At 33.8% G+C, this 57,897-nt stretch overlaps 3 protein-coding genes and 1 long non-coding RNA gene across 5 annotated transcripts; all 4 read right to left on the bottom strand.

The window, feature by feature from the left end:
* Nucleotides 1-11,775: 11,775 nt before the first annotated feature.
* LOC110707348 (EGF domain-specific O-linked N-acetylglucosamine transferase-like) lies at nt 11,776-15,743 on the bottom strand. The gene is made up of 3 exons (XM_021885371.1): nt 13,957-15,743; nt 13,551-13,619; nt 11,776-13,320 (listed from the first exon to the last, which is right to left on the bottom strand). The coding sequence occupies exons 1-3, from the start codon at nt 14,168-14,170 to the stop codon at nt 12,119-12,121; spliced, it is 1,485 nt and encodes a 494-aa protein (XP_021741063.1). The 5' UTR covers nt 14,171-15,743; the 3' UTR covers nt 11,776-12,118.
* A 1,025-nt stretch (nt 15,744-16,768) lies between these two features.
* On the bottom strand, nt 16,769-19,814 carry LOC110707347. Its single transcript, XR_002508471.1, has 2 exons — nt 19,289-19,814; nt 16,769-17,647 (listed from the first exon to the last, which is right to left on the bottom strand). It is a non-coding gene; the product is annotated as an uncharacterized LOC110707347 (long non-coding RNA).
* Nucleotides 19,815-21,536: 1,722 nt separating this feature from the next.
* Nucleotides 21,537-25,572, bottom strand: LOC110707346 (probable calcium-binding protein CML49). The gene is made up of 5 exons (XM_021885369.1): nt 24,851-25,572; nt 23,154-23,200; nt 22,883-23,058; nt 22,770-22,788; nt 21,537-21,871 (listed from the first exon to the last, which is right to left on the bottom strand). The coding sequence occupies exons 1-5, from the start codon at nt 25,437-25,439 to the stop codon at nt 21,767-21,769; spliced, it is 936 nt and encodes a 311-aa protein (XP_021741061.1). The 5' UTR covers nt 25,440-25,572; the 3' UTR covers nt 21,537-21,766.
* Nucleotides 25,573-32,439: 6,867 nt separating this feature from the next.
* Nucleotides 32,440-40,768, bottom strand: LOC110707345. 2 transcript variants are annotated; one of them, XM_021885367.1, is made up of 5 exons: nt 40,545-40,768; nt 39,280-39,395; nt 34,339-39,176; nt 33,690-33,783; nt 32,440-32,648 (listed from the first exon to the last, which is right to left on the bottom strand). In XM_021885367.1, the coding sequence occupies exon 3, from the start codon at nt 39,135-39,137 to the stop codon at nt 34,377-34,379; it is 4,761 nt and encodes a 1,586-aa protein (XP_021741059.1). In that variant the 5' UTR covers nt 39,138-39,176; nt 39,280-39,395; nt 40,545-40,768; the 3' UTR covers nt 32,440-32,648; nt 33,690-33,783; nt 34,339-34,376. The 2 variants fall into 2 exon arrangements, with proteins under 2 accessions (XP_021741059.1, XP_021741060.1); XM_021885368.1 differs by lacking the exon at nt 39,280-39,395.
* Nucleotides 40,769-57,897: the final 17,129 nt, after the last annotated feature.

Below are 57,897 nucleotides of genomic sequence, written 5' to 3'. Positions count from 1 at the left end.
ATATTTTATACGGAGTATGTACACTTTTGTAGTAACAAAACACCCCCCCCCCCCAAAATAAAAAATAGTAAACACGTAATTATTAGTAATAAATTTATATATTGAATATAATTCTCAATAATTTTTCAAACTTTGAAAACTGTACGTAATTGTAACTTTCAAAGTTATCAATTATTTACCCTTTAAAATTTGACTTGATAAAACACATTGATTGGTAGGGAATAAAGCAACATTGATTATGTGTAATGATTTTTGTTTGAATTTGTTTCATGTCCGAGAAAAAGAGCCGGCGGCAAGTGTTTAGAGTTATAGATGATGTAAAATAAACGCAACCATTGGAAAGTCATAAGAATAAAGTTGAATAAGTAAATAGTAAATAATAATCGAGTTTCACAAGAGATTATTTAGCAATAAGTGACTATAATTGTGTGTAATCTTTCGTGATTTCATTTTAACTCTTAATTATTTGATTAAAATCCTTTGACGGATGAATTAAGCCCTCAAATTATTAATTTTATTTTATTATTATTATTTTTTTTTTCCTTTTGTGTTTCACCCGGTTCACCCTTTAAGCTAATCCGGATTCGAGGATCAGTTGTGGGTGGTTAGGTTCAAATTATTAATTAATTCGTACAACATTTGATAATTGTATCTAACGCCTATTTATTTTTATACGATTACTTTATTTATATATGTAATAAAAACTATAATATGTACTTTATTGGTATGTTTGAAATTTTTTTAGCAACCATAACCACTAATTACTAACACTTATTAATAAGATCACAAACTATAGTAAAGTTAAAATTGCCCAACTTCATAACATTTTCAAAAATATATCGATATGGATGTCTATAGAAAGATCATTAAAAAATATTTTCATTGGTTATATTATAATAATTTTTTGATTTGTAGTTTACAAAATATCGTCAAATGGAGTATTATTTGATTCATATGAAAAACATCTCTCTTCATTAATGACGCTAACTAGGACAATATTATATCCTAGTAACAAAAGTGTATTTATTAGTAATGTAAAAGATTTTTTTAGTAACAAAATTGTTTGGCGCCAATAAATTTTATCCCGCCTACATATGATAGATGGCGCCAAAACCCAATTTTTTTCCCACTCTATTTTCCCTCTCATTTTTTGAGCCAGTGGTGAGTTGTCAAATTTCCCCTTATGTGAACTGCTAAACATCGCTCCCAATTTACCAGGCGTCGCTCCCATTTTGAGATGAAATGACCATTTTGCCCTTTTCATAACTTGGGCTATATAAGGGTCTAGCACTTGGTTAAAAAGATTCCCGAGTATTTTAATATTAATCCCGTCACCCACTTGCTTTAATAAATTCCCGAGTCCCAATATTCACCACTTGGTTTAAAAAATTCTCGAGTCCCAAAATTGCCGAGGCCCACCAACAAAAACCCGTTTCATTTAAAATAAATTTATTAAGCTTTAACGATGGGTTTAGGACGATGGACAATGACAACGACAACGATCGTATACCGGAGGTATCGCCGGAGGATTCGGTAAGTCGTCGAACTTTTTTTTTTTTTTTGAAATGGGGGCATTCGCCTAAAATTGTTGGATCCTCTATGGTGGATCCGCCTTAAATTTCCGGATCCACCAAGTCTGGTGAGGTTACCTAAAACAACACTGAAAGACGAACCAGGGACAAATCGAGTCCACATCACAGATGTCATCTCGGTCGGAAAGTCTACCCGATACATCTTCAAGTTCGTCGGTCTCTTGGCCTTCTCAGGCCTGATAATGGTCCTTGGAATGTCCTGGACGAATCCAAGTTGTCGAAGCACTCGATCAGGCATGTATGGCTCAATGATGCTACGGTACTGGATGCAGCCAATAAATAGAGTGGGTGGCACGTGTCGTGCAGGATTAACTCCGTACGGGAGCCAGTTAACCTCAAGGTCAGTCAGCTGATCCAGTCTAGCACAAAAAGCGAGGAGGCGCTCCATGCTCTTGTTAGGGCACCCCGGTCCAACATCACACGCAGACGCACGAGGAATACTAAGTTCCCTCGTCAAGGTACCTTGCTGAGGCCGAAAACACGGAAAGTACGCATAGATCCACGCTTGCAGAAGCGTGAGAGAACCAGCGATCGAATCAGCATCTTTTCGTGATGCCGTACCCAACTGTCGATACAGATAGGCTAGAGCAGCTGAACCCTAAGAGTACTCATTAATTGGGAGATCATCAACAAGCTCGTTGAGGAAGGAAGGATGAGTGCGGTTACCACTCTTGTCCAAAAATAGTGATCTGCCTATTACTAACCACATGTAGGCACTATAATGGACATTAAAGGGCCTCTGCGCCTCCAAAGTTGTATCCAACATCCTCTCGGTTAGCACCCCACTACCTTGCCAAATGGTTTTAGTACCGCACTTCTCATTCAACTCTTCCGCAGTCATATCCATGGTAACCAAGCACGCGTCCCGTATGACATCCGTGCTAGGAGTAGTGGAAACCATGGAACCATCAACACGAAGCCCAAGAATATGGTACACATCATGCAGCATGATCGTGATCTCCCCAAATGGCATATGAAACGTGTTCGTATTTGGTTGCCATCTCTCAACAAAAGCAGAAATCAACAACCAGTCAAAACGCCTAAACATGATCCCGGTCAAGTGAGACAGACCACTGCCAACAATCAATTCCAGGTGCTCCTGTGCAACACAACCTCGTCAGTTTAACAATTCATAACACAATTGTGTCCTGCTTAAACAGCGCAATACATTACGCTCCTGCCCGCCCCATATATATGTTGTCATGTGACCACCAAAACTAGGGATAACAGTACCATTCCTCAGGACCACCTAGCATCGGCTGCTGCACTAACCATGTCTCTGCTGAGCTGGTAGAAGGTTGACTCGCTTGAATACTACTAACAAATATCTCATGCTGACCCCTATATACCGTATAATAATCCTGAGGGTCATACTCTTCATCTCGATCAGAATGACTTGCCCGCTCTTCGTCCTCATCGTTAGATGTAGGCACTCCACCTGACGAGTACATAGGGAGGCTTCCTTGTGACTGATGCTCTCCCGACCAAGTACCAGGAGACCCATATTGCTGCTCATGATGAAATGGTGCCCCCGTAATTACTGAACGACCTGACTCCCTCCTAACAGACGCATTCAAACGTCTTGATATTACATGACGAGCACCCGAACCCTCAATCTACATTAAATAAGTGCAAACTCAAATATCAATAATAATTACAAATATAACTATGATATTAAAGTTGAACAACTAATATTCGAATTCAAAAAAATAATTTCAAAAAAACAAAATCAAATAATAATTACAATAACTACAATAATAACAATAACTATAATAACAATAATAATAATAATTATAAACCACAAATTTCGCAACTAATACTACTAACAATATTACAAAACAACAACAACAACAACAACAACAATAATAATAATAACACAAACAATAATAATAATGATGATAATACTAATAACAATAACAATAATAATAATATTCCCAACAATAATAATAATAACAACAACAATGATAATAATAGTAATATTGCTAAGAATAATAACAATCCTAATACTAATAACATCACTAATAATAATATTATTATTAATCGGTTATTTAAAAAATAATATTCACGAAAAAAAATTATTAAGCACGAAAAAAAAAATTAATCACAAAAAAAAAAAAAATCGAATATGGGACATCCGCCTGAAATTTTCGAAAAACCAAGGAGGATCCGCCTGAAATTTCTTGATCCTCCTTGGGACATCCGGAAATTTCAGGCAGATGTCCCAAATTTCCGAAACTTTTTAATTTTGTTTTTTCCGATTTAAACACCAAATTTCCGTAACTTAGTTGTTCGCCGCCTCCAATGCCGCCGCTACGAACACCGTACGTCACCCTAATTCGCCGCGGATCCTCCATCGCCAGATTTCTTCTACCTTCCTTGGATTGGTGGTGGGTTGTGGGTGTTTTTCTTTTGAATTTTCTGTTTTATTTTTTTCAAATTTTTTTTTCAAATTTCTGATTTTTTAATTTTAGGAGAGATTTTTAGAGAGATAAAATTTTAGAGAGAAAAGTATGAGCGTGAAATGTGTTGTAAGTGTCGTGAATGAGTGTCGTGAGTATTTATATACGAGAGGTAAATACGGAATTTCTTGGGAAAAATGCGAGCGACGCCTAGTAAATTGGGAGCGACATTTAACAAACCCCTTTTTTTATTGGCGCTGTATGTGGACCAATCATACAATGGCTGTAATTCTTGTAAAGTGTGTTGTGTCAATTGAAGACGATTTGAGAGCGACATTGAGGGATTTTATTTGGAAATTCTGGGTAATTTTAGTGAGGATCTTAGACTGTTTTTTTGTGGTGAAATTTGATCTACGCTTCCTCATTCCCACCCAATGAAAACCGACCCCCCCCCCCCACCCCTTTCACCCCTCTTAACGGCATGCGAATTTGAGGCGGAAATTGAGGTTAAAGGCTGAATGTGCTGCCGTGGAGATGCGATTCGGCTAATTGCCGTGGTTTGGTGGTCGAAAGTTGGCGTTGGTGGATGTGAAGTGAGGAAATTGGGTTAAAGGCTTAATGTATCATATTTGTTGATACATTAAAAGTTTAAAACCTAGAGTAGCTAACATTCTATAGTTTAAAGAATGTTATAATTAAACTATATATTATCAATAATCTCAAACCACATATTCATGTACTAGCAGTGGCGAATTGTTGCTATCAGTGGCGGATCCGGGATTTCTAAATAGGAGTAGCATAGAATGATAAGGAAAAAATAAAAAAAGTTTTATAGTATATATATTATCGTTTAATAATTAGCTAGCCTTCTTTTTTTAAACATTCAATTTGGTAGATAAATTTTCAATTCACAAATATGGAATACTTTATATTCTAATTATCAATATGATCAAATTTATTTAATATGTTTAATAGGGGTAGTACATACAAAGTATAGTATGAAATTATATAACTTAATGTAAATTATTGCTTTACTCATATAAACTAAAAGTAAATATATTACTTAATTACTTAGCAAATAGATATGTACATTGAAAAGTGCAACAAAAATGGAAGTAATTCATCAAATGAAGGAGTTTTTAAGAATAATAAGTACCTCTTTTTTTTTTTTTTTTTTTTTTTTTTTTGTTATGTTTGGTATTATGTACAAAATTTTTAAAATAATTAGGAAAATTGGCTTAAAATAATACCAACTATCAACGGTGTGTGCAAAATAATACGAACTCAATTATTTGCTTTTAGCAGTATCACCTTTTGTACTATATGAATAGTACACTGGTCACCGAAAACGCGAGGAATATTCCGTCCATATTTATTATTATTATGTTTTATTATTAATTTTTTATTTTCTTTTCAAATACATACGAAGTATTATGTTAAAAAATTTCTTTACAGTACAATCCAAATTAATAATGCCCCACCCCTTTGTTAGTTTTTTTTTTGGGTGGGGTTGATAAATGTGGGGAAATTTTGGATTTTTAAAACTAATTATATCAATTTTATTGTTTAGAACGATTTCCCACAATATTGTTAAAACAAAAATAAATTCCCATTATACATTGGTTTAAAAACAAATTCCCTAGATATTGTCCACGTAGGATCGGTGTTAGGCTTTAATTTTTTTTTTTCATTTGGTTCAGCTTAAAACCGCTATCACCATTAGCGATTTAGAAAAGAGACCGCACCTAACTAATAACAGGTCTCTTCGTGTATTGTCCTTGTTAACTCACAAGTCTTAGCTAAAGCAAGAAATGAGGACGCAAAGAGACCAGTTATTAGTTAGGTGCGATCTCTTTTCTAAAACCGCTATCACCAATAGCGGTTTAAGAAAAGAGACCGCACCTAACTAATAGCTGGTCTTTTTGCGTCCTTGGTTAATTCACAAGTCTTAGCCTAAAGGTAGAAAAGAGAGCTCTGTCAATTATACCGACAAATTCAAAGAGGCCACCTTTCTATAAAAACAACATTTGACTTTATTTAAAAACAATTGCAAAACCGCTAACGACGTTAGCGGTTTTAAACTGAACAGAAAACCAATCCTACGTAGATGTTACTTTGGGAATTTATTTTTAAAACAAAGTATACAGGGAATTTATTTTTATTTCAACAGTATTAAGGGAAATCGTTCTTTTTTTTTAAGGTAAAACTAATTATATCAACATAATAATACATTTTATATATACAGGTCTCTTATGTACAAATACAATTAAAAGTAAAACCTAGATTCTATGGATTTGTTTGGCACTGCTGTGGTTTTCTATTTTTTGGGTTTTTTTTTTTGTTTTTTTGGGTTAGGAGGTGGGCTGGGGTTTTAATTTTCATTGATCTACGCTACTGTATTGGGTAAATTAGGGTTTAAAAGGGGAAAATTGATTAGGAAGGAAATAGGGAAATAACTTTTGGAGGGAAAGTCAGAATTGTGGATAAAATAGGGTTAAATTAGTCATTAGGTCTATAGTTAATTAGAGTTGGGCTTATAACTGCATATTAGCATCATTAATGTCACCATTTGTTTAATATAAATAGTTGTAGTTTATCAAGGATAATAAGAATTTAATAATTTACCAAAGAGAAAAATTAAAAACACAGTGTTATTATAGATATTGAAGGTAAAAGTTATGCTTAACATCAATGTGTGTTAATATGCAAGGATAGGAGAATTCTACATTTTATTTTTTGGTAATATTATACTTCCTCCGTTTCTTTTTAGTTGAAGCGTTTCTTTAGTCACGTTTGTCAATGCACAAATTTAACCATTCATATTTTTAATTACCAATAAGAAAAAATTATGAAAATTTTATATTTTGAAAATATATATCGTGACAAATCTAAGCTAACAAGATTCCACATGACTATATTTTTATTACGTATAAAGTACAAAATACGGTCAAAGGGGAGTGTTTGAATAGTGCTAAAGTCAAAACGTGTCAACTAAAAAAAATAAAGGTAGTATTTCTGTAAATAATTCATAATTTTCATTTTCATCTAAAGTATGGAAAAACCATACTAAGTAAATTGTAATCTTTCATGCATGCATCCATTACAGGAGTTATTATGATTTTTAAGTCTCGTGAATTATTAAAATTGAAGAGTTTAAAGCACAACTACTCCTTAAACTTAGCCAAAAGTTGCAGTTAGCTCACTGAACTTTCAAAAGTTGCAAGTTACTCACTGTAACCTTCATTTACAGGTTAATTGGTAGAGCTCCCAAAACTTTTTGACATAAAATTCAGCAACTCCCTAAACTTTCTGTCATAAAAGTTAGTCCACATCCTAAACTTTCCTATAACTCCCTAAACTTCCTCACATGATTTTCAATTAACTAGCCTTACAAAAAAAAAAAAAAAAAATTAAAAATCGATTATTATAAAAAAATAAAATCTAACAACAGCTATATATACTCCAATGCATTATCAATACTCTGTTATTATTCCGTAATATAGAAAGTGAAGAAAGCTCCCACAAAAAAAAAAAAAAAAAAAAAAAAAATTAATTTTGAATTATTCTGTAACAATGAAAAAAATGGCTACTATAGTCAAGTCTATTTTTATTTATTTTTGAATAAATAACTAAATCTAGTTTGTCTTCATTTAATAATTATTTTCAGTTTGCTTTAGCTTTTGTCAAAAAAAAAAAAAAACATAGTCGGACAAAACATTAAAACAACGTATCTTTTACCAAAATGGCTATTGATAAAAGTATTTATCAAAACGGCTATTTATATAATTTAATTCCATAACTAGCTAAAATATTGACTTGGAAGGAAGTTATTAATTTATTTATTTATCTCCTTTGAACTGGTTCAGTTCAATATTTTTTTTTTAGTGTTTTTGTGTATTTGGGATTTTTAGTTAGAAAAGTTTAAAGCCACGTACTAATATAAGTAAACAACCGCTATTAAGCAACCCAAAAAATTCTAAACTTTTTTCTCCTCTGATGTTAATATATATGGATCATCTAATAAAATAATAAATAAATAAAAAACCTAACCAAACTAGTGCAAAGGGAAAAAATAAATAAATAATTTCCTTCCAAGTCAAAAATTTAGTTAGTTTTAGAATTTAAATTTAGAGTTCCCATTGGCTTACAAATGTATGATTAGATTGTTAAATTAAAAAATATAAAAAATACCAAAGTTTAGGGAGTTTACTTATTAGTACAATAATTTAGGCAAAGTTTAGGGAGTTAACCTGCTATATCAGGTTACTACCTGAAAAATGACTTTCAGCCACCTAAGTAGTGAGTAAATTGCTACTTTTAAGAGTTTAGTGAGTAAATGCAACTTTTGACTAAGTTTAGGGAGTAGTTGTATGCTTAACTCTAAATTGAACCACTAATGAATAGCAATCTTTGTCAGCATATGTTATCATTGGCAATAAAGAAAAGGCAAACTGTTGCACGCAGTTGATTGAATGGAGCTCAAATGAACCAAATCATATAAATTAAAATATCTCAAATGAATACAAATCATTGATTATAGAGTAAATAATAATAGGAAATTCAACTACTTATTAGTTCTCCCAAACTAAATAGATAGAAACTAACAATCATTAAATATATGAATACTAATACGTAGTATATAAAAACTCCATGATAACCTAATCTAGAAAATCAAAACATACATCATTATTCCTACTAGGATATTTCCTAGTAATATGCTAATAACCTAAAATAAATCATAATAACAAACTTATTCCTAGACAACCAAGTGCTAAATCTTCTGCTTCACGGAGAACTGCCACCCTTGGCGGAGGTAGATGGAGGTTTCGGGGCAGGTGGTCCAGGGACAAATGGTTGAGGAAGCCCGGGAATTGAACTTGGTGGTGGGTCATTTTTCGGGTCAGGAGGAAAAAATGGATCATTAGGCGGGTTTGGAACGTAAGGGATAACGGGTTTAAGGAGACCCTTTATCACTCCGGGGACAAACGGGTTATCATAAAATCCAAAGGCATCTTGTGGTTTGACATCATTGTTATTGTTTTCTAATGGTCTTGCACTAGAAAATCCTAGTATGCATGAAACAAAAATAAGAAAAACACAAAGAGTTTTCATCTTTTTTATTCTCTTAAAATGTAAGAGTTTTTGATGGGATGATATGAAAAATGAGTGCATTTCATGCTATTTATAATAGTGTGGTACGTGAATTGATGACTTCGTATGTTAATTTGATAAGATTGTATATAATAATAAAAATATAAGATGATAGAGGTTATATGATTTAAAGGCATAAAAGTGTTAGTTATCTTATTGACATATCATATAAATGAAAAATTAAATCGATGCGTAACCAATAAAATTATTGTAAGCTTTTACTAAATGAATAGGAAAATTATATTAGCACATTAAAAGATATTATAATAAAAATAAGTTACAAATGTATGTAGTTGGTAATCATTTTGAAATGATACATATAAATAAAAAGAATCAGAATTGTAAATCATAAACAAAAGTGAAATAAACAAATGATAATCATAATAACCGATCACTATTTGTAATAGGATACTTTCAGTAATTATAATAATAATAAAATTCTTAGGATAATAATTGATATATACTTTCGTCAAAAAAAACCTTTGTAAATAACAAAAACTACCATCTTGGGACTCCATAAATAGTGTGTAAATGATTGTGGATTAATTATGCTTCTATGTTTTATATATATTTTTAACAATATCTATATATTTATTAAGCGGGTAAGTTTTGTATGTGACTAGCCACATGGTGTGGCCACATTGGTTTATAAGAGTAATTTTTATTTATATTTATGAATAACCTCATTTTTTGAGAGAAGTGACTGAGTGAAAAGAATGATTTGAATAACCTCATTTTTTCATAAGAGTAACTCCATGTTGTCCATAAAAGTATTCCAAATTTATTATACGAGTAAAATCAAGTAATTGAGAAATAAGTAACCCTATTTGTTCATTCGAGTAACCTCCATTATTTTGTTTTAAAAAATGAAAGAATAATTCCACTTATTTAACAGAGTAACCTTTTTTTCTCATTTAAGTAACCTACATATGTTAAGGTAACCCCATTTACTCATCATTGTGACCCCCTATTACTTAATTAATTGTCTTCTATGTGATTATGTGAAGTGGCCACACCATGTGGCTAGCCACATATAAGAATTTGTGTTTATTTAATTAGGTCGTAATATATATTTTTCAGGTAATGCCTTAAGTAAACATAGGTAAATGCCTCAAATACAAACAAAATATATAAAACATTGTTTTCCTATGTAATGACCAAAAGTATTTTAGATCATTATCTAATCCACAAACAAGTTTTGCGAAACATTAATTACATATTTCCGGATCAAATTGAAGAGACTCGAAAAGAAAAAAGAAAATAGGGGTTGTCTTCTTTGATTACACAGTCGAAAGAACGCCAATCATTCAATCTACTTCACTATTCCGCCGGCCACCTTGATATTGCAAAACACCTATGCGAGTAATTTTTCGTTAACAAATACTTAAAAATGAGATTGTTGTTGAGTTTTTTTTATGAACAAAAATCTAAAAATCAAAACTGAAAAAAAAAAACGAAACGCTACAACACAATTCATTTACAAATTTTTATTGGGATTTTGAAGCCGGATTTGAGAATACATTAACAATTAACAATGATTTTGGGAATGGGTTGCTGATGTATGACCTGAATGAAGAACAATGATGAACAATGAAGAACAATTTTTTTTTTCTTAATTTTAATTATAATTTAATTTTTGGAAATAATTTTAAAATTTATATATTTTTCAAATACTATAATCATGTATTCTTTAAAAAATACATGTATTTACAATTATACCTACATTGTACTTATCCAACTTGTTTAAATCTTTTGGCAATTCTTTCAATTTTCCACAATATCTTAAGTTTAAACATTGTTTATTAATTGATTTTTAATAAAAATTTAAGTTCATCAACTTGTTTAATCATCGATTATCACGTTGAATTGGTGTTCTATATACATTATTACACAGTCATTTCATTCATATAATGATATACCATATTCAATCTTGATGACAGGTTTTATCATCTTATATCTGATAAAATTCCTCTTTGCAACCTCATTACTTCAGTTCAAACGCAAACCTATTACATATGCAACACTTTAAATAGAAATCTAACAAATTAATGACATATTTTATTCACTTTTATTAGAAAATTCACATCGTTGATATAATCCTAACAATTCTAGTAATATACTTCCTTCATTTTTAAATATTTGCAGCATATATTTTTTTTCAAAAAAGCGATATGATCTTGTATCATCGCATGTTGTGTTCCAAGATAGACCCATATTTGCCCTTCATCTTGATCTTACGAACAAATTATACACAATCGTTTGATGACTACAAAATCGTGTTAGCGGTTCAGTATATGTACGAAAGATGTCGTCATAGATCAATCATAGTGTACTCAGCGCGTCGTGGCCAGTGGAAGGAATTGGATCATGCTCATTGCTCTTCGGCTATACCCCATATATATACACAAAAATATGGAGGCAACTTTACTTGGTGGGCTATACGTCCTGGTCACTCTGTTGGATTTATGGCTAACTATGTTCCAACCCTCATTTCTCTTAATTCTTTTTAATTATTTCTTTTGTTTGAAAATATGTTAATTAAATTAAGGATATTTTGGTTTTTAACACCAGACAAAAGCATGAAAATAGTTTTTAACACCCAAAAAAAAAAAGTTTTATTTTAACACCAGATAAAAAATTAAAACTTTAAAATTACCACCATTTAACGGAAAGTGTGACAGAAAAGTGAGGTGGGTCCCACAATTTTGTTTTTCCTCCAATTTTCACCTCTGCATCGTACATGTATAAAATTCAATTTTCGTCTTGGCACGTGTTGGATGAGATCAACTCGAACAAAAATTTGAGTTTACAAGTTATTCCTACAGTCCTAGAACTTATTGTACGTGATAATATACATACAAAACTTTACAAATCAAGATGTAGTATAAAGAACAAAAAAACAATAAAAAAAAATTAAGGGGACTAAGCTAATTCTTCACCATTACAAAAAACAAGTAGGGATGACAAAGTGACACTTTATGTGTCGCCTTTTGTTGTAATCCTCGAATTTATGAAGTAATCATCATAAACACGAACTAACAACTTTCGAAACCTCTTAAGATCCAATCTCACGTTTTGATCATCCAAATAAACCTTCTTAGTAAACTCCCACCCCTTTTTATTCACACTATTAGGGTCACTCAAAACCGGATCATCTTTATCATACTTGTAGTACAATGAACTTTCTCTAGGATGAATTTTGTACCCAATGTATTTTAATCTCATCTTTTTCGCGGGTTCTCCATAGTAATTCTCGGATGCCCAATCCGTTCCTAGAGGAATAACTTGAACTAAGACGCGATTAGTCTCAAGGAAGAGGAAATGTGTCATGGCAGCTCCATGAACTCCAATCATAACATCACTACAACGTATTTCTTTGTATATGGTAGCTAATTCGGTTTTTCTATTAGGCCTCAATATATGTACGTTGAATCCGATTTTTTGTGCCAAGTTTATCAATGCATGCTCGTTAGTTATGCCTCTAGACCCACTTCTAGACAATAAGACCATCCTTGGCTTCTTCTTGAGATTTACTGCTCTTTTCGGGGCATCAAAGGCTCGGCTTAGAAGGTTTCGAAAGCCTAAGGTGCTCGCTTTGCTCAACGATGAGTCGATTGTGAGCTCGTCGTGGATTTTTAGCCCAACGACGGCTTCTTGAAAGCAATGTGTCTTGGAGTTGGAATTGAAAATGATAGGAGGATAGTTTGAAAGTTGTGCTAGGATTTGACTATATTTTGTGTACCACCAAGAATGGTATTCAAGGATAACAAAGATGACTTCTTTGTTGAAATGTTGTGAAGTTATGTACAAAGGGATTATACCGTCGTTGAATTCATGGTACACATTACCTGTATAGCCTCCCGTTGAGAAGAAAATGGCCGGAACGTCGTGTGTCACGTCGCATTTGTGACCGGAATTAGCCAAGGGTTTGTGTTTTGAGATTAGGTGCAATTGATCAATTGTGTTCATTACACTAGTCTCCCATTTTCGGGTATAAGGCCTGATAATTTCATGTTGTAACTCGTGTTCCTCGAATTTTGTAGGGATGTCATGTAGAGAGGCTTTCGGGTTTGTAGATGAGTATAGGAAGATTGAAGAGGATGAAGAATTTGTTCTAATATCTCCTTTCATGAAGCATACGTCTGTACGAAAATGGCTTCGATCACAATACATACTTCCTGCATTTAAACAAACGATTATATAACTTAAAATTAAATAGAAATTTATAAAATTATGGACATATATACTCTTAGCGTGTTAACTTGTGTATATGCACCTTACACGTCATTGTTAGGAGGTTTTGTTTTTATTTTTTTTTGTCCTCTCTCAAATTTTTTTTTTAAACATATACCTATATAGCTATATGCACAAGGCTACGCTCTCTAATCAAAAAACAGAGGAAACTTACCATTTGATGCAGAAGAAGCAATTGGAGGATCCGAACCCGATATTTCATACGACAATTTATCTCGTCCTTCTGATTAATCAACAAAAATGAATAATAGAAAGGGTCAATATAACATGCATGAAACATAGTAAAACAGATCTAATATTCAGCATAATCCCTTTCTTGGGCACAAACTATTAAACATAACATCAACCTAATAAAAATAAGCAAATACTTCATACTAGAGGGGAAAAAAAAACACGTAAATTCCTAGTTGTTCTCGAGTATAGGTTTATTTTTACTTTCCAAGTGATCAGAAAATAACTTTAGGTGTATTCGGAAACATAATGGACATATTGACAAAATTAAACTAACGTAAAAAAAACTATGTACTGAAATAGTAACCAAACATTTGATATGAACTTACGATGTGTACAAGATAATGAAAACGGAAACCCGAAAATCTGAGACACCCAAATGAGGCTGCAAGAGAGGAAAGAGAGGCAGAGTAGTGAAAATAGCTTAGACTTGTTTCTCTTGGACGACCTTAATTCTTCCTTCATAATCTTACTCCTATTTGTTTCATCAACTTTCCTAACATTATGAAGATGATCAATATAGTACTTTTGAAAATACACCATCTTATACAAAAAATAATGTATATGTTACACCACAAAATAAAGTGAAATTCTGTTTTATTTCTTTCTTATTAAGGAAAACCAAATAGCTAGCTCTATAATTCTATGGGTATAAAGTTGTAAGAATCTCCCTCTTTTGAACTCTCAAGAAATGTAATAAAGATGAAACTTGTAGAGCATATACATGTGTATGTCAAGAACACGACGAGAGTTGATAATACAATCTCTCCGTAATATTATTTTATCTATGTAGTTTCAAGGGTAATGAGGTCTTGAAAAGGTCGAAAAAATAAAGGGTATTTGAGGAAGAAAATTAAAGATTACGACGAGGTATAACGGTTATAAAGGGGAGAAAGAAATTTGATAGAAATATGAGAAGTTGCATGAAGTTATAGTAAACCTTATAATTAAGGAAATTAACGAAAAATATAATGTGTCAAACTTCAACAAAAGGAGGCGTTGGGTGAGAGCGTGTGCTAGTTTTAGCTCTTGTTTGTATTGGTCAAATAGGGGAAGGAAGAAGAGTTCTTACCTTGTGGATTTAAAATGCATGGATTATTTTTTTTAAAATTATTTGTATTAGTTCATTTTTTATTTTATTTTTATATTTTTGAAAGAATTTTTATAATAATTTTGTTAAACATAGCTTTTAGCTAGCTATGTTTCCCAAGGTTACAAGCAAAGGGGATTTTAGATTTATTGATCCTTGTTAAGTTGTTAAAGGAAGAGATCCTCAAAAGTTGTTAAAAAAAAGGTGGAGAGAGAAGATGAGAATTAGAGAATGTTAAGTTACTTATAACGTACCTTTACATCATTCTACCTTATGTTTGTTTCTCTTAATAATTTTTTTTTTGTTTAGAGAGCCACAAGGACGGGTGATGAGAATCGATCCCAAAATTTCCTGAAATCAGAAAGGAAGCTCAAACCACTTGAGCATTTTTTTTTTTTTTGAGGAACACCCTCATTGTTTCTTTTAATTGAAATACGATGAAATAATTAAATAAATACAGTATATAGGAGGGGGGGGGGAAGAGAGAGAGAGATAGAAAAATTAAAGAATGTGATTTGGATGAAGTGATTTTGCTTGAACTAAACTCATTGGATTGATGCTAAAGTCTTCTTATTGGTTTTGAGCTCTTATACTACTAGCCTATTCCAATTTTTTTATATATTGTTTATACATCTTTTGTTGAATTTTTCGCCCCTATCCCCATTTTATCTTGAATTTAAAGTTTGAATTTGTCTGAACTACTTTGGTCTAATAGTCTTGAATGATCTAAATGTTAATAGTTTTCTTATCAAGGTGTGCCTTAGCTTATAGGGTCTTATGTATTCATATAGATATGTAGTTTGGATGTTGTTCTCTTTTGTTAAACGAAAACATTATTAACGGAAAAAGTTAGATGTGGTATCTGTAGGTATATATTTTAAAATATAAAGTAAAATATGTAATAAAAACTAATATTATTGTCTAATTTTTTAAATTACTTAAAATCTAGCTTACACTCGAGTGTATATAAAATAAGGTAATCATGCACTATCTCGATCTTACATGGACAAACTAGAGATTTACCAAGTGAATAAAAAGAGTATATAAATAGGTAAACTTTTCTAGTCCTTTTTTAAAATTTGGAAGGGGGGAAAAGAAAAAAAAAAGTAGAATTTTCTAATCTTATCAAACTCATAATTAGGTGGCAGTTGCAAGGTCAAATGGATCAATTAACTTAGTCTAATGGAGTAATAATATCCTCAACTATACTTGTACTTGCAATAATGCAATTGAATGATCAAATAGATCCATTATTAATGAATTATCCTGAAATAAACTTGTATTTTCACTTACAATGTACGAACGTTGTTCAAAAGCCGAGAGAAAAGGAGGCGGCTAATGTAGATCACTTGATTATAAAGTAAATTCCTTTATTAATCTTTGACTTGCTTAAGCTAAAATATGAGCAGTAATCTTATTTAACTAAGTAGCTGAAGCAACAACATTACAGAATCAACCGAAATAGAGATTAATTTTAGCTCCGAATAAAGGCAATACAATGAGTTCGGATTCACAATAATTACCATTACGATGAATCCATAATGAAATTTGTGATGCTACAATTATCAACCAGATTAGATTTCTTAGAAAAAAAATAATTAAGATTAACTAATCATGTATATAATATAATACCATTTAATTTGGCTTAAAGGAGAAAGAAACAATGTATTTAGCAAATTGATTTTCTTTTGTCAACCTGAGTATGTGTTTGTTATATCCCGTCATAAGAATCAGTGGACTATAGGCTTTAATTTTCAAAAATCCAAGTATCAAAAGTATATTTTTATTCTTCATATAATACAGTAAAATGAATCTTGCAAACGAGCAGCCCTGGGTGTTAGAAATGGTTCAATATATGAGGTGTTGTGAAAACGTACCGATTAATTTCAGAGGGAAGGTGATTAATTATAAATTTATCAAAGTGATACCCTTGAATACCCCCTAAAGTAAAGGTTTAACACTGAAATTTAGATTGAGGGAGTACGCCATAATATAAGCACCCAAGAAAAAAGGCCTCGTAGTACAAGTTTATGTTTTCAAAGAGGATAAAGTTTGATGCTGTACCTGCAAATCAGGTACAAATGCCTTTATTCCATATGAATAAGATCAAAATAGTTCCAAGCTTAGTGTGAGGATAATGGTATCATCATATAGATGATTCAATTCTACAATTGATCATGCCATGTCATTAAAGGCACAATTACACTTCCATTAGACTCTGTACTTATATGAACTAACCGTTTGAATTTGCAGAAATATGCAGCATCTAGAACTTCACAAAAGCACTTGAGCTAAGGATCGAGCACGACCTGTGCTGATTTCCACAATTGATTATTCTTCTTCCTGCCTCTTCCGCTCATTTCTGCCTCAAATCTGCATGCTCCATGTTGATCTGATTGTTCTAAGCTTGCTACTGCCTGGCTACTTATCCTCTTTCATGTCCAAGTAATTTACCTCATCACCACTCACCAAGAAGTATATATATGCATGTGCATAAAAAAATCATGCGTAAATCATGAAAGACAATTGACATTATATTTCCAGCTTTTACAGTGTCCCATGTTCCTTTCAAAGTTAAGCAGACTGATAACCTATTTGATCATGCTTGCATCTAGAATTCCAGACAGTTGAAATAGGAAGTGTTACTGCTTAAAAGCAATAGAACACAACTATGTAGTATTAGAGATGATGAATGGTTCGATCTGCATTCTGGGGAGATGGTCAAACTGATGCTGTCTTCAAGTAGTCCATCCACATTTAAATATTGCTAGTAGCTTGGTAACTGATAACAATGAAATTAGTCTGCATAAAAATGATATGAAGACTGGTGCAAAAATCATGCATGCTTGAAGAGTTTCATGCTGAGCCAATGGAAGTAGACAGCAACCACAAGGATTGGAAGCGACAATGGGACCAAGAAGCAATAATATCTGTAAAAAGAATCAGCAATTCAATATTAACAGCACAAACATATTTGCAGCCCAAAAAACAATATGCAGAAAGTAATGAAACAAAAGAAGCATGTAGTCCGAATGCATTGTATTCTATACAGAGTATACACCCATTAGGAACAGAATGAGGTATCTGGTGAACCATATGAGATAAAAATTGCATTATGGAGATAAAAGGTGAACAGCAACTGTAAAGAACATTTCTCAGCTACTTGCACCTCGCAATGCCTTTGAATTATTTGGACCATGAGAGATGAGACCATCCATAATTCCATACTTGAGAAATTGACAAGAAAATTACTCCCAATAAAGGATGAAGAACTCCATTCATCTCAATAAAATAACCTTATTTTCATGCAAAGGAAAAAGAAAATAACTTCTCATACTATCTTTGGCCAACTATATTTTTGTCCAGTTAATATATATTGCCATTCAAACCAAAAGGTTAAAATATATGAGGAATATTTATAAACGGAGTATTTCAAATCCATGAAGCTAGAGATTTTGCAGGAAATGTTTAACAGAAGTTACTTTCTTGATCCCATCTTACCCAACTCCCCCCCCCCCCTTCTCTCTCTCTCTCTCTCTCTCTCTCTCTCTCTCTCTAAACCGAGGCTCTATGATATACAGGGTAACAATTAAGGGACACACTGAAATTGCCAATATCACAATTCAACAATAAGCTAATTTTCCAAGTAGATGAACCACAACTCCACGAGCAATAATCCAATAGAAGTATAGAGCTGCTTTCATACCAGCCACTTGTATGTAAGCAGGGTGAAAAACTGAAAACCCTGAAGAAGTACCCACTCTCTCCTCACAATCTCACCCCAGAGAAGAGGATAGAAGTTCCTTCAGCATTTACATTCTCTTATAACCAAAAGTGGAGAGTTCCTACTTTCAAGACAACTAAACAAGCACTTTTTTTGGTTCAAACAGTAGCTCCATGATATTGGTGTAACTCAAAATCATCAATTATGTAATATGAATGATATCCGATCCAAGCAAAGTCATATTAGATCCTAAATCAAATCAAATTAATGCAATGTGGTAAGAACCATTGCTAGAACCTATCTCCCCTCTTTGTATCTTCAGTCTACCTACATTTTTGTTTATAGTCCTTTATACATTACGCTTTCATACCAGGCCAATTCAGCCTAAACTAAGATATCAACTATCAAATTTTCTAGTATCAGTTTGCGTAATGCTGAAAACATAGATATATAATTCTAACTTCAGAAATTCATTATCATTCTAGATAGATTACAACATCAGTACATAACTTCATCTTGTTTTACAGATTTATACTACTCAACCACTATATCAAAATTCCAATTGTGTGCTTTATAAACAAACTTTCCACATTCTAATACCAAAATATTCAGTGCTTATATAACATAATTCACAATTTGTGCAAACCCATTATTCAATTTTATCTTCTAACAATCCCCTTATTCTTGTAATCATTTAATATATAAAATTAAATATATGGTTGAATAAGGTTCAACATAAACACCATGTAATACACTCAAAACAATCCTATTAAGCAGAATAGTATAGTACTAACAAGATACTTGTATATAATCATATTTAAAATAAAAAAAAATTGTAGAAAATAACCTGTCTCTCTGTATAGCATATATTAAGGGGTTTTGTGATGGCGGCAGGAGCTTGGAGATGACAGCACAATAAAGAAAACCCAGAAATGAAACCACGCCAAATGTAAGAAAAAAGGAGCCCCAAATTAACTGAGAATTTGTTAAATTTTTCATCAATCTCAAATCTTTGATTTGATTCTTCATTGATGTGTTCTCCTGAACTAGAATAAAAGATCAAATTGATGGTTTAGGGGATTTATTTCTATTATCGTCGATCAACATTGAATTTTAGGGTGTAGTTGGAGATTTTTGATTGATAATGGTACGGAGTAATGTTTAGATTTAGAAATTGGTGGAGGTAAAAGTCATAGGCATTTGAAAAAGTAAAAATAATGGTCTAACTTTCCTTTTCTTTTTTACAAAAAATAACGGCTTTAACATTCAACTCTTTATAATTTTGCATATGGTTAATTGACCAGATTGATGAATAAAAAAGACCCTTAGCGACAATTTGGCAAAAAAAAATTCACTCCGACGACAATTTGGTAAAAAAAAGCTAATCATAAGCGACAGTTTGATAAATAAAATAATCTCATGTGATAATTAACCCAAAAAATATAAAAATTTCCGACAAAAAATATAACCAAACCCTTTTTATGGAAATAACAATTTCAAGAAAAAAAAAATTGTTAAACTATCAATTTTCACTTAAGTTTCATACCCCTTATTAACGAATTTTTTTAAAAAGGGGTTGGAAATAAATTTGGTATTGGGATTTAGCAAAATAAAAAGGGGGTGACATATTAATTCAAAATCTTAAATTGGAAAAAAAATTTGAAAACACAAAAAAAAACAAATTAAATTAGGATTTTAAAAGACTTTGTTGAAAAAAATTAGATTTTTTGGGCTAAATGCCGCCAGAGTTTATTATTTTTACCAAGTTGTCGCATATGATTAGCTTTTTTTACCAAATTACCGCCGGAGTAAGTTTTTTTACCAAATTGTCGCTATGAGTTCTTTTTTTTTAATTAATTTGGTCAATTGGCCTTTTGCATATTGGCAAATAGAAATATTAATCGCTTATAAATTTGTGTTTTAAAAAAATAAAAAAAATAAAAAAATTGTGTCATCTAAAAAAAATGGGAAAAATATGAAATTTTGAAATCTCAACTCTAAAGTTCAATACTTCGGTCACACTTGTATTTTTATAGTTGTTTAATTCATATATTTACTAGAGTGAACCCCGTTACTACAAATGGGTTAAACGTTGGTGTCCTCAAAATTGTAGCATTAAAGATATGAATTTGTTAAGATGTATGGTGCTACTGATAAGACTACATATATATTAATTCCTATTGGAGTATTATTTTGTTTGAAGCATTAGTTCGTCTTGTTAAAAAGGCTTCTTACTATTCCTATTTATTCTTAATGAGATTTTTTTGTTTAGGTCTTAGAAAATGGGCCTCTTTAACTTGCAACCAGGATAAGACTACATACATCTTAGCGATTTTAGCCTCTTCATTCTAGCAAAAAGATACGGAATTTTTGTTAATCAACTCTCTAATCTAAATCATATTACAGAAAAGATTGAAATACAGCCCCTAAACCTCTTATAGCATAGGTTCTCAATCAAACAATGATTTAATTACTTGTGTTTAGCTTTATCCAAAAAAAGAAACTTACTTGTTTCTAGTCTTTCAAGAATAAATACTTGTGTTTAGGTTACGAACTCATTGCTTCACCAAAAAAAAAAGGTTAGGAACTCATTAGGCACCAGCAATGTGGAACTTATCGATCAGAAAAACAATTGTTGTAAACGGCTAAATTTCAGACTTACCTCTCTTTAACTCCCACCCCATAGGTTTTTTAGTAAGTTAAAAATCTTTAAAGTAGTTTTATTTTCAATAGTAAACATGTTGCATCACTTGCATGGACTGTAAGTAGGAACTATTCGATGAATTTTGACACAATTTTGCAAAAGGTAAGTAAGCATAAACTGTATAACGAGTACTGAGCATTTTGTTGTAAATAAATACCAGGATCGAGTGATTTGTATCCAGAAAACCAGAGAGATGTTTTACCATGTTGTGACGAACATTAATAATTAGTATTGCAAACTTGCTTGCAATACTTCTCATGGTTCCTGTCAATGGTTTAAATATCAAAAATCAGAACTCATACGGATTCAGAGCGACACCAATGGTGCATATCCTTGGCTTCTGGCAAACCAGATCGATCAAGTAACCCAAATTGTCTACACTATCCGTCTGTTTATGGAAGCACAAACAAACATCAAACACTCATGAATTGCTAAAAGTTAAAATCACATCATGTACATTTGCTACTTACAGCAAGTCATCTGAAAACAGTTTAAAGTGAGAACAAAGCTATGTATCTCAAAGCATCAAGCCATCAATTTTAAGGTTTTATACATGAACAATTACATATATCATACTAACTATGACCAGAAAAGGAACCAGTTAACTTCTCGCCTTCTATATTATGCAACAAGAAAAGGTAGAACGGTGAGCATGAAATCCTCATAAGTAAAAGTTGCTGAGCCGCTGTAACTCTTGTCTTTCTCCTTGAACTTCTCAGTTAGACCCTGCAGCAAGCAAAATATAGATAAACAACTTGGTTTATAATATTAATTATCTGAAATTATATTTCTAGGCTGTTAGAGTAAACAGCTAACAACCCCATTTGCCAAATTAGCATTCAGAAATCTCCTGCAGCAATGTGGCTATGTCTACATTCTCAAAGTTCTTGTCGGATTTCAATTTTTGAATACACTTGTTTCCTACTTGCATTTATCAAGAAACAGAAGGAGACTAGTTGCAACTGCTACAAAAGGAGGTATCTATGGGGCATGGTAGAAATAAAAAAGATATGATCAGCATTTCAGTCTTAGGATGGGGAAGGAAAGCATGATTTCTTGTCCACCACTATTTCACATTGAAGATCAACAAAATTCTAAAAACTAATACTCCCACTCCCCCCACCCTCTCTTCCTCTTTCAAAAAGAAAATTTAAAGCCAGAGTGCATGATAAATACAAATCCAGGGACGTTTCAGAATAGCAGTGAGGGACATTGTCCTGAAAATTAGTTTCTGACAAAACCAATTACCTAGTAGGCTAGTGCGCAATCCAAAAATATATATATTTTTTTTAAATCCATACAAGCCAAATCAGTTACTTGTAGAAAAAACAAAAAAAAAAAAAAATAAGGATAAGTAAAAGGAAAAACAGCATCTCATGCAAATGAATCTAAAACTAAAATGAGAACTAATCCGTCTTCCACAATTCAAACACTAAACACTTGAGCACAAAAACAAAAAACTGTGTTTAACCACCAAGAATGTGCCAGATTCAAGAATAAAGGAGAGGTTTGCAGAAGATTAGCCTCAAATTAGTACTTACGCGACACGACATAAATGCATAAATTTGGTAAGTTTGCATTAATACAAACTAGAGAAAGATGGAACAGAAGAACAAAAGGTTACCTTCACGGTGAGGCAGCATCTGCAGCACAGAAAATAGATAATTAGAATTGCTAACAATAAAAAAAATAATATAATCTACAGTAATTTCAGTAAAATCAAAATTAGTAACATACTCGATGAAGTTATCATATTCGATGGCCTTGCTCTTTCCCCCAGTCTTATCAAACTTAGAGACAAGCAAGTCCAAGATTACAGGGGAGACAGAAAATCCAAGACCATATAACGCATCACGCAGCTCTGAAGCATCTACCTTGCCACTCCTGTCTCTATCATATCTCTCAAATATTTCCTGGAGAACAGTCAATCAAAAAATGATGCTTCCAGTTAGCAATAATTTCCCATAAATAATCTATGGTGCAGTAAAATAATTTTTGAATAACATACCCTCCAAGACTGCAGACTGTAGAACAGGGTAATAAACTCCTTAGGACCTGCACAGATATGTAGATGTTAATGGACAGTAATTTAACTTCTGTTTATGACAAATCCCCTATTATTTTGTACATATCCTGTAGGTAGCAAGGATGGAACAATATTTCGAGCAGTAGTAAAGTAGTACTTCTAAAAAAAAATAAAGCACTGCAAAGAAAAGGAGTTACTATGAGATCAAATATGGGTGTGAACTGTGAACACATCATCAATTTTTAAAAGATGTCACAACTTCTTTCAGCTAAAATAATTGGCTTCAAAGCAACCAAGAATTGATATTGGGCTCTAAGTCATATTTTAATATCAACTTTCTTCGGGATACTTTCATAGCATTACTTTAAACTTGTCCAATAGAAAACTTAGGGCCCTTTTACAAAAAAGCTAAACTATAGGTACAAAAAATGATAATAGACATTTGGGTCCATTAAATCGTATCCGTCTTTGCATTTGGAACAAAAAGAAACATTATTTGACATTAACCCCAAGTAGTACTACTGTAACTGCCTATATAATTAAAGAGACTGCCAAGTGACACAATGATCAAAATTCAAAACAAAGCATCTTAATATTATAACTTAGTGCATTCACATTTTTCTTCAATGTGGCAAAAGCCCTTCTCTATCTATATTGAGATAACATTTCCATCTACTTTAAAACATTATTGTTCACCTCCTAAATTTATAACCACTACCACCAAAAAAGATGCAAGTGCTAGGCTGCTAGCATTCTAGTTCTCCACAAAGCTCAAACCATGAATGTTGTTAAAGAATGTAGACACTCAATTACACATCAGTCACTTTTTTCAAAAGAAAAAAGCAATAACACCAACCAATAATGAGAATTTTGCCGCCAATATGATCTAAATCCCAATATACACGAAATAAGTGTTAGGTGTGAGCCATCAAGTACTTCATTGACACACATCCCTTATATTTTCCTTATTATGTAACAAAGGTAACCAAATGATAATATAGTATACCCATTCTAAGCTCAAATTCCTAAGTCGTCGTTTTTAGAATTAATTTACAGCATTATTCAACTCCCACCTCCTATATCTTCTACTTTTAACTTCATTAGAGTCCAAATCCACTACCAACAAGCTTAATTTAATCAAACCAAATCCAATTACAGACTAACGTGGACCCCGTGCACAGTCCTAGAAACAAAAATTAGTCTAATAATGGACATATTCGTCACTTTTACACCTAATACAAGAACCCACCATTAATTAACACCAACCTACAAACGTGTAGCGTTGATTAAGATCCAAATATATCCCAATTTCTGACGCATTCTATTCAAGAATCATCGAATTCTCACCCAAAATAAATAATTAAATAAACAGTTTCATTCATTCATGCTTCTGTTTCAAGATTTAAAAACATTAACTACAAATTCTCATTATTAGCATATTGAAAGTGTCTCAATAAAGTACCAAATATATCCGTGGTCAAACTAGTGCATTTGAGACCATGAGAAAACAAAAGGATACAATTATTTTGAAAATGAGGAAATACTTTCAAGAATGGTGCCACAATTGTTCAAAAAAGCCTTAACAAAATCACGAGTCGATGAGTGTAATTAACTCGAACAAGAACATAAGACAATTCAATTTGAAATAAAAGATGAGAGGGAGCAAAATGAAAACGTACCAATCCTGCGAGAATTAGAGCTAGTAAAGAGATACATAAGAAGATGAACAGTACGAAGACTAAAACTCTGATTATAAGAAGACAAAGCCCTCTGAAGCTCCTTATCATCAATCAACCCACTTCCATCCTGATCAGCAACCTGAAAACACGCTACCACATTCGGGTCAGTACCCGGAGGAAAAGTCGACGGTAGCAGCGACGCAAATGGGCTGGACCCATGACCCGGAGGAGATGGGTAAGCCGACCCATGACCCGGCGGCCCATAAGATGGGGTCGGGTAACCCGAAGAAGGAGGCCCATAAGATGAAGGGTGGTTATCTTTAGGGGGTTTATCGGGTTTGGACCCGTAAGAAGGTGGGGCCGAAGGGGTGGAGCCGTAGGAGGATGGTGCGGCGTAGGGTTGAGCCGTTTGAGGAGGTGGGTGAGAATGGGTTGAGCCGTAGGGTTGGGGTTGGTTAGGTGTTGGTGCGCCGTAAGGTTGGGGTTGGTTAGGTGGTGGTGCGCCGTAAGATTGGGGTTGGTTAGGTGGTGGTGCACCGTAGGGTTGGCCGTAGCCGTAGTTGGGTGGGTTGTGAGGGTAGCCTGACATTGTTGATCGGTGTGATTGAGGAATTTGGAGGAGAGAGAAAATTGGGATTATCGGATTTTGAATGAAATGGGAGGTCTTGTAATTCGTATTTATTGGAGTAGTTACGACTTACGCGCTTGCGCCAGGAACTTTTTGGTCAAAATCTCAGTACTCTTCTTGTCCTTGTAGAAGCGATTTTATCACAAGTTAGTTTGCGCGTCAATGTTATGTGTCCATGGGTGTCTTCGGGTCATATTTTTATCGGAAAAGCATAAAACAACACGTGAACACGACGATAATGTTTTAAAATACTTTTTCCGTTCTTTATTTATCGCATCTAGTATTGTCAAAACGGTTTGACAGTTCGGTTTCAGTTTGGTTTGAAATTGGTTCGGTTTGAAATTGGGTTCAAGTGTCTTACGGGTCGGTTTCAGTTCGGTTTAAATAATTATCGGTTCAATTCGATTTTGGTTTATTCTTGAACAGTTTAAATTTGGTTCGGATTGTAAACGGTCTGGATAGTAAACGGTTTGGTGCAGACGGGTTGCGGTTTGTTAACGGTTTGGTGTAAATGGTTTTTATCCGGTTCAAACGGTTTCGGGTTAGAAACGGTTCGGTTCTTTTTTGGTTCAGTTTTATTTTAGTTAGGTTTATAACTGGTTCAGTTCGTTAACGGGTTCGGTTCTTCTACAATAAACATTATTCGGATCGACTTTATTTCAGGTTTACTAAATTACGGTTAGGGTCTGTTTTTTATTTCAAAAAATCGGTTTTTTATCGAGTCGTTTGAATTCGGGCAATTAAACGGTTTTGGTTTGAAATTTGACAATACTTTCTAACTTTTTGCTGGTTAACAAGTTTCATATCAAACCGAGACCTCATCACTTCATATTTAGGCATCATATTATATACAAATTCTCATTAATTTTATAAATACATATCATGTTATGTTTCAAGTTTAGCCATACTAATCTTACTAGTTCATTACGAAGTAGATTATAAAAGTTTAGTGCATTAATGTATTATTGTTTTACTATTAGATTATTATCTGCTTCTTATTTGATCATTTAATTAATAGTGTCATAATCATGATTTGATGAGTTGTTGTGACAACAAAATTTGCAATTTGGTATTGATACTTAATTAGTAAACAAGACTGATAATTAAGACTCGTTTATCATTATATATTTGCATAAAGTTATATATGAAGATATTACAAAGTAGTTTGATATGTATAATGAAAGAAAACATTAATGATTAAGAAGGTAATATTGATTCTTTCAATCGATTATACATATACATAACATCTAACCATCTCATATTCTTATAGTTAAATATTTATTAGTATAAAGTTATGGATTAGTAACATTATTTTGACTAGATCAATAATTTGAGTTGTAGTCTTAAGATTAGCTAAATATCATTGTTTGTGTAGTTCAAAGTATAATGATCTACACCGTCACTGGCTTTTATTTTAATACTTCCTTTGTCCCTTTATTTTTGCCTCATTATCATTTTTGGGGTCAAAGTTTGAAAACGTTGACTATAAATTACCGTTAATCTATAAAACATCATTTAGTCATGAGTGGTCTTGTTAAATTTGTCTCATTATATATATTTCACATTTTGTTATAATTTTTACATGTACAGTATGAAAATAAAGATATAGACATTTTAATACACGTCTTGGAGACCGTGCCCGATCAAATGGGGCAAAAAAATAGGAATAGAGAGAGTATTGGAAATACAATACATTGACCCACCAAATTTCAGTTTTACTTTACCCACCACATTTCAGTTTTAGATTACCCACCAAAATTTTCTAAACTGAAAATTTAAACAACCACCAAACACCAAAATTCTGAAAATTCAAAATCACCCGCCAAAATTTCAGATTCTGAAATTCAGAACACTAACCCCCACAACTTTAACTTCACTATAAAAGGAGTGAGTAACTCAGTCCATCTACATTCAATACTTTAACCAACTTTTTTTTTTTTTTTTTTTTTTTTACTGAAGTAGTCCACTGCAGCAGGAACCACACAACACTTAACATCGTTTCTTCTGTCATCACAGCACACACAACACATTGGGAAATGGATTCTGAGGGGTTTGAGAACGTAGAACAACTTTATAATTTGGAACAGTCACAACGGTTTCATGAAGATTAGGAGGTATTGTTTTCTTCTGAATCTGATAATGATATAGAATTAGAAAATTTTGGTAATCCAGCAACTGTAGTTATCGAATTAGAACATGATAACAAAATGGAAAAAAAACATTTGAATTAAGTGACAAACAATGACAACATATTGTTCAAGAACTTATTCTAGCTCAAGAAGGAAAAAGGTACTGCCCGGGGGGGGGGGGAGGTCAGTATCAAGGGGTTCAATTTAAAAATTAGCATACAAATATAATATACATAGGACAACTATTGGTAGAATTTGGGCAAAAGCTAAGGGCTAATTTAGGGGAAATAGAGTGATTGATGTGTGCAGCAGAAAAAGACAAAGGGGAAGGAAGAGATTAAACTTTGATCATGTTGTTTTAGCAGCAATACCAATTGAAAAAAGAACCACAATTAGAGGGTTAGCTGAGGCACTGCACTTAAGTCATACAACAGTGTATAGGTTGCTAAGGACTGGCATACTTAGGGCACACACAAATATCATAAAACCATCACTTAAGCATCACCATAATCTTAAAAGAGTGTAATTTATAATGGATAGTGTCATTCCGGGAACGGTAAATGAACTTCCTAAGTTATTTGCAATGTATAACATGGTGCATATTAATGAAAAATGGTTTTATATGAGTGATATGACTCAAAGATTTTATCTTTTTCCATGGGAGGATGACCCATACAGAGCAACTCAGAGTAAAATTTTCATGGAAAAGGTTATGGTTATGGCTGGGACTGCTAGACCTCATATTTGTAATGATGGGGAAATATTTTGGGATGGAAGGTGTTTTTTCTCTCACAGAACAGGTAGCAACATAGAAGAATAGAGTGGCAGGCACAGTTGAGACAAAAGGCTTTGCAATCAGTTACTACATCTGTTATTAGATTAGTGTTAATTGATAAAATGCTTCCAGCAATCAGATCGAAATGGCCATTAGGAGCATGCAAGGAAATATGGACACAGCAGGACAATGCTAGACCCCACATCAGCCCTAATGATACAGATTTCTTAGAAGCTGCAACTATGGATGGTTTCAACATCAGGCTTATAAACCAGCCAGCCTAAAGCCCAGACTTGAATATTCTGGAATTGGGTTTTTTCAGAGCCATTCAATCAATACAGTTTAAGGAATTTCCAAGAAGTTTAGAAGAGTTACTACAAGCAGTTGAAAATGCATACAGTACATATGATCCGAAGTCTTTGAATTTCACTTGGTTGCACATGCAGTACTGTATGCTGGAAATACTTAAGGTAAATGGCGGAAATGATTATAAAAACCCTCACAATGGAAAGAGAAGGCTGGAAAGAATGGGACAACTGCCCGTTCAAATAGAAGTACCAAATGAATTAATGCTTTAAGGTCTAAGTTTCATTGAACAGGGACAAATAGATGTCAGTATTACCCAACCGACTAATACTGAACACAATATGTTTCAAGGAATTTAAGAAAAGAATTGAAGACAATTGCATTTTGAAGGCTTTAATAGTGGAAGAATGACAAATTGAAAGCAACTACATATTTTGGGATGTTGAAAATTCAAATCAGGGTGTTTTTTTTGTTTTTTATTTGGGAAATATTAATTGTATGGGGAAATAGCCAACAGGGACTGCCACGCATAACCAACATTTGGTTGATATAATGGGTTTGTAAGTTATTTTAATTAACTTTGGTTATGTGTACTTTTGTATCCTGTAAGTTTTTGTCTAAGGCAGTCATATTAGAAGACATTTTGTGAAGGGACTCAATTTGTAGCTAATTTTAAAATGGTATGAAGTCTTCTTAGTAGTATTTTGTATGAAAGTCACCTTTTCTTTGTTGCACATTTACAAGCATTCATAATTACTTCCAAGTCACATTTAACAAAGGGTGGATAATCCATCAGAGGGTGTCATATTTTCTCAAAAAAAGCCCAAACCATGTTACCTCAACTGTAAGTGCACAACACTAAAACTAGAGTAACCCATAGTTTGGACCACTTTTAATCAATTGAGTCCCTTCATCATACGGATTACTAATGGGCATGACAATCTGAAATAGAGACTCATTCCACTAGGGACAAATACCCAAAAAAGGGACTGAATAGGCAACAAGGAGGGATTGAATAGGAACTAGGGAGGGACTCAATGTACTGCATACTCACTTGCAAACAGAGTGTTCTCTCAAATATTGTCATCGAGAACAAGAATTAAAATTGCTCATACACATCATTCATCAATAACAATCCCTTATATGCAAGGCATCAGGCATCAGGCAACATTGATCATGCATTGAACACTACGCAACATGCATTCAAGAGCAAGCAACTTAACAAAAACAAATAGTCAACATGCAACCACAATGGCAGAGGACTCATTCATCAACATCATCTAACAACAAAGGCAACATCAGCATAAACTACCAACAAAAGCAACATCAGCATAAACTACCAACAAAGGCAACATCAGCATTAAATACCAACAAAGGCAACATCAAAATTAAATACCAACAAAGGCAACATCAGCATAACCTACCAACAACATCAACATAATAAACATAACCAACCAACAACAGCAACATCAGCATAATCCAATCATAATAGCAACAACAACTTAATCTACCACCCTTGCCAGCAACTGTTGTTGCTGGCACCCATTGCCATTCACACAAACAACACTTCACCACTCAACCCAGTACATAACAAAAAAAAGGAGAATATATGGATCAGAAATTGTTACCGAAAGCAGGTCAATATATAAGTAGGAAGGCCAAATTTCATTCGTTTACTCTCATGCGCAACATCAGATTCACCAACAGTAGTAGGGGGGGACTCATGTTTTTCATCATCATCGTAAATTGGTGTTATCTTAGCACCAATCCCATACATTCTTCTCATTTATGCAGCAGAGACCCTAGGAATCATCTTAGGATAGTAATTAGGTCTGGGTCTGGTAAGGGACTGTGATTTCGGTTTTTTAGCACGACCCAACCCAGATTTTGCACCCATCTCAAAAGTAGATCCGAGTCCTTTTGAACCATCCAAAGTCAAACCAGCATTGTTCTCAGAAAAAGTAGTGAATTGTTGTGAAGAACAACCCAACCCAGACATTCCGGCAACCTTAACAGGTTCGGAGTTCACCTCCCCTTCCCCAACATTTGAGGCAACCACACTTAATTTCTAAGCGGCTTCCTCATCTTCAATAGATCTGAGTACTTTACCAATCGCAGTGAAGGTTCATTGGCTGAAAATTTCGCCACCTTTGCCCGACATAATGAACAAATTAGGCCAGGAAGCCCGTTCATCAAAAGCTTCGACGAGAGCAACAATGAAACCCTGCTCAATTTCATCGTCAGTCGCGAATAGGGCTTCGTGTAGTGGAGATAGATCCATTCAAGAAGGAGGAAGAGAGGAGAAAGAAGGAGGTAAGATCTATTCAAGAGGAGAGAGAAAGAGGAATAAAGGATAGAGAGTGAGCCAAGATCGATTGTTCAAGGAGGAGGAGAGGAGAGAGAAAGACCCAGGTGAGGAAGATGAAGAAACTTCAAGAAATAGGGTTTCAATTCATCAGATCTGATGAATTGTTGATTTAATCAAAGACATTTAATTTGGTAGGTGGGAGAATAATAAGTGGGCTCATTATGTTATAGTAATAAGGGTAAAATAGTCATCATACAAGGAAAAATTTGCCAAACAAGGAATTGATGCAATAAATAGGAAACTTCCTAAATTAGTAAGTGATGCGATAAAAAAAGATTGGAGGAAGTAAGTGAAATTTGGCATGAATGAGTGACTTGTCCTGTTGTGCATGATAGGGTTGTAAATGCTTGGATTGTCATTTCAAGTTATTATGTGTGTTGGGTTTAGGCTAATAAGGCTATAGCCAATTCTTGGCTCACATGCACCACACAAGACACAACTCAATTAGCAATGCCATCTTTACCCCTTGGTTAAGTATTTAATATTTTTTTGCTTGTGTGGGAAAGAGATATAAAACATCAACTAGTTATTGGCCCGGATGATGCCTCGATACATCGTAAATTTATAAGTTTGATCAAAATTAATAAAATGGGTTAACGTTGATCAATATTAATGAGTGAAAAAATATGTCAAATTTAAATAAGGAGGTTATACATATGAAGAGTTTTTCAAGTAAATCAAACATTATTATAGAGAATTAAAGTTACACCAATAAAGAGTTTTTCAAATTAGCTACACATTACTACAATTCAATAAAAGGGTGATACACATGGGATGACACATGGCGCACATGTGGCACCAAATAATAAATAAGGGTGACACATGGCGTTAGCATGTTATTTCTATGAGTTTTAATAATAAAAAATATAAATTAAGAGTGCTTATTTATTTTCATTAGTTATTATTATTTACTTTATTTTTAATTATATAGTTTATAATTTTATAGCTTAAATAATATTTAATGATATTCAAAGTAAAATCCGTGTATAACCTGAACCACACACTAGTTATGATTTTAAGAGAATGAAAGAAGTATTATTTTCAACAATACAAAGAGACAACTTGCGCAAGTAGTCAAGCGTACTTCACTCTCTAGTACGAGTATATTACAGTGCCTTAGCATGGAGGAGAAGCAATAAATGATGTGTCATACCGTGTTTTCAGTCTTTTCACTCCCTAGTCGTTTCACACCCCTATTAGTTGCCTACCTAACTGCAAATAAACTTTTTTTTCAAATTGAAAACCATCATAATACAGCTTCTGAATTTCTAGTATAGATTACCCCATCAGTCATTGAAACCCCCCAGATATGTGTGGCTGTATTTTGTATTCATAATATCTTTGTATCGATATCATGATGCTCCTTCCCTTCAACCTCGGAAAAGCGAGTAATTTAACTTCAAGACAAATTTAGATTGAATGAGGAAATAAGTTATCAAGTTACATAAAGTACCACTATACAACAGTTACCATCAGCTCAACCAAATCTATCCTATTATCATGTTAATGACTGGGTGCCTCGATCATCTGGACATCTTCACGCAGAATAGCTTGTTAGGTTCATAACTCCCCCAAGTATAGTTGACTCAATTCTGCATAACAAGGGAGAAAAATTATTGCAAATGAAAGCAAATCAAACCATGTGCAATTCCTAATATTACGAAGTATAAATGAAGGCAAATCAAAGCATGTGAAATTCCTGAACAAATCCATGATCATTAACAATTAGTACTAGGTTGCATATTTGAAAATTTAAGTGCCATAATCAAGAAGAAAATTTGAATGGATTCATTTAAATTCACTTGGGAATTGTTCTGTTTCCTGAATAAGCGGATAGGATATTCCGTTTATGGCGGCATAGAGCTATACCTTATTCAATTTAAGTGATTTATATGCAGCATACACTACACAACATATACAGCTGAATTGATGTATTCACTTAGGATGAGCTATACCTTATTCAATCTAAGTGATTTTTATGCAGCATACACTAACATATACAGCTGAATTGATGTATTCAGCAAAGAGACTGCATGGCAAGCCACCTCTACAAAATCACCATAAATGAAGGTAGCAGTCAGCAACTACGAGTACCTTATTCATGTTTGGAGAGTTCAGTGACATCATCGGTATAAAATAGCTTCATTTTATGGCTTAATAAGTTCACATACTCCAGCACCCCTCCAAAAAAAAAAAAAAAAAAGTTCACATACTCCAGTTTACTTTATGATATAGGAAAAGTGGAGAATCATCTCCAAAAGCTAGCTCAAGGGGAGGAGAACCCATTAAACCCCACATCAACCCTCAATATGACCAATGTGGGACTCAAGTCCCATACCTTGCAATGGACTGTGAGTCTGTAACACTTAATCCATGTTGGAAATTTTCATGACATCATCAGACTAGCAACATATAGCTACACCATCTTAAAGTAGAGTCAATAATTCACATCCCACATGTGAGTAGTACATTGAGCAAGTTACTTCATCATGACAATGAGACAGAATTTATATGTACCAAAAACCAGATGCAGGTAATATAATCCAAGAAAATCATGCAAACTTATTCCGGGGAAAGATGGTAGAGAAATTGAATGACCTTTGAAAGTTCGTAATATAAGTTTAATAAACTACCTGTTGAACTCCATCCAAGGTCAAATGAGATGCTCCTCCTCAAACAGGAACACCTAAAGCATAGTGCTTATTTTACAATTTGTTTCTCAACTTTCTGGTACAAAGCAATGTTGGGTTATGTTAGTCAAGGAAAAAATACATCCATATCCTTGGAAAACAAAAATAGATAACTTGCAAATCATAGATCATTAAACAAAGAATTTTATCCAATGAATCAACGATTCATGTCAAATCAAATAGCCAAAGAACTAAAAAGTGAGAAGCATCAAGAGAGGAAAAAAGGGACTTACACAACCAAATGCAAGCATGCATGATAATAATGAGCACGATTTTTCAGGAACTAACTAACAAAAAGGCAATGCATATGGAGGAAAAAAAAAATAAAAAATTCACACACACATGCAAGACACTAGATAAAATTATTGTTTGAAAATCTTGATCAAATAATTGATAGGTGATGAGTACTATTCTTCAAAAAAAGAAAAGGTATTATATAGATATGAATCCTTCACTCAACAGTATTAAATGGATGGTGATTGTATCTATTCCTATTTGCTAGAGAATTAGCAGATGACCAAACAAAAACTGGTCACATCAACAGTAATTCATTTTCTTATTGAGTAGTGTGGAAGAGGATTAAAGCTCATACCTGAAACTCTTCCTGGTGGAACAAAGTTTTAAATGACATCAAGTTGCATCATTTTTCGCATCAGTCAGTGTAAGGGATGAATTTCTGAAGGAAGCAGGTGTATAGTTAAGCTGATAATTGACTAGTGTTGACCCAAAAATGTTAAACATTGCAGCACTACTATAAGCAACTTCAGCATCTGAACGCTTCTTAAAAACCACTCTAGCACGACTGCTTTGTGGATCTACTTCTGTCTCAGATTCCTTTAGAGGCCCAAAACGCCTGAACATTTTGTTCAAATTCACCTCTGAAAGAGCAGAACTCATCTCACCAAAGTTCAGCATGAGCTCTGTAGGCAGGTCCAGCTTCTTCTCATCCCTAGTTGGCATCTCAGGGGCCGATTCATGATTGTCATGATGATATTGTTTCCTGGAATACTTCCTACGATTTGGTCGAAGAGGCTTCTCAGGATCACCAGAGACAAGCTGTTCATCCTTTTTCTTACGAGCACGTCGCGCCGGTTTAGCTTCAACACTATCTTGGATAACCATGTCTCTCCAATAGGAATCGTTTCTATCATCAAATTCAAAAGTTTCTGGGGACCCAACAACAGGAGCAGAAGACTTTCGTTTTCTGCCAGACCCTTTGCGCATCTTTTGTCGCTGAGTTGTGACAGCTAAATTTCTAAATTCAGAGAAAAAGCTGATTATGTTACCCAAGAAGCTGTATCCTTTCATCGGATCTCGAGCACATAAGTGAAGCTGTGAGAGCATCTCATCCAAAGAAGACTCCTTTGATGGTGTTGGTACGCTTTCAGTTAAAGCATCATCAGGAGATTCTGATACTTCATCAGCATCATCTCCTGAATGCTTGTTGCTTCCTTCACTGCAGCCTTTGATGATTGCAGCCGATCCGGTCAGCTGGCTTGCAACTCTACGAATACATTCACCAACTTTAAAGGATTGCTGCGGATTTGGAGATGCAGTATGTGAAACCTTAGCTAGAGAGATAGTTTTTATGCTCTTCTGAGCTTCGGAATCATCTGTAAGAAACCCTGAACCTTTTCGCTTTGCACCAGCAAACGCAGCAGTTGGGGAAGTCAAATTTATATCATCTTCCTCATGTGAATCAAAATCACCATCAAGGTAATACTCACCCATTAATTCTGTCATGCTTTTTTCTTTTCTCCTTTGGTACACAATATCTTTCAGATTGTGTTTACGTTTATGAGAGCCTTTCTTGGCATCAGCTCCAGTCACTAAATCTGAATGCTCATTCTCACTTGACATCTTCTGATCCCCAAGAAGTGTATCAACGTCGTACTCCACCAACCCCTCATAATACTGGAACTCGGGTAATGCATCACAACCTTTCTGTCGATTAAAAGCTAATAACTGTGATTTTGCTATCGTAAGCTCAAGCCGGTCAGCTCCACTGGTTGGGAAAAGTGCAAGTCTCCTTACATACTCTGCGAGTTTATCAGGTTGAAAAGAATCCACGCCGGTAGATCTATCTACTCCCTCCCTTTTCCTTGACCCTTCTCTTATCCCAGTATTTTCAACTATTTGATATCTGATAGTGTCATAGGCTTCTTCAGAAAAACAAGAACAGGCTAGCCCCAATTCCACCCTTCTAGCAACTTCTTCCAAAGCACAACTCACTGCATTTTGGAATGCTTCTGAATTGTTTTGCCTCTCTGCCTGGGGAAAATGATTCCTGAATAGCTTTAACACTGATGCTTCATTCCACGCAAATGTCCGGTCTCCAAAATATGCCACCAAATAGCAATCCTTTCGATAATATTTCATGGCCTTCTCAGAGGAATCAGAAGGATGAAATATTTGCCCAGGCCACCAAGGATGGCTCTTCACCTTACCCCATACCAAGTCAAAGACTGCAAAATCACCTTCAATTTCTGGGGGTAGCTGATAGCTAACACGGCAATCTTTTGTCAAGCTTCCAGATTTTAAAGATGAACGTTTAACATTATTTTCTTCTTTGCTCCGAAGCTTTGCTGAATGAGGAATCAGCTCCTGATCTTCCTGTTCCTCAGATGACTCATCTGCTTCATTACTGGCAGCTTGTTCTTGCACTTCCTGTACATCCTCTACGTTTGTTTCGACCTCAAGAACATCACCTGTTGCCATATGTTCCAGGTGCTCAGTCACTGATGAGCCTGGTTCATATTCCAGTCCTTGATCTACACCTTTTACAAATGACTTGACAGGCGAAGGTGGTTGTTCAGAAGCAGCATCGTCTCCATACTCTGCATCTCCAATTTGTATAGGACTAGAATGTTCACAAGAAACATCATCTTCATATTCTCTATCTCCAATTTGTATAGGACCATAATCCAAATCTACCCCTGGGCTACCTCCAACACAAACATCAGGAATTTCTGGTTCCTCAAGAGCTACATTTGTTTCCACTTTTTCAGAAACCAAATCCTGATCTAATTCTTGTTCTTCAGGCAACTCAATTGCTTCAGCATTGGCAGCTTGTTCTTGCACCTCTTGTACATCATCTGTGTTTGTGTCAACCTCGTGAACTTCGCCTAATGTTACATGCTCCAAGTTCTCATCCAATAAGGAGTCTGCTTCATATTCCAGTCCGTTATCGCCACCTTCAACAAATGACTTGATAGGCAAAGATTGCTGTTCAAACAAAGCATGGTCTCCAAATTCTCCATCTCTAACTTGTCCGAGACCAGAATTGAAGTTTGTTGCTGGGCTGCCTCCAATGGAAACATTGGGAACTTCTGATTTCTTGATAGAAGCAATTTCTGCATCCTTCTTTTTGCAAAGCACCTCACAATCAACTTCTTGTTTGTCGGGCAATACTGCTTCCACACCAGCAACTTGTTCTCGTATTTCTTTAACATTCTTCATGTTTATGTCAAGCTCAGGAATATCACCTGTTGCTCTATGTTCAAGGAGTTCAGCCACTGAAGAGTCTGAAATCTGATTTACACCTTTACAAATTGAATGAACTCGCAAAGCTGGTTGTTCATGAGCAGTATTACCTTCACATTCTCTACCTTGCCTGACACCGGTATCCACGTCTGCCACTGAGCTGCCTCCATTGGATACGTTAGAAATATCTGTTTCCAAAATCGGAACTTTTACCTCCACATTTTCACAAGCCAGATCCTGGTCTACATTTTGATGTTTAGGAGACTCGACTACTTCCATAACGGCAGCTTGTCCTTGCACATTCTTAATGTTTTCAATATCTGAGTCAACCTCACAAATGTTACCTGTTGTTATATATTCCAAGTGCCTGGCAACTGAAGAGCTTGATTCATGTTCCTGTCCATGATCTAAATCTTTATTAATTGAATTGATTGGAAAAGATGGTTGTTCTCCGTTACTTCTATCTTCAGCTTGTCTGGGACTAGAATCCAAGTCCAGGTTGCCACTAATAGAAACATCTGGAACTTCTTTTTCCACAGCGGGAACTACTTCTGCATCCCTATTACCAGAAACCAGTTCCCTGTCTACGTCTTGTTCCTTTGGCAATGCGGTAGTGGCAGCTTGTTTTTCCATTTCCTTAACATCCTCGATCACTGAGTCAAACTCACCAAAATCATCAGTTGCCCTATGTTCCAGGTTCTCAGCCACTGAAGAGCCTGCTTCATCTTCAAGTCCATAATCTACACCTTTATCAAATGAATTCACAGGCAAAGGTGTTTGTTCAGGTGTAGGAAGGGCTCTGTTTTTTCTATCTCCAGCTTGACCAGGACAAGGATCCAAATACGGGCTGCCTTCAAGAGAGACATCAGGAACTACTTCAACAAGTCTAACATTTTTTGCTTCCATCTTCTCAGAAATCAGTATTTGATCTACTTCACGTTCTTTGGGCAACACAAATGCTTCAGTATCAGCAGCTTGTTCTTGCACTTTCTCCAAATCCACCATCTCTGAGTCAACTTCATGAAAATCAACTGTCATTCTATGTTCCTGGTGCTCAGCCACTAAGAGGCTAGGTTCACATTCTGGTCCATGATCTACAACTTCATCTAATGATTTGACTGACGAATGTGGGTTTTCCTCAACAGTATGGTCTCCATATTCTCTAACCCCAACTTGCCTGGCATCAGAATCCAAGTCCATGCTGCCTCCAATAGTATCATCAGGAACGCCTTTTTCCACGATAGGAGCTACTTTTGCATCCATCTTTTCAGAAAGCATCTCCTGATTTACTTCTTGTTCTTTAGGCAACTCAACTGCTTCAGTATCTACAGCTTGTTCTAGCACTTCCTTTACATCCTCCATCTCTGAGTCAACCTCATGAAGATCAACTGTTGCTCTATGTTCCATGACCTCCACCACGGATGAATTAGGTTCATATTCTTGTCCGTGGACAGATGGCTTGACTGGCAAAGATAGTTGTTCATTAACAGCATGGTCTCCAATAGAAACATCAGAAACTTCAGTTTTCGCAACAGGAACTGCTTTTAAATCCATCATTTCAGAAATTGATTTATGATCTTTTTCATGTTGTTCAGAAAACCCAACTACTTCAATTTTAGCAGCTTGTTCTTCTACTTCCTGCAAATCCTCTATATTTGCGTCGACCTCAAGAACATCATCACATGATCTATATTTCAGGGGGTCAGCCACAGGTTCAGATTCCAATCCTTGATCTATGCCTTCACTAAATGACTTGACTAGCAAAGGGGGTTGTTTACAAGCAACATTGTTTTCATATTCTCTATCTCCAACTTGTTTGAAACTAGAATCCAAGTTGACCCTAGAGTTGCCTCCAACAGAAAAGTCAGGAACTTCTGTTTCCACAATATGAACTATTTTTGCATCCATCTTTCTAAAGTAATCATCCGACAGTGCTAAACTTCACTCCTATAATCACAAAATGTACACACATGTTGCAAACTATAAGCATGCTAAAATAAGACTTGAGATATTAAAGTGATTCAATTTAACAAAGATATTACACACACACTTTATGTCCTTTGTAAGCTAAAATTTTATCAGCTTTGTCCATGAGGGATAAAAGCTCTAATAAGGAGAGTTGCATGCTCAGATGCTCGAAAGCCTTCTAGCACTGCTTTCAATACTCTGAAACAGTGAACATTGATAATCAAAATTAATCAGAAATTAAATTATAATTTTTTGATAATATATTGTCAAAATAGATAACTAGTCAAAAGAAACACATTGCCCACAGAACATATACTGTTAGGGATAATTACTCCTTCCATTTCAAAATATAAAGCATTCTAAATCCTTGTAAGGAAACTAAGGTGGTTTAAATTGCATGGTTTAATGGTAATGTCAATTGGAATAATTTATGCATTACATCAATATTAACCACAAACCATCCACACTGCCTATGTTAGCGGTTCCACCATCGTGACTTCATCCCAATATTCCCAATTATTAAATTTCAAAATACAAAAATAAATTTTTTAAAAAAAAAAAACAAAACAAAACAAAAGAGAAAAAAAACCCACCAATGATAAAATTTAACTGAAATTGCCATCCTCTCCAAAGTTTATTTAGTAACCAAACAATCCATCAAAGAAACAAGTCCAGGGATAAAAAATTTCACCAAACAGATTGTTAAAACATACAATCAGGCCATGTCCTCAAAACACTCATTCAAGCAGAAATGGGTTCAGATAAGCTCCAATAAGCTCAAAATAAGTTTGACTAGCTCCGATAAGGGCTACCCACGATCAATTCGCAACTACAATAAGCTCAAAGTAAGTGAATTTAAGTGAAGAACACAACTTGCGAAAGAGCGTGGGACGAGGCGCAACACTGATCCTGCTACTCACTAGGTATGTTTTTAAAATTTAACTAACTAAATTAAAGGGGACAAGATCAGGCCAAAAAAAACAGCTCAAATAAAACAAAATTTTAATCAGCAATAATAATCCTGCAAATCTGAAAAACAGCTTGAATCTAAACTTGAATTTTCTCTCTTAACTTGAATCTAAACTTGTAAAGCAGCTTAAATCCAAGCTAATTAGCAAATTAAACAACTCTCAAAGAAAAACAACACCGTTTTTACCTAATTAAGAACTATCACAAAGTCGTATAGTAGCAATTCTATGCTCAATCGTTACACAAGCTAACAGAAAATTAACTAACATTTCTCGAATCATCCCAAAATTTCCCTAAAATTAACAACCCTTAATCTCAAATTACAGAAAAATTAACTAAATCAGTAGAAATCAAAGCGAACTGAAGAAGAAATCATACCTAATAAGCAGGCAGCAGTCAAAAATTAATGAATTCAACCAATTTAGGAAAGTGAAATTAGAGTATGAGAAAGAAGTAGAGCTAAAATTGTAGGGTTGTATTGAAAAATCTGCGGAAAAGATTGAAGAAAATTTGGGAGAAGAAGTTGACAACAAACTTAACCTAAGCTTCCTGCTTTCGAAATCGAACCCAACCTAAGTCCTAAGCTTCGTATTCTAAATTTCTAATCAGACACTTTTTTCTCCTTTTTTTTTTTTTTTTTTTCGGTTAAGTCAAACAGTCAAACATTTGTACGGTTGTGAAAAAACTTTGACTTCTTAAATTTTGAACGGCATTTTTTTCATGAAAGAGAAAACATTGTATGAACTCTTTCAAAAATGGGTGAACTCTCGCACTTAAGGAGAAAATACGAAGTACGACTTTATAATCGTAATTAAATAGGTAAGTTTACATTGTTTATAGGTAAAATCGCTAACACCATTAACAGTTTTACTCTAAAATCACGGTTTTATCTAATTTTACCGCAAAATATTATGATTTTGTCAACTGATAAACAAGGCAAGCTCACACTTAAGGCTTTATTATATAGTGGATCTTCAATAAAACCATATAACTAATATGTGACTGCGAAATGCAGAGAATTTCAAAACAAGAAATATGTTATATGTGGAATATGTTGAGGTACTTAAGTCTATCGGAAAAGAAATATATCAAAGGAAGTTTTAAGATAGATTTGTTGCTTAGAGCATTTGCAGCGGTTGGGCTAAAGTACCTACTTGCAAGATACGAAGTAATGAAACTATAGAGCCACAAGCTAGTTGGTGTGGAAAAATTGTTAGCTAGAACTACTTGGCTTCAGCAAGCCATGTAGTTTCACTTTCATATACCCTAATATGTTAGTTGTCTCTTCCATGTGGTTGAAGTTGGCATTTTGCTCTAAAAAGTGATAGACCCACCGGCATCCGCCACTATAGGTACTGGCAAGGCACATGCCTACTATTATTTTTTTTTAAAAAAAAACTTAAGCAACTTTTTTACATGATGTTGTACTATGTCAATGTTGGGTTAATAAACTTTTTTTTTACATGATGTTGCAATATGTCTATGTTGGCCTAGGTTTTTCAAAATCTTTATGACCCTACCTCTCCATACTCTCATTTTATTTACTTTTGATCCTTTCCCAAAATAATTTCACTTCTCAAAATCACTCTCTCTTTCCCTTTGTCAAAGATTTCTGATCCAAAATTCGCTCGTCTTCACAACATATTAGGAGAGTCATATAAGGTCAATACGATACTCACAAGTTAACTCCTCTTACTCCTTTCTACAATTAATTTGTTCTTCTATTGTATTTTTTTAGGTTTTACTTTCTCTAATTAATACTCTGTAATTTCATTATGTTTATTAATAATTAAAAGAAATCCATTTTGGGCTGTTGAATATTTTACTATTTTTGTAGTTAATTGACTTTGTGTAGCTATTCATGCAAATCCTTTTAGTTTCTAAAATCAACACTTTTTTTTTTTAATTTCTAATGAATGATTTGATATTTTTGTTAATATTTATTGTATTTTGGATTTAATGCAAAATGTTCGAATGCAATATGTGAATGTATTGGTTGTTCATGAAAATTTGCATGGGGTTATATGTAAATAAGATACAATGCACAATTAAAATCATTTAGTTTCATGTTATGCGGCTAAGGTTGAAGTTTATCGATGGGCCATTATAAATGTATATAATGATATCAAGTGTTTCTTAGTATTTAATTTATGCTTACTTAGTTACTGAGTTTATTCATCATCATTATATTAATTCAACTAATTTCTGATTTATGTAAGTTGTGTATTAATAAGGCCCCGATCTTTTGAGCTTCTGGGCAGAGCAGAACAGGGGTCAGCGCAACAGATTTCAACAGAGCAGAGCAAATTTCATTATTATTATTATTATTTCAAGTTTATCACCTTGATAAACATAGTGTGTTTATGTTATGGCATTATTGTAAATATTTTGCATTGAAGACTGTGCTATGTAATTAAAAAAAAAAAAAAAAGTTCTTCTGTTCATGCCGGCTGTCCCAAACGGCTTGACTTTAACGTCGTTCACCATGAATTATTTCCTTCTTTCTCCTTTCCTCCCTTCCCATGGCCACAACTGAAGGATTTATGTTTTCGTAAAGTGCAATTACTAGATATATCATGGATATAATTAGTTCATTCTTTTGGGTGGTCATTATTGTCTGTTGCTAGATATGATATATGATCTTTGGGCTAGTCAAATAGTCCAAAGCCCAATAGAATGGATCTTATAAGGTCACACACAAGGGTTATGGATTGAACAAAGTATGAAGCCTATTCATGGGCCTCATGAGGTAATGACAAGCCACATAAGAAGTAGGGCTAGAGTAGTTTGGATTGGATTAGGAGTTTGGACTTCACATGGACTCTAATTATATATGAGATATATAAATAGAGGCATTGCCTAGGTTAAACAGATAAGTCATAATTAACCAAAGCAGTAAAGTGTGAAGCAAGCAACCAAACTCTCTCCTCCCCTCTCTCACACGCCTCTCTCTCTCTCTGCCCCCTTGTTTGTACAGTACGGACTACCGGCGCAAGGTGGTTGCACGATGATGGTGGTGGTGGTTCGTGGCTTGTTCGTTTCCTCCTCTGTAGAAGGTAGATCGAAGCGTTCGTTCTCAACTAACTAGCATTAGTGGAGGTTCAATTCTAGCCCGTGGACTAAGGAGAGGAATCACGTTTGGGGTTCTTGTTCCTAATTGTTCTTGCTTGATCACTCGTGGAATCACGCTTCAAAGGTATAACTATGTGCTTTCTTTATGTGTTGTGCATAGATCTTGTTTTAGGTGCTTATGAATATGATTCATGCAACTCCGCTTATAGTACCTATAATCCTACAGTGGTATCAGTTAGCCTAATGCATGTACACATATTGATCATAATTCTTTGATGTCCACAAATTTTAATTCAATTAAGAGGGAGAATAATTTAATTATGGGTCAATTATTATTTTAAATGTGATTTAACATATGGAATCATTAAATGTGATTTACTTTGCTCGAATTTAGCGTAACATTGGGCCAATTTTTTCCCTAATTATGGTCGAAAATTCGACACTCCCAAACCCTAGATTCGAAAATTTCAAAACCCTAAACCCTAAATTTTGATTTTGTGTTTTGTGTTTTGAATAATTTCGATTGTTTATAGTTTCATGAATTTAATTTAGTTGATATCATGTATAAATTGTGAATTTTGCATGATTAATGATTTAATTTAAGAGTTATATTAAAGGATTATTTTTCATGAAGAACCCTAGAAATTAAAATTAGATTGAGAATTTAATTTTAATTGGATGAATTAGCATAAAAGTTATGTTTTAATTTATCATGGACTACATTAATATTATTTAACAAAAGTCGTTAACTAAAATTGAAAAAAAAAAGGAGGCAACCGCGACTGGGTGGAGCAGCCACGGTGGCTGCCGCCGGTGGTGGTCCAAGGGGGAAGGAAGGGGCAGGGCTGCAAGGGTCCGAGAGCAAAAGAGCAGCAGTAGCACCGTGCAAGGTGTTGCGCGCCACTGCTGTCGCTGCTTCGGCAGTGTACACCGTCAGGTGTACTGCCACCATGGCCGGCTTAGGCTGGCCTCACCACGGTGGCTGGTGCACGATTGTTTTTCAAAAAAAAATTATTTTATTTTAAAATTCAAAATTAAAATCAGATTTTATTTTGTAAGATAATATCAAATTTTCAAAAGTTGTTATTTTGACAAGTTTTCCAAATTAAGTTGTTAATTTTGATAAGTTTGTTAAGATATTTTGAGCAAAAGATTCCATATGGATAATAATTGATTTAATAATGCGATTATCCCATAATTATTTTAGGAGATAATTGATTTAAAATTATGTGATTGGCTAGTAATTAGGATAGAATCTTCTAAGTTTGTTAGGATAATCTCTAAAGATAAATATGATTTATCTTTTAAGATTAAAATAAGATTTGATTCTATCTCATGCCTAATTTTAAATATATGATATTTTAAAGATGGTCATGAATAATATATGATATTATCTTATTACAGATTAAAATATGAGATATTTTGGTACCATGTGTTCCTTAATTATGAACATTCGATGTTGTAGTTTAGGCAAGCATGTTTACGTGACATTTATTAAGCGACATTTTTATAATATATGATATTATGTTGCTATATAATGACTAGTATGGCCCATTAGATTACTAAATACGATCTGCGCATCGTGATGTATTTTTGTAATCTAAGTACGGTCTGCGTACCGATTAAGTATTTTTGTAATTTTATCTATTTTATTTAAGTAGTTTATAGATTAGAGTAGAATTACAGGTTGTAGTTAATCCAAGAAGTCCATGAAGTGAAGGCCCAAGGTGAATCAGGGATGGTGATTGTAATACTCCGTATTTTTATAATATTTTTATATATATAAATTATTTATTTTATTTATAAATTAAAATGATTCATTTCATTTTAAAAGCTATTAATTATTTAAATATTAAGTAAGTGTGTATAAAATAATATTTTAATTGAGGCAATAAAGTATTTTTAATTTGGGTCAACATCAATTAAATGGATGGATCAACTTGTTGGGAATTTATGAACATTTAAGAGCCCAACAAATTGGCCCCAAAGGAGAAGTTAGGGGGGAGTAGGATTAGTAATGACAGTTTTGTAAATAAGTGTTTTTGCTTTAAAAGGGGTGTATAAATACTTTAAAACATCAAGAATTTTACACTCTAAAATCATAATTGTCAAATTTCACAAAAAACCCTAAAATTTTTCCTCCTATTTTCTCTCTTCTTTTTCCTCTTTCTTTTTCACTCTTTTCCCACGCCTCTCTCTCCCTCTTTTCTTCCCCTCATGGCCGACAACCACCGGCACCACCACCGACCATTGGCGGCCAGCAGCAGCAGTCGGCCACCCTCCTTCTCTATCAAAAACCCTAATTTATAAACCCTAGAATTTGGGAATTTATTGTTTATGGTTAGGGTTTGATCCTAGGTTGTTGTTGTTGTTTAATTAATGGTTTAAACAAGTTTTAAATGAATTTAAAGCCCTCAAAAAAATTCTAGAATGTAATTATACACACTACTTTTTAATTATTGTGTTAGGGTTTGATTACCCATAAAAGAGGAAAAGATTTTAGTGATTTAAATATGATTTCTTAGTCTATTAGTGATGTTTTATATTAAATAAGTATGCTGCAATTTTATTTAAGTCATAAAAATTAAATCTTTTTGAAAGGATTTAAAGTACCTACTTAAAGAAAAGGTTTTATGGATTTTATGTCATTAAATTGGTTAATTAGTAAGGTTTAAAGTGTATTATAGTTGCTGAAAATTTGTGAGAATCACTAGTAGAAAAATAGAAATGAGCACCGAGGAATTCGCACCGGTTCTTAAAAACTGGTGGGAAAAAAACAAGGTGGGATTTAGTGTAAGAGAAATGGCACCGGTTCAAACCAAACTGGTGCGAATTTCTTGGAATGGCACCGGTTCAAACCGATGCCAATTGTAATAAAAAAAAAACCCGCCCCTTTTCCTTCTTTCTCTTTCCCCTCTTCTTTCTTTCTGTTTCCTCAGTCTCTCGTTTTATCTCTCTTCTCTCTCCTCTCTCCTCAACTAGATCTCTCTTTTCTCTCTTCTATCTCGCCCCTGATCTTCTTTCTTTCCCTTTCTGTCTTCTTTCTTTCTCTCTTATCTGCCTCTCTCTCATCTCTGGCTCTTAGTCTCAACCATTGATGCTACTGAGCTTCGTATTTTTGGGTTCGATTTTTCTAAAATCAATTTTCGCTGTTCTTCGATTTCTATTCATCTTCTTCTTCTTCTTCGATTTCTGGGTTCAATTTTCCTAAAATCGATTTTCTATTCATCTTCTTCTTCTTCGTTTTTCTAGGTTCGATTTTCCTAAAATTGATTTCTATTCATCTTCTTTTTCTTCGTTTTTCTGGGTTTGATTTTCCTAAAATCGATTTTTCGCAAATCTGAAACCCTAGATCTGTGTTTGAGTCCCTCGATGTCGGCCATGAATGTTTTCCCATTACACCTTGCGTTATTTGAGAGTAACGATGAGGTTGAAAAGGGGTTAATCTTAGCCCTAATTGACGCACTTGAGCAGGGGTCGTCGTGGCATGAGCTCCTTTACAGTTCCGGCAAGGGCCTTGACATAATGAGTCATAAAACTGTTGCTGCGTTTGGGGTTGTTGTTCGTTCTGCTCCGCCACCGATATAATACGACCCTAATTTATATTTCGATGACGAAAACCAAGATCTCAGTCCACTTGGGTTTGTTTTCGAGGTTGTAACTGAACCACCAAAGAATACCCAAAATCCAGAATGTAGCTCTGGTGCCTGTGGGTCAGTGAAACGCACCACAAGTTCTACTAACCCCAGTTCACGAAAGGTCTTGAGAAATGCTCCAACTAAGTCTCCCTGTTCGAAATGAACTTGCTTGTTGACATTTATTGGTAGATTTCTGAAACCCTAACCTCTCTGTTATTTTAGTTTTCTAAATTTATTTTTATTCTATACTTAGAAGCATGCTTAAGTGGCGGATGAACGATTCATGTTGTATACTAGCATACGTTGCTGGCGGGCTGGATTATTGTTGCTTGTTATTGTTGCTGGATTATTGTTGCTTGAATAATGCATGCAAGGGGACTGTTATTGTATGAATGATGAGCATATGTACTATTAATGTGCCCAATGAACCTCTTTGAGCGGACATGCTATGTGTTATAGATATCATAATGCGTTGAGTCCCTTGGCCGTAAATAGTTACACTAGGATAATCCATATGATGAATGGACTCACTTTCATCGTACAGCTTCTCACTGTGATTTGCTTTATTTTGATGAAATTTGCGGTTGTTGTTGATGAATGTTGTTGAAATTTACGTTTTCTGTTGATGAATGTTGATGAATGAAGTGAGGTTTTTGTTGATGAATTTCGGTTTTTTTTTAGGAATGATGATGAATTTTGCGAATTTTTGAATTAACTTTACTCGTAACATATATGAATTAGTTTCGGGTTTGGCTTTTTTTTATGAATTCATTTCGGTTTTGGCCTTAATTATGGATTATTCTTCTGATTTTGACCCAAGTGGTTGATGAATTGTCCCTTTAAATGCATACATTCTTCGAATTTTAAAGATGTGTGTCTCATCCTAATTGTAGATAACACTAATTTGAATGCTTCATGGATGAAGCAGAAATTAGGGTGCTCCTTTGATTAGGTAACTTGATTTCCCTTTTATATGTCGTCCCTTGAATTTATAGGATTATGTCCCTTGATGTTGTTGATGAAATTTCTGATTTATTGTTGACTGAGATGGAGGATTGTGTGTTGCTTATTGATAAATGGTTGCCAGCAACTGTGATCTGTTGCTGGCCAGGGGATGTATGATTGTGATATGCTGTTGTTGCTATTGATATTGGTGTGTTTGTGATATGTGCCTGAGTTTCTTGGATTATGTCCCTTTTTAATGTCCCTTGATTAACGTTATTTGGAATATGTCCCTTAATTATGTCCATTGTTTAATGTTGCTTGGAATATGTTCCTTGATTATGTCCCCTGATTAATGTTGCTTGGAATATACTCCTTGACTATGTCCCTTTTTAACTGACCCCAATTTAACAAACCAATGCTTGTCCTTGTTTCACCCCAATGTATGTCCATATGTCTCTCCCTATTTCACCCCATTGACTATCGATATGTCTGTCCCTGTTGTCAATGATGAAACCTTTGCTTGAGAGAGCCCATCTTCTGGTGAAGTGATAAATAATATTTGCCATTGACCTCCCATGAACCATTTGTGTTCCGGGATTGTAGTCTTTAGGCAGAATTGGTAGTCATGAAAGAAGGTGGGTTATCAGTGATAGTTATGGGGGAATTGAGACTCTTAAATGGCCTCCCTTTTTTTTTCTCCTATCCATTTGTCTATGATGAAAGTCCAATATATGAGATAGTACACCCAAATGATAATCATCACCTATTTGCCATTAGATTCCAATCAATACATTTTATGTTTGATTTGTTGAGACTTTTGGGCAGATTTGTGAACTGGTTTATGCGTTTATTATTAATGATGCATAGAGAGGTCTGAGACCTTTAAATGTGCACATTGTTCTCATACATAATTTCTTGCATTAGTTAGTAAATATCTGGGTTGTGAGCTAGTCACCCTGAATAAGGTTTTATTAGGTTGATTTGATTTTGAAGGATATTTATGCAAGAGTGAATTATTGTTATTGCTTATGAGGATATGTAAATTGAGGATTGGAAAGTAATAATCTTGTTGTTTGTAATAGATTATCTCCTTGGGAAGTAATATGAAAAGGAATTCTTCTTGGTGTTTCAGCACTTAGTTTGAGAGATAAGTGTGTCTGTTCTAAAGGAAATATCTTATTGAATTTTTTGAGAGTTTAATTGCTCTCAAGTGTTCAAATTTGAATTTCTGGAATGAATGTTGTACACTCTCAAATTCATGCAAATTAGTTGCTTGAACTCTTTTTCATTTACTTAGTTTTTCTCTATTTGAGCAAATGAATTATTTTGGTTATGATAAGTCTAGTTTACTTGTATACTTCTGAATCATACAAGAGTACTATGTGAAGGTGTTTGAACATGTCGGTTTTGTACCGGAGAACCAAACCAAATGCCCAGATGGTGTTTGAACAACTTGGGGGGATTAACATAATTATATTATAGTTGTTGTGATCATTAAACTGAACTCTATGACCTACTAATTTACATGTATAGCTCTCTTTTCAAGTATATCTAGCCTGATTCGCGAGTCTTGTTCCCAAGCATTCCTTTCTTGAACAGGGAGAAGAATTGGTGAAGACCCATAGTGCTGATCATTTTGGTGAAGACCCATAGTGCTGATCATTTTGGTGAAGACCCATATACAGAATTTTATTTTATTTTATTTATTGGACGAAAATTGTAAGATTACAACCTTTTTAATGAAAATATGTAACTTTATATATATATGTTAGTGTTTATAAATCAATTTAATTGTAAAAAATGCAAAAAAAAAATAAAAATTATTTTTTTGGGGCATTAAGGGCACCGGTTTTGAACCGAACCGGTGCCAATTGTTATTAAATACCAAAAAAAAAAAAGCGTGGCAGTGTTTTTTAGCACCGGTTAACCGCTGCCAAAAATATTAATTCGCACCAGTTAACCGGTGCTAAAACTAAGAATTGCCACCGGTTTTGAACCGCTGCTAAAGTTTTTTTTTTGGCATCCCTCAAATCTAAACCGGTGCCATAGGGGGGTTTTGAACCGGTGCTCTTTTATATTTTTCTACTAGTGAATAGTGGATTAATTATATTTATGTATTCTTATTTGTAGGAAACTTTGAGCTAGTTGATTTCTAGCGAGTGTGGCCGAGTTTAGGCACTATTCAAGGTACGTATGTGCACAAGAATATTTGTGTATGTGTAGTATCTTGCTAGGATTGTAAAGTATGATTTAAGTGATGAATTAGTAGCATGTTTGGTTGATTATATGCTTGGAATTGATGTTGGTTGAGCATGAATTATTATGCAAGCATGTGAATATGTTATTTGAGGCATGATACAAGTTGAATATGTATGAATCATGGAAATATGTTTTATTTTCAAATATCAAAAAAGCATGAATTTAATAAATAAGGTTTATGTATGTTTAAAAGAGCTAAAATTAGAATTATTGAGCATGATTCTTGAATTTATTTCTCACCCATTTATTATTGGTGTTGAGTCAAGAAGTTAGTTTATTTATTTACTCGCTCATGTAAGTTGCGTTCGAGTCAAGGAAGTTTAGTAGTGTATTTTATGCACCAAGGTAGTAATCGTGCAATTTTGTGCACAAAGCTAGGCAAGGAACCTTAATTAAAATAAATAGTATGTGCTCACTAATTAATTCAAGAATGAATTGGTAGTATGTGTTGGTTGTTGTTGTGTTTGCTCTTGATTGATTGGTTGGAGTCATCACAAGTTAAATATTTTTATATATTTTTGATTTTTTTTAAATTTTTGTTTAATTTTTTTTTAAAAACAGACCAATCAGAAGGTGACACGTGGCAAGTGGTGGGGTCAACTAACGACCATCAGTCATTAATGGCACTCGGTGAATTTTTTTAAAACTCGGTGACATTTGGTGAATTTTGAAAACCTTGATGGTATTTGGTGAATTATTAAAGTGCTCAGTGGCATTTGGTGAAATAGCCGTAAGTAAAACAATATTTTGAACCTAAGAGAAAAGTTCTAAGTGGCTCAAAAGGGAAAGATTTAAGAATATATAAGGATTGCATTTAGAAGTTTTTGGCTAAGAGATGCAAGTAAGTTGCAACTTTTAAAACCTAAAACTACTTATATGCTAAAAGTTGTTATGAACGACAAATGTTTCAATTAAATGGACCAATTCTAATTTATTAGAAAATACCTCATAAAGTTGGAAGATTAAAGAATGAAAATGTTCCAATTTAAGAAGTATATTATAGAAATTGTACTACGATGTCATGTTTAGTTCTCTCTCATTGAGAATGTAGTTGAACTAAAAGAAGAAGTATGGCTAAGGGAGAAATAAAACTACAAGTTTAGAAGCAAATGTTGCTACTTCACAAGTAGAATGTACAAGTCTAGAAGCAAAAGTTGCAACTTCACAAGTAAAACTTAAACTTTCACCTTACCTAGTAATTGGCTAGAATTAAATAAATGTTATTTATTCTTGCCATTATCAAAACACCAATCAATGTTAGTAATGACTAAGCATTGGATTCAAAACATGGAGTAAATGTTACTCTATGCTTTCTTGAATCATAATGTGTTTTTGTAATACTCCGTATTTTTATAATATTTTTATACATATAAATTATTCATTTTATTTATTTTTATAACTCAAAATGATTCATTTCATTTGAAAAGAAATTAATTATTTAAATATTATGTAAGTGTGTATAAAATAATATGAGTCATTAATTGAGACAATAAAAGTGTTTTTGAATTGGGTCATTCTTATTTAATTATGAGTTTTTGTTTTCAAAGGGGAGTATAAATACTTCAAAACCCAAAGGTTTTTCACTCAAAAATCATAATTGTCAGATTTCACAAAATCCCAGAAGTTTTCTCTTTATTTTCTCTCTCCTTTTTCTCTTTCTTTTTCCTCTCTTTTTCTCTCTTCTCCCATGCCTCTCTCTCTCTCTTCTTCCCCTCACCACCGGCAGCCACCAGCGCCACCACTAGCCACCGACGACCACTGCCCTCCTTCTCTCTCCTTTTCGGTGTTGGTTCGGTATTATTAAAAAAAACTCTTTTCTCTTCCTAATTGAATTCTATTGTTTTGTTATTTTTAAAGCATGATTTTGATTATGTTTTGGCATTAATTTTGGGTATTTGATGTTGTGAAATTATTCATATAATTTTCAGATTTTTATTTAATCAAAAATCCTAATTTACAAACCCTAAAATTTGGGAATCTATTGTTTATGGTTAGGGTTTGATCCTAGGTTGTTGTTGTTGTTTAATTAATGGTTTAAATATGTTTTTAATGAATTTAAAGCCCTCAAATTAATGCTGTAATTTAGTTATACGCACTACTTTTTAATTATTGAGTTAGGGTTTGATTACCCATAAAAGGGGAAAAGGTTTTAATGATTTAAATATTATTTCCTAGTCTATTAGTAATATTTTATATTAAATAAGTATGCTGCAATTTTATATAAGTCATAAAAACTAAGTCTTTTTGAAAGGATTTGAAGTACCCACTTAAACAAAAGGTTTATGACTTTTATGTCATTAAATTGGTTAATTAGTAAGATTTAAAGTGTATTATAGTTGATGGAAATTTGTGAAAATAGTGGATTAATTATAGTTATGTATTGTTATTTGCAGGAAGCTTTGAGCTAGGTGATTTCTAGTGAGTGTAGCCGCGTTTAGACATTATTCAAGGTACGTATGTGCACAAGAATATCTGTGTATGCGTAGTATCATGCTAGGATTGTAAAGTATGATTTAAGTGATAAATTAGTAGCATGTTTGGTTGATTATATGCTTGGAATTGATGTTGGTTGAGCATGATTTATTATACAAGCATGTGAATATGTTATTTGAAACATGATACAAGTTTAATATGTATGAAACATGGAAGTATGTTTTATTTTCAAGTATCAAGAAGGCATGTATTTAATAAGCAAGGCATATGTATGTTTAAAGGAGCTAAAGTTAGAATTATTGAGCATGATTCATAAATTTATTTCTCACCCATTTATTATCGGTGTTGAGTTAAGAAGTTAGTTTATTTATTAACTCGCTCAAATAAGTTGAGTTCGAGTCAATGAAGGTTAGTAGTGCATTTTATGCACCAAGGTAGTAATCATGCAATTTTGTGCACAAAACTAGGCAAGGTACCTTAATTAAAATAAATAGTATGTGCTCACTAATTAATTCAAGAATGAATTGGAAGTTCGTGTTGGTTGTTGTCACGTTTATTCTTGATTGATTGGGTTGAGTCATCACAAGTTAAATTGGTAAATCACGTAAAGTGTAAGAGGATACGCACCAAAACTTTTGGAACATATATACCTTGAGTATGAACATATGGGGGGAGTTATGGGGTTTTATATTTAACCATAGCTTCTACAAGGGTACAAGACGCTGTATTTTCTTTTATTATTAATGCGCTGGAATTCCGTCACAAGTGTGACATAGTAGGTGCCAATTTGGGGTAGCTCCTTGATTGGAAGCTCAATATTTAAATGAGCTATTTTCAAGGAAGCAAACCCGTTTGATGCGTAATCCAAAATTATTATTTAATAATTAATATTGCTAGTTATGAGTCAAAGGTAAGTTGACTTGTGATTGTATGACGAGCATGTTTTAATTATTTTTATTTTGATGCTAGGATATTCATGTTAGTGTGGTGCATATGTACTCAGCTTTGCTGATTCGTACTTTGTGTTTGTGTTTGGCTTTCCTTTGGATTGACCCTACTATGACCCATTTATATGGTGAGTATAGGGTTGAAATAAAGAGAAAGTAACATGTATTTGAAGCATGAAGAGCATGATGGGAAAGAGTGCAGAGGGTTACTTGTTATGTTTCTTAGTTTTGATATTTTGAATTCTTGGTTATTGTTTATGGACTAACAATATTGTGGTTATTTTTAATTGGTTTTTTAGACGGGCCATGTTTGAATTAGTTCCAACTTGTAAATGTTTTATTCTACTTTCTTTTTGAGGTTGTGAACTCAAGCTTTATTTTGAAAGTTGGTTTTTATTTTTAGACTTCCGTTGTATGACTTTGAAAATTAGCCTTAGCCGTTATCACGGTGGCGGTAATATTTTGGTTATTTCCTAAAAAGGGTGTTATTTCGGGAAATGAGTATTTTTAAAAGAAGGAAATTTCCAGGGTATTACAGTTTTGAATAGCTAAATAGATTTAAAATTTCTATATGGCAGATATAGATAAACAGTTTCTATGTATATACATTGTTTCTAAATTGTCAAATGGTTCAAGTAAAAATGAACATTGCATATGGAAGATCCAAAGGGATGGACTTTCAATATCAATAGATTATGAATCTATTGATATATGTAAATATCATTCTAATTTGAAAAATGACAAAATTATCCTTTAGAGAAATGATGACATGAACTCAAGGTCCAATACATATCGATGTAAGAAAGCCTAACGTTCAAAGGCTAGAGACGGAAACTTCATTTGTGATACGATCACTTGTGCTTAATTGAAGCATAATAGTGAAAGTTTTTTTTGAAAAGTTCAAAAGGTCAAGTATGAAGTTCAGAATCAACTTAACAAGATAATAAATACATTACAATATAATTGTAATGGTGAAAGTTTGAGTCAAGACATTTACTTGAAAATATATTCAAAGTATTGCAATATGATCGTAATAATGAGAATTTAAGCCAAGATCTTAATAAACATCCAGAACTGTGAAATCGTTTTACAACAAACTCCGAGAGGAAACCTTATGAAGTGTTTATGAAAGGAGCTATCAATCTATATGAGATATATTTTGATTATGGATGAAAATACCCTATATTCCAACCATTATTCAAGGGATATACTTTTAAGATGAGCTACAATACTAAACAAAACTACATACGTTAAATCAAAATGTAGCAAAGGCTTCATATGTGATATGAATAAGAAATGTTCTTATATAGTCTTTCTACAAAGCAAAGAATTAAAGTTGTATTAAATCGTTTGACGCATGTTTGATTCCTATATAGAGCACGGGGTACTACTACACAAGTCATCCTTAGCACAAAATGTTTGTTGCTCAAGTAGATTCCCTTCTGGAAATGATGTTATTTCCAAAAGGTCAAGTGGGAGTAGTGTAAATCTCGAAAGAGTTTCGAAAAAAGCAACAAACAAACATGGTTCAAACCATGGTTAGTTCACCCCATGCTAATGTGCCTCTTCAAGAAGGCAAGTAGAAGTACACGAATCTTGAAAGAGTTCGAGAGCCTTGAAACAGTTCAAGAAAAGTTAGTTTGAGAATCTTGAAGAAATTCGAGAAGTACTCGAATAAAAGCAACAGTATGAGCATGATCACCTCATGTTATAAATGACAACGCGTGGTCTAATTAAGTGTAATGGGAATAATAACCATATGTCGAAGGTAGCACATTCCAAGTGCACACCCTCTATTGTCGTTTCTCATTGAAAAGTAAATAAACTTGTTGTATAAGTTTCAATTGTTGCATAAAGACCCACAATGATAGCTAGTATATCTAAAACTTAGCCAAAGAAATATGATTTCATATTGACTAAGAATTCAAAAATATTGATTTTGGAACATAATGATTATGCAAGTAATAAAGATCATTTGACAGGTTATAACTCCAAGTGGTTTAAAAACCATATAAATCTGAAATAGATTCTAAATCTGTAAGCAAGTGTATGACACTTGATTAATTTGTCTAATTGGGTAAGACCCATTATAAGAAAAACAAACAAGAAAGAAAAATGTTTTCTAAGCAAAGCAAAGACTTTTGATAAAGGATTTAACTAATTCATAGTATGACTATGATAAAACCTTTACATTAGTCATATTGCCAAGATCTATTAAAAATATTTTAGTGATTTCTACCTTATGAGATTTGGTAGATGGATTTCAAAACGTTTTCTTGAAATGGTTCATGAAAGAAGATTTGTATATGATACAATCAAAATGCATTTTGTATGAAAAACCTTTTAAAGGTTGATGAGTACATTTGGGAATCAAGATCTATAAAGATAGGTCTCGAAGGATGTTTGAGCTTGGTTAAGAAACTTATATTGATAAGATTCTTATGAGGTTCAACATTATAATGAAAGAAGTTTCAATCCCATGTAACATGGCACATTACTTAAACAAGATTCAATGCTTTGAGAAAGGTTGATGAAATTAAGGGTTTAAGTGACGCTCCTTATGCATTATGCAAAGGATGTATCATGCGTATCATGGATTATACTTGTATATTTGATTCACATGTTCTAAAGAACATGTGGTGATAGATTTCAATCGAAATCCAATACAATTTAGAAGTTCCTAGATTCCTTGTGGAAGGATAAAGGAAGACTCTCAGTGTATAAAGATGAATATTATTATAAAATATAGAAGTTGCAAGATTCATGTTTATGAGAATGTCTCATGAATTGTATCAACCAAACTATTTCTATAGCCTAAAGACATAAAGGGCTCATTTGAAATTAACATGATGGTGGATGGTTTTGATTGTGTGCTAGGGAGTCACAATTGCAAAATCATCAGTCATGTTTCCCTATGTTTATCAATTGAAACAAAGTTTCAATCTTATTAATCATGGTTTAGTATTAAATAAAATGTCCAAAGTAATTATGAATTGATGGGATCATCAAATATGTGATTTAGTGAATGGAACCCTACAGGTGAACTAAATTCATAAATTATTTAAGTTGCTTGTTCGAAATCATTAAATTGAACATAAATGATTTCAATGAATGGACTAGCATGTAAGATTGATTGGATAGCGTAGTTTCATGGGCTATAGGGGCATAGAGATGCTCGGTCAATCACATGGGTATGCATGAATGATACATAATCGAACTATTGACCTACTTTGAAGTTTAAGTATAGAACTTCCAGAGATATTAGTGGATTCCTCTGACATGAGAGGAACACTGATTTCATTCAATGATTGATTTAACTGTGGTACACCCAAACGTCATTCCGTAAAAGGGGACTATAAAAGGTGTTTTCTGGTTACTTCAAAAGTTGAATGGGAGTTTTGGTTGCCACAAGATTGAATAGTCTACCTATTTAATTAGGAATGTATTATGACCCCTTGAAGAGAGAGAATTTAGAAAACGCATGACCGTGCTCAAATGGATTACAAGTAATCATTTGTTTTTGTAATTCTACTCAGTTTTAAAGAAAATATTTGTAGATTAATATGACTTCAACATGAGATGCAATCATATTATAAAATCGACACATATTGACTTAAGGAATTTGAATATTGCACACTTGTCTTAGACAAGTGGGAGATTAAAGGATTTATGTTTTCGTCAAGTGCAATTACTAGATATATCATCAATCATTATTATGGAAATAATTAGTTCATTCTTTTGGGTCGTCATTATTGTCTGTTGCTAGATATGATAAATGATCTTTGGGCTAGTCAAATAGTCCAAAGCCCAATAGAATGGATCCTATAAGGACACACACAAGGGTTATGGATTGAACAAAGTATGAAGCCCATTCATGAGGTAATGACAAGCCACATAAGAAGTAGGGTTAGAGTAGTTTGGATTGGATTAGGAGTTTATTCTTCACATGGACTCTAATTATATATGAGATATATAAATAGATGCCTTGCCTAGGTTAAGCAGATAAGTCCTAATTAACCTAAGTAGTAAAGTGTGAAGCAAGCAACCAAACACTCTCCTCCCCTCTCTCACACGCCTCTCTCTCTCCCCCCTTGTTTGTACAGTACGGACTACCGGCGCAAGGTGGTTGCACGGTGATGGTGGTGGTGGTTCGTGGCTTGTTCGTTTCCACTCTTCTCTGTAGAAGGTAGATCGAAGCGTTCGTTCTCAACTAACTAGCATTAGTGGAGGTTCAATTCTAGCCCGTGGACCAAGTAGAGGAATTACTTTTGGGGTTCTTGTTCTCCTAATTGTTCTTGCTCGATCACTCGTGGAATCACGCTTCAAAGGTATAATTGTGTGTTTTCTTTACGTGTTGTGCATAAATCCAGTTTTAAGTGCTTATGAATATGATTCATGCAATTCCGCTTATAGTACCTATAATCCTACAACAACTAG

This window comes from Chenopodium quinoa, unplaced genomic scaffold, assembly GCF_001683475.1.
Source record: "Chenopodium quinoa cultivar QQ74 unplaced genomic scaffold, ASM168347v1, whole genome shotgun sequence".
Taxonomy (NCBI): Eukaryota; Viridiplantae; Streptophyta; class Magnoliopsida; order Caryophyllales; family Amaranthaceae; genus Chenopodium; species Chenopodium quinoa.
Note: the sequence above shows the minus strand (reverse complement) of the source record. Positions and strands in the feature narration are given on the sequence as shown.

Excerpts from the sequence above, each read along its gene's own strand:
- LOC110707348 (XM_021885371.1), bottom strand. The coding sequence starts at position 14,170 with ATGGTGTATTTTCAAAAGTACTATATTGATCATCTTCATAATGTTAGG. Across the intron at positions 13,620-13,956 it reads TTCATTATCTTGTACACATC|AAGGACGAGATAAATTGTCG; the intron begins GTAAGTTCATAT and ends TTGATTAATCAG. Across the intron at positions 13,321-13,550 it reads TGCTTCTTCTGCATCAAATG|GAAGTATGTATTGTGATCGA; the intron begins GTAAGTTTCCTC and ends GTTTAAATGCAG.
- LOC110707345 (XM_021885367.1), bottom strand. The coding sequence starts at position 39,137 with ATGGATGCAAAAATAGTTCATATTGTGGAAACAGAAGTTCCTGACTTT.
- LOC110707346 (XM_021885369.1), bottom strand. The coding sequence starts at position 25,439 with ATGTCAGGCTACCCTCACAACCCACCCAACTACGGCTACGGCCAACCC. Across the intron at positions 23,201-24,850 it reads CTCTAATTCTCGCAGGATTG|GTCCTAAGGAGTTTATTACC; the intron begins GTACGTTTTCAT and ends ATATCTGTGCAG. Across the intron at positions 23,059-23,153 it reads ACAGTCTGCAGTCTTGGAGG|GAAATATTTGAGAGATATGA; the intron begins GTATGTTATTCA and ends ACTGTTCTCCAG.